General features: G+C 39.3%; 2 protein-coding genes and 1 non-coding gene across 6 annotated transcripts in view; 2 read left to right on the plus strand and 1 right to left on the minus strand.

Moving 5' to 3' along the window:
* LOC110165730 (tensin-2-like) overlaps positions 1-1,815 on the plus strand; it is a 54,931-nt gene extending 53,116 nt beyond the window's left edge. The window contains exon 30 of the mRNA XM_055160872.1: positions 1-1,815. This exon is cut by the window's left edge and continues 1,455 nt beyond it. The gene's annotated coding sequence lies outside the window, so the exon portion shown is untranslated.
* A 4,994-nt stretch (positions 1,816-6,809) lies between these two features.
* trnaq-uug (transfer RNA glutamine (anticodon UUG)) lies at positions 6,810-6,881 on the minus strand. The gene has a single exon. It is a non-coding gene; the product is annotated as a tRNA-Gln (tRNA).
* Positions 6,882-17,397: 10,516 nt separating this feature from the next.
* On the plus strand, positions 17,398-60,093 carry LOC110165704 (vitamin D3 receptor B). 4 transcript variants are annotated; one of them, XM_020930891.2, is made up of 10 exons: positions 17,398-17,860; positions 18,656-18,726; positions 33,093-33,240; positions 36,777-36,907; positions 40,571-40,767; positions 42,018-42,117; positions 44,579-44,756; positions 46,357-46,508; positions 46,629-46,745; positions 48,869-60,093. In XM_020930891.2, the coding sequence occupies exons 3-10, from the start codon at positions 33,095-33,097 to the stop codon at positions 49,120-49,122; spliced, it is 1,275 nt and encodes a 424-aa protein (XP_020786550.1). In that variant the 5' UTR covers positions 17,398-17,860; positions 18,656-18,726; positions 33,093-33,094; the 3' UTR covers positions 49,123-60,093. The 4 variants fall into 4 exon arrangements, 3 of the variants coding, with proteins under 3 accessions (XP_020786550.1, XP_055016165.1, XP_055016163.1); XR_008633083.1 differs by lacking the exons at positions 17,398-17,860; positions 18,656-18,726 and adding an exon at positions 28,879-29,152 and having other exon boundaries at positions 48,869-49,209; positions 49,301-60,093; XM_055160190.1 differs by lacking the exons at positions 17,398-17,860; positions 18,656-18,726 and adding an exon at positions 28,879-29,152 and having other exon boundaries at positions 48,869-49,157; positions 49,301-60,093.
* Positions 60,094-60,948: the final 855 nt, after the last annotated feature.

Here is a 60,948-nt window from a genome sequence, read left to right on the forward strand (position 1 = left end):
AGAACAGATAGTTTAGGAAGTAGAAGATGGTTTGAGAAATGTTGTGTTGTGTGTAAAAGAAAGGAAATGGACACCGAAAGCGTTTGGTTTAGACGGCAAAATGTTTAGTGTGCGACTTCAGAATTTTGATGTTAAGTTTTATACATTTAATAACTTTAAAATTTAGCCCAAAGCTGAATATTTACTGTAAAATGCTGCTTATGTCTTTGATAAGTGCTATTGTTGTTGTCATCTTTCAAAAGATTTTAAGGATCATGGTCAATGTAGTTTCTTCTGACCTCCGCAAAAACATTCAGGTTAGAGCATACCATAAATTAATAAAGTATACCTGACCAATTGAGGCGGGTATAGTAGCCTAATGTTTTACTCAATTAAGAATAATATTACTTCAAACAATATTACACAAGTAGAAGTAGAAAGTAGTGGCTTGAGAAATTACTCAGGAAAGAGTAAAAAAGTATTTGGGAAAACTACTATTCAAATAAGAGCAACTTAAAGAGTAACTGGTAAGTTTTTATATTTGATTATATTTTAAGTTATTATTTAAAGCGAATGTAATTTGAAGGACAACCATGAAATGAATCACAACATCTGGTATTTTCAAAGGACAGACACAAAAATGAGACAAACTAAACCATATTTGAAGGAGCTGCAAGAAACACAAATGTGCAAATCAATTCAGAATGTCACATTTGTCACTTTAGACTCACTGACGGTGGGAAGAGGAAGCACAACTTTTACTCAAGTAAGAGTACTGTTACACTGTACTATATATTACTCAAGATGGAGTAAGAGTATGCAGCTACAAAAGTATAATTTCTTAAGTTACTCAAGTAAATGTAACTGAGTACTACCCACCTCTACTTCCCATAACCTTCCCTTATATCTTGCTCACATGTTGGCTTTTATGAAGCTCATAGAATCATGTTGTAAGAGCTGTTGTTACAGTTATAACACATGTTTGAATCTAATCCTGACAGTGACAATAGCACAAAAGGCTCAGGGCATTTCGAGAAAAACAGTCACATTTCTACTATACTATCCTCCCATATCACTATGAATATCTGACCACCACATCAGCACATGTGTATGTGCACAAGCAGCCTATAATATACTGTGCCTATTGACAACACGTGAGAAATAATATGCCTTGAATTTCTGAAATATATGAATATGAAAACAGGAATCCAACATTAGTGACATACCAATGGTACTAGGGTCTAAAATACAAATATGTCAAAGGGGCGATATTACACTGTTTCCACATCACAAACAGACCTGGAGTTGTGTTTTGTTTCATTCACACATTTTTAACACACAAACATGCAAGCAAGCTCATGTTGTAATACAGGACGTGCTCCACTCCATACACCTACACTAAAAACATTTGGATAATTTCAGCCCTGGAATTGCCAATCTCACTGAACTAAAGGAAAGAGAGATGTTTACTTGAAAACAGCTCTACTGCAAGGTGGAACAAAGCATGTTGATCTTTGGAGATGTAGACAGACTAATCATAAAGGATTACTCAAATGTGTGAATGAAACAAAACAAAACACAACTATGTTTTCGGTCAGGTAACATTCTAAAGTGCGCAAGAGCCAATTTTGTGTAATATAGGACCTTCAAAAGGACCCTAAATAGACTACTATATGTGTCATAAAAATCAAAAATATCTAAATAGTACTTTCACAGAGAAGTAGTGCATTAAACTGGGTCCAACTAAAAAACATTGCCTTAAAACTCCAACACCTGTGAACCATATAAAGTATTGGAATTGTTGGTGTCATATACATTTAAAGTTTCTTTTCTGAATCATTTGTATGTGTTTTCTATGAGGCAGTAGACGCACAGCTTACACAATTTGCTATTTTCATTTTTGTATTTTTATGTAAAGAATCTAATATATTTTACACTTCTGTGGTGGAGATTTAAATAAAGTTATTGTATGAACTTTAAATGAATGTTGTCATTTTGGTCTCTGTACAACAATGTAAGCAAACAGCAGAGCCACAGGAGCAGACAAGAGCAGAGGGGACAGGATACTGATATATGTGAGGGAGAATAGTGTGAATAAGTCAAAAAAGTTTACAACAAGAACACAGAAGGGGCTTCAGTTTTATCTCAGTCTATCATTGTTAAAATGACTGTGGCTTCTCCTTGAGTGAATACTGGACCTTGTTAGTTATTAGTAGTCACTTCCTTAGCATTTGCACAATCATGCTTTTAATAATAGTGGTAAGTTGTCCAAAGTGGGTGTTACAAGATAACGCTCTCTGCCAGGTGTCACATCAAGACATGGAAATGAAGTTTGCGATGTAGCCTTTTAAAACACCATCATGCAACCTCCTACAGACTTGAAGTGCACGCATGATGCACATGGTGAAGGATGGACTCACGCTTTTAAAAGCAGCACTAAATTGTCCAGTGTTAAGTGTGATGTTCACAAGTTAACATGCCTCCAGTGTGACTGTAATGTGCATGACAAATATAGGTCCTGAAAAGGGATTAAGATCTGTTGGTGTAGCTTAGAATAGAATAGAATAGAATAGAATAGAATAGAATAGAATAGAATAGGGTCAGTCCATATGAAATCAGTCATTTTCAAGGAATCTCCCCTATGAGCCATCTCAGAAATGGCTGAAAAAAATTCTAAACATTTTTAAAATCACCAAATGAAAGAATCTCAAATTTTAGCTCAATCCCTTGAGTCGTTCCTGAGTTATGGCCTGTTGAAATTTTGGGGTCATGTCCACTTTTTGGAAGCCTTAATTTTGAAGCATGTTTGAGAGACCAGCACTTCATTAAAAAATAGAGCGAGGAAGCAGAACATTTGTATTAGTGTAGATTCTTGGTCATAGATTCTAAATCTGTTGTCAAATATAATGTCAAATATCTATATTCAGGGGGGCACTGTGGGCCCCCAAAATCTCACATTTGGTTGCCACTCAATTTTTCAGCCAAATCTGAGATGGCCCATAGGGGAGGGTGGGCTGATTTTCAATATGGAACTGGGACTCTTTCAATAGAAAAAAGCCTTTAATTGCCATTATACAGTATAATGAAATTCAGAGCTGCTCCGTCAAGTGCAAGAATTAAACAAATAAATAAAACAAATTATTTTAAAGCTGGAATTGACCTGAAGTGCCTGCCAGAAGGCAACAGGTTGAACAGGTAGAATCCAGGGTGTGTAATGATTTTCCTCACTTTGCTGAGACTGGGAGTTGTATAATGTGGTTAAGGAAGGCAGAGGGCAGCCAATAATGTCCTGTGCAGTGTTGGTGACCCTGTCCCTTCCTGTCAGCCTCTGTGCAACTAGAGTGCCAGACTGACACAGCAGAGGTCAGCAGGCTCTCAGTGGTGGAACGATAGAAGGTCACCAGCAGCTTGCGTTTAGTTGCTCCTTCCTGAGCACCTCAGGAAGTGCAGCCGCTGCTGGACCTTTTTGACCAGTGCTGAGGTGTTGACTGACCAGGAGAGATCCACAGAGATGTAAACCCCAAGGAATTTGAAGGACTCCACTCGCTCAACACTTTGGCCGTTGATGTACAGGGGGGCAGGGGTGGCTCTGTTCCGCCCAAAGTCCAGGATGAGTTCCTTAGTCTTGGTGATGTTCAGTGCCAAGTTGTTATTTGCACACCACTCGCTGAGTTTCAGAACCTCATCTCTGTAGGGCTTTTCATTCCCCTCTGTTATCAGCCCCACCACTGTCGTGTCATCAGCAAATTTGACAATGATGTTATGTGGGTGGGACTGCAGTTGTGAGTGTAGAGTGAGTAGAGGAGTGGGCTCAGCACACAGCCCTGGGGGAAGCAGGTGCTGAGAGTGCAGATGGATGATAGGTGGGGGCCCAGTTTCACCTGCTGGGGACGATTGACCAGATAGTCCTTAATCCAGGAGCAGTTGGATGGTGGGAGCCCCAGGCTGACCAACTTGGGGATCAGGATGTCTGGTATTATTGTGTTAAAAGCCGAGCTGTAGTCAATGAAGACCATCTTGACATAGCTCTCCCGTTTCTCTAGGTGGTTCAGTGCAGAGTGGAGGGCGATGGCTTTTGCATCTTTCGTGGATCTGTTTGACCGATATGCAAACTGATGCGAGTGGGGCTGGAATGACTGCTTGTTTCAGTGACAGGTTAAAAATATCAGTGTCGATCTGTGCTAGCTGGTCAGCACATGCCTTGAGCACTTTCCCTGGTGCTCCGTCTGGGCCTGTAGCCTTCCTGGGATTAAAGGTTCAGTTCCCGCCTCACATCCTCCACTTCAACAGTGAGTGGGGGGGTGTTGGAGATTGATTGTAGTGTGGGTTGGAGTGGTGTGACTGAGTGCTGTGCCTGGGATTCAAAGCAGGCAAAGAAACTGTTTAGTTCATCTGCCACTGCCACATCTGAGTTTCCTTATGCCACAGCACAGCCTCTGTAGTCAGTGATGGACTGTATGCTCTGCCACACCTGCCGGGGTTGTTGAGTTGCTCCTCTACCTTCCTCTTTTGGTCTGCTTTAGCGGCCTTGATGCCTCTCCTTAGGCTGGCGTGAGTGGTGCTGTATAATTCTCTGTCACCTGATCTGAAGGCTGCTTCCCGAGCCTGGAGAAGTGTGCGGACTTGGCTAGTCATCCATGGTTTTTGGTTAGGGAACACCTGGATGATCTTTACTGCAGTGACCATACCAAAGCAGAACTTGATGTAAGACAGTGCTGTATCTGTGAATGTGGAAGGCTTCCCACTGTGTTTGTTCAAAGCAGACCTGCAGTCGGGAGAGGGCGTCGTCAGGCTGGGTGGTGATGAGCAGTCTTTCTGGCTTATTTTGTCTGCTGAGGGGGGTGTATGCAGGGGTGAGGAACAGGGAGAGATGGTCTGACTGGCCCAGGTGGGGGAGGGGGTCAGGTGAGGCTCTGTAAGCACACTTGATGTTAGAATATACATGGTCCAGAGTGTTCTGGACCATGTATACTGGTGTTCCGGGTCTTTGTGGGATCATGTCAAGATGTGATTTGTTTACACTGATGTTTACATATTTGTGCCACGCTCAGGCCACATCAGGCACATGCACACCAAAATGTTTTATCATTTGTATCTGACGTACTGTTTCGTTTGCAGATTCGACAAGAACAATGCCGACTCCAATCAAACTTGTCTAACATGACTGCGATTAATACATGGCTCCAGAATAAAGTAAATCAGTGCTTGCAACTGTGTATGTGACTATAAATTGTTTGGTGTCTGTTAATGACTACGATAAACAGGCTATAAAAATATAAGTAAGAGGGCGTGTGGACCTCGAACTCACGTCACCCATGAAGAAAATAACAAGTGCAATGTCTTGACTGCTACGCTACATTAACATATTGAACTATCTGTTCGGCACCTATATCTGTCATGCACATTACAGTCACATTGGAGGCATGTTAACTTGTGAAAGTCACACTTAACATCGGACAAGTTAGCGCTGTTTTTAAAAGGGCGAGTGTGTCCTTTACCATGTGCCTTGTGCACGCACTACAGCACTGAACTAAAGTCGGCAGAAGGTTGCATGATGGTGTTTTAAAAGGCTACAACACAAACTTCGCTTCCATGTCTTGATGTGACACCTGGCAGGGCGTGTTCTCTTGTGACCCGCCCAGTGGACAATTTACCACTGTTATTAAAAGCTTGATTGTGCTGTGTCCTTTTGAGGGCCTTCATAAGTTAACATGCCTCCAATGTGACTGTAATGCGCATGACAGATATAGGTGCTGAACTGATAGTTCAGTATGTTAATGTAGCGTAGAGGTAAAAATGTCACACTTGTTATTTTCTTCACGGGTGACGTGAGTTTGAGGTCCACACACCCTCTTGCTTATATTTTTATAGCCTGTTTATCATAGTCATTAAAGGACATCAAACAACTTATAGTCACATACACAGTTGCAAGCACTGATTTACTTTATTCTGGAGCCATGTATTAATCGCAGTCATGTTAGACAAGTTTGATCGGAGTCGGCATTGTTCTTGTCGAATCTGCAAACGAAACAGTACGTCAGATACAAATGATAAAACATTTTTACCGTGCATGTGCCTGATGTAGCCTGAGGGTGGCACAAATATGTAAACATCAGTGTAAACAAATCACATCTTGACATGATCCTACAAAGAACCGGAACACCGTAACACTGGTACTGTGTGGACGCCTGAAATTGCTGATATGCTGATACGCTGATGTAGGTCTATGCGCCACGAAGTAATTCACCGCCAAAGCGCTAAGAGGCTAGACTATATGTCCATTCAAATATACGGCCCCTCTGTCACAGAAAGAACACATATAAGTCACTGAGTCATGTCCTTTAGTACGAGAGAAGCTGAACCACATCAGCGCACAATAGCCAGCTGTTCTTTGAGCACTCGGTGTATGCAAATTAGCCATGTGGTTTTAAGTTTCGTTTCTGTAAAACGTAAACAAATGTGCTCAAAACTGTGTGGATAGGGAAGGCTTGCGGACACAGAAACGATGTGTCTGGACACCAAATGTTTCCGATACGGTGATACGGTGATTCGTTTCTTGGCTTCAGATGGGCCAAGACACGGTTTTCCCTATGATAACTTTGCATAGTACCATGAAATATCCAAAAGCTAAATCCACAATTGTTGAACCTGATCATTTCCATTAGTGACAAAATAACTCACTGTATTACAACAGCTCACTGGATATACTGCAATATTTATTTTAGGTGCCCCGATATGTATTAATATTATTGGCGTCTAGAATGTCGTGGTACCATCTGAAACAGAGGAAAACAAGAAGGAAGCACATGAGAAATGTTTTCAAAAGGACGAGGTCCCACCGAGATTTGAACTCGGATCGCTGGATTCAAAGTCCAGAGTGCTAACCATTACACCATGGGACCAGATACGTGCCTTCATTACCTACACGTCGAACTATAAAAATAAAGACACAATATGATTCTTATTCATCTTACTTTGATTTTGTATGTTATGACCAAGTAGTTACCAAATTTGGTAGATAATTAATCAAATGAAAAGCTACCAAGATGTCTGTGGTTAAAATGAAACCTCGAGAGCAGGTTAGCTTTGCCTGCCTGTGACCTAGCCCCATGCTAACTACCTTTAACATGATTTAACGGATTTTTCAGCTGTTTGGACGCTAACAAGGAAAGACTACTCAATGCAATACCACGTTCATACGCTGAAACATGCCCCTCTAATTTTATTTTTGTAATGTTACAGTAAAATATAATGGTAGTAAAGCATGTTTATGAAACGTAAACAAACTAGCCGAGTGTTAGCCCAGTCTGCTCCGTATCCGCTGTGACCTTTCAAAATAAGAGATGGGACTTCAAAATAAAACCTCAAAATAAGAAATGTTCCATGTAAGGATTTATTTTACTCAAGTGGTTTTTACCCTTCTATTATAAATTTTTAAATTATTTAATTAATAATTCATATTTACGCATTATTCCCCTTTATTAATTCAGAAGAGTCGGTTTAGTCTGTTGATATAATTGAGTTGTCCATGTTTCTTTTATCCAGCAGAGGACGCTAGAGATTCACAAACGAATTCCTGTTTATTGCCATTGACAAACATTTCCACAACATTTCCATAATTAATTGGAAATTAAACATTACAAATTATAAAAAGTAATTTATCTATATTACTGATCTATGTTATAATGTTTGCTCATCAAAACCATACCTAGAATTGTGTTTTGCTTTATTCACACATTGCATTCTGTAACTTTTCTGATGGAGGGTTCATCAAATGCTTTTCTCCTTGTTAATGCTTTGTCTGGAATGTTTTACATGGCATTTACCATTTTACATGGTAAAGAGGTATGGCATTAAACCTTTCTATCATGGCGACCAAACCAGACCAAGCATGTGGAGAGGCGACCATGCTCACAGACAGAATGCCTCTTTTTCTAGGAATTTTGACCTAGAAGCGCATCTGTAATTTAATAAATGTAAGGTAGAGCTGTTTAATGTCATACTGTGAAGCATTCCAGGCAGAGTAATGACACACAGTATCCATAGAAACAAGCAGATGGTGGCCTCTCCACTAAAAAAGTTGCAGAATGCACCCACATAGGTTTACTACAGGGAGTGCTCCTCTGTTTTTTTAAACTCCACACACCTTTACTAGAATCATTTGGATAATTTCAAACCTGAAATTTCCTATCTCTATTGAACTAAAGGTAAAAGGAGCTGTTAAAATAGAAACTACAGCTTCATGACATCAAAAGGTGGACCAGAGCATTTGAGGTTTGGAGATGCAGACAGACTAATACAGGGTTACTTAAACATGTGTGAATGAAACAAAACACGGTTCCAGGTCTGTTTTTGAAGAAAAAACAACATTATATCACAACTAAAATCTCACAAAAAAGCAAAGCAAAATCCATGGGAATATTTTTGAATAAGGAAACAGCTTGTATGGAATCTTTAACTTGTTTCCTGTTTGTTTTATTTCGCTGTGAAATCTCTCCTCCAGTAACTGCTCCCACCCCTCACATCCATGTTGACCCTTATAAAACCCACTTTGAGCCCAGAGTCAATATTTAAAGGAAACAAAGGCATTCCAGCTACACAGGCCTCCACTTCAAAAGGAAAATGAGGAAAAATTATGAGCCCAGAGCAGCACAATAGTTCATTAATCCATTCTACAGTAAACATACACAGATATACATGGAAAATAGCAAGAATAATTTTATTAAGTTCGATCAAATGTTACTAAATAAACCAACAGTGGGAGAATTTCCACTTTTCTCATAATAGATATTAGGGCTGTCAAAAGTATCAAAAGTCAAATCGAACTGAACATAGATAATCATTTGAGTAGATATCAATACTAAAAACATCACACTGAGAGAACAGCAATGAATCTTTCCTGAATAGCTTTAGAATGATCTGGATCAGAAAAAGTAGAAGAGGACATAGACTAGTATATGCCCATGAACACTATGAACCTACATGGACCACTGAGAATTACACAGACGGTATCGGAATCAGAATTGAGTATCAAGTCTGTTCTTTACACCAGACAAAGAAGATGTTGAACTCAGTGCCAGTTTGTGTTTCATGTGGATAGTTCCAGTAGTGACAGCGATATCAACCATAAACCAGGTCAACAAATCTGCATCTGACACTTACACAGCAAATCCCACCATCGAGTTGAAACTATCTAGACTCTACAGTGTGCTGATGTCACCTGAACACATTCTTGGCCTGGGAGTTGAACCTGGGAGCCTCTGGTTGTGAGCGTGGTTTACTCCACACAGACACACACAAAAACTTTAGCAGGGTCAGTCCAGAGACGAGCAGAGACACACAATGGAGCAATGTGAGATGGACGAGCTGTGGAAGTGCGGTGTGAGAGGTTGACCTCAGACGAGCAGAGGCCAGAGGAGGAGATTCATCTTGGGCAGGAAACTCACCTCTGCCCTGATCCAGAGATGATGGAGCAGAAGCAGACCCAGAGCAAACCACTGTCTTCACACCTCACTAAAGCTAGACACACCCCAGTGTAAGGAGGCAGTAATGGAAATGATGAAATGGTTTCGTTCTATTCTGGAGATATTTTTTTCTTCCAGGCAGCAAACAGCAGCTTTTGGGACAGAGTTTTCAAACAAAAAAACAGGAGCTTGAATTAGGAGCATGAGGCAAGAAAGACAAGCAAGCTGAGGCGGACATTTTTTGAACGTGAAAGAAGATGTGAATGAATCTATTAAAATACAGCCATGAAAATTCACAGTTTCTGCTAAAATGGGCTTTTATGAGGTCTAAAGGGTGGGTAGTCTGCCACCTGCTTGTCTCCATGGAGACAGCAGATTATTATTGCCTGGGCTCAAAAGTTCCACAGTACAGCCTTTAACCTATATGATGCATTTATCCATTCACAGGTGTTTTTTTTATCAATTGCAAATAACAAAAAAACAAAAAACAACAGCTCTGAAAACCCTGTTTCCACAGATGTGACATGTAAAAGTCCTTGTGGCACCATAGAGAGTTCCATAGTGCAGTTTTAAAAATAAGTATGATTTAGCATGTTTACATGTTTTTATAGTAGCACCAGAATGCTCTGATCCTCCCACCTCTAAAACGGTGTGATTTATGATTTCTACTCTCCTTCGTCTCCAATAGCAACAGCAGCTCCAAATTGAAACTGGGATCATTTAAGGACACAAAATGGCTGCCACCCGAGCCTCACAAATCTGTGTTCAGACAGAGCAGGAGGACAGAGGCAGAGACACGCGCCCAGAGACAAAGGAGCTGATCACAGGACACAAACCTCCTGCTCCCACAACACATCCACACGGTTTAGACTCATTTTAGTCCTAGTTTAGGACTGGTATATGCCTGCTTTAGTCTTTCTTATTACTTATTATTAGGCCTCTTTTTAGTTCATTTTAGCCCTGGTTTAATCCTGCTTTAGTCCTGTTTTAGTTTTGTCATATATTACTATAGAACAGCCGTGGTTTAGTCCTGGTTTATACTCTAATTTAGCCCTGGTTTAGACCTTTTGTTCTGTTTTAGACTTAGACTTAGACAAACTTTATTGATCCACAAGGGAAATGATTTGGACACAGGAGTCACACATCACAATATAACAGAATAACAATAAATGATAATAAGACATTCTAAATAAGAGCAAGAGACAGGGGTCAAATAAGACATAATTATGTAAATTAGCTAAATCATACTTATTTTTAAAACTGCACTATGGAACTCTCTATGATGCCACAAGGACTTTTACATGTCAGATCTGTGGAAACAGGGTTTTCAGAGCTGTTGTAATTAGTCCTGTTTTAGTTCTGGTTTAGACCTGGTTTAGTCCTGGTTTAGTCCTGGTGTAGTCCTGGTTTAGTCCTGGTTTAGTCTTGGTTTAGTCCTGGTTTAGACCTGGTTTAGACCTGGTTTAGCTGTAGTCCTCTGTCTTTCTAAACATAATCATATTTGAGTGTGATCTGATCTGTCTCTGCCAAAACACACACAAGACATACACACATTTCCATTTAATCACACTTTTCTTAAATGTATTTATTTGAAAGTCTGGTTTTAGTCCTGCTTTGTTTCAGGTGTGTTCATACTCAATACATGTGTTTTCGAACAATAAAATATGCCAGAGACAAATTCAAAGCAAAATATAGACTTTTTTAAATGTTGAAAATTCCTCAAAATGCTGCAGATACAAGGAAACCCAAACCCACAGAGATCACATCAAAACACAAACTAAACCAGGTCTAAACCAGGTCTAAACCAGGACTAGACCGGGACTAAACCAGGACTAAACCAGGTCTAAACCAGGACTAAACCAGGTCTAAACCAGGACTAAACCAGGACAAAGACAGGACTAAAACAGGACTAAAACAAGACTAAAACAGGACTAGACTTGTTCAAGCTTAGTAAGTATAATATAAGTACAATGACTTTATTTACTTTTAAAAAAGGAGAAAGGGGACTATAATTGAAATGCTGTGTCAATGTATGATATATATTGTTCCTTTGTTTCCAATAAACTTTAATGGAAAAAAAAAAAACAGGACTAGACTAATGGGACTAGACCAGGACTAAAATAGGACTAGACTAATGGAACTACACCAGGACTAAACCAGGACTAGACCAATGGGACTAGAAGAGGACTAAACCGGGACCTGGTCCAGTTTATCCTGGTTCAGTTTAGTCCTTTGTCCTCATTTGGTTAGTCCCGTTCTTCACATGATGTCTTCTGTCATTATTGTGAAGTATGTTTCAGATTTGCTCCATTCACTCCAGAAAAGTTTGATCACACTTTGGTTTTGTTTATTTTGGTTTATTTTTGGTTCAGCAGTGGGAAAGTCCTGGTTAGTCCCAGACCAGAGGCCAGAGTGGCACATAGCAAATCATCTTTTCTAAACAGTCCTAGTCTAGTCCTGGTCTAGTTCAGATTTAGTCCTGGTCTAGTCCTAGTCTAGTCCTGGTCTAGTCCTGATCTAGTCCTGATCTAGTCCTGGTCTAGTTCTAGTTTAGTCCTGTTTTAGTCCCTCCACAGTCCTTTGGTCAGATTCCACTCTTTTTTAGCGTCACTGTTTTCCTGGAGGAGCTACAGGATGTATGGGGCCCCTCTCTTCCCCCTCTCTCTCTCTCTCTCTCTCTCAGTCCTCTCTCTCTTCTCTTTCCTTCCATCTCTCTCTCCGTCACTCACTCTCCCCCCTCACTCCTCTTCCTCTTTACTCCTCTTTACCTCGTTCTCCTTTCGCCCATCTCTCTCTCTGCTCCTCTCTCTCTCTTTCCCCCTTCCTTCTTTCATCTGTCCCTCTTTCTCTTCTCTGTTCGCTCTCTCTTCCCCCTCCCTCTCTTTCTCTCTCTCTCTCTCTTCTGTCTCCCTCTCTTCCTCCTCTCCTGTTCTGTGTTTACATTAGACACACCCATGACCTTCACCCATGGGCCCCGGAGCCTGACCCACTGTGCACCCACTATGGACCACATGTTCAGTCCTGGTTTAGTCCTGGTCTAATCCTGGTCCTGCATGACCAGGTTAGACGTTTCTAGACGTTAAGTCCTCCATGGTCTAGGTTTAGTCCAGACTTTAGTCCTGGTTTTGTCCATGTTTAGGAGTCCTGTGGGTTCTGATTTAGAGATGCTTTTCATCCCTCGTGCAGTCAAAATGTCCTTGGTCCAAAAGTTGGTTCTGGATTGGTTCAAAATTATGTTGCTTGCTTTGAGCCTTATTTGTTTAGATGGTTTTGTCTTGGTTTAGTCCTGGTGTAGTCCTGATCTAGTCCTGGTATAGTGATGCTCTAGTCCTGGTATAGTCCTGGTCTAGTCCTGATCTAGTCCTGATCTAGTGATGATCTAGTCCTGGTATAGTCCTAGTCTAGCCTAGTCTATGCCTGGTTTAGTCCTGGTATAGTCCTAATCTAGTCCTAGTCTAGGCCTGGTTTAGTCCTGGTTTAGTCCTAGTCTAGTCCTGATATAGTCTTAGTCTAGTCCTAGTCTAGTCCCAGTCTAGTCCTGGTATAGTCTTAGTCTAGTCCTAGTCTAGTCCTGATATAGTCCTAGTCTAGTCACGGTATAGTCCTGGTCTAGTCCTAGTCTAAGCCTGGTTTAGTCCTGGTATAGTCCTAGTCTAGTCCTAGTCTAGGCCTGGTTTAGTCCTGTTTAACACTTGTTAAATTTTGGATAAACATTCACAGTTTTAGTTCTGGTTCAGAACTGGTTTGAGCCCCTATTCCTGGGCGATTTTATGTGGTCCTGGTCAAGTCCTGGTTTAGTCTTGATTTAGTCCTGGTTTTGTTCCAGGTATGTGTGCAAGTGCATGTGATATTCTGGTTTTATACATTTTAGTCCTGTTTTAGTCCTGGTTTAATCCTGTTTTAGTCCTGGTTTAGTCCTGTTTCAGTCCTGTTTTAGAGCTGTTTTGGTCGTGCTTGTGGATACTCGTGTTTTCTGTCAGAGCGAGCGTCCTTATTAACATACCCACGCTAATGTTGTTGATTCGCTCTATAAATAGCCGGTTCCTCGTGCGCCTTCATCATGTAAATCCTATGGCAACCCCAGCCCGCTCCGCGCTCTCCTCCTCCCCGCCTACCACGCATTGCGGAGCGGACACACCCCTCCTGCACATCCGCTCCGCTGCACACGCTCCACAAATGTGTCAATACACCACGAGTGTCCTACTTCCGAGGCGAAAACACGGCACCGCGGGAGACGGCACCAGGGGCACGGCCGGTGTACTACGCAAGGGCACACCGGCACAAACAGCACTGCGATCAAACCCAAGCAAAAGAAGAGCTTTCGCTATTTTGCCTGGTTTGGTTAAATTGGTTCACTTTGAGCCCTGTTTAGTCCTGGTAAAGACTAGATCTGGTTTGGTCTTAGTCTAGTTCTGGTTTAGTCCCTGGTTAAGTCCTGGTTATGCCCTGGTTTAGTCCTTGCGTTAGTCCTGGTTTAGTCTTTGATTTAGTCCTGGTTAAGTCCTTGATTAGTCCTGGTTTAATCTTTGATTTAGTCCTGGTTTAGTCCTTGTTTTAGTCCTGGTTTAGTCCTTGATTTACTCCTAGTTAAGTCCTTGATTTAGTTCTTGTTTTAGTCCTTGACGTAGTCCTGGTTAAGTCCTTAATTTAGTCCAGGTTCTGTGTGGTCTAGTCCTGGTTTAGTCTTTGATTTAGTCCTGGTTTGGTCCAGGTTCAGTGTGGTCTAGTCCTGGTTTAGTCTTTGATTTAGTCCTGGTTTGGTCCAGATTCAGTGTGGTCTAGTCCTGGTTTAATCCTTGAACAGCTCATGTGACTTTTACATTCTGAGTCAGATATTGACACTAAACAAAGAGCGTTTAAGAATCCACACCTTGATAACAGTGAAACATGGGAGTGAAATCAAAATAATGAGCCCATTTCAACTCGTGTGTGTGTGTTTTTAGTCTGATGTAATAGTGTACATAGTCACCTGTGTGTTTTCACATTGGCCACATCAGAGCTGCTGTTTTTAATCCATTCATTCACTTCAGAGAGAGAGAGAGAGAGAGAGAGAGAGAGAGGGAGGACAGACACAGAGGAGGAGGAGGGGAGGAAAGAAAGCGAGAGAGCGAGAGGCAGAGAAGAGGATGAAAGAGCAGAGGGAGAGTGAAGATGGGGGAGGGATAGAGGAACAAGAAGCGAGTGAGGGGGTAGGAGAATAAATTAGGGGAAGAAAGATAGTGAGAAAAGACAGAAAGAAGGAAGGGAGAAGTTGGAAGTGAGAGAGGAGGGAGGGGTGACTGAAAAGGAGGAGAGGAGATAGAAGAGGTTGGGATGAAGAGGAAAGGAGGAACGAGAAAAATAGGGAGGGAGAGAAGGGAAGAGAGAAGGCAAGGGAGGGATAGAAGACAGAAAGAAGAGAGGGAAATGGAAAGAGATGGGAGGAGAAGAGGGGATAGAAAGAGAGACAGAGAGGGGGGAGTAGAGGATGAAAGAGGAGAGATGTAGAGCAAAGATGGGGGAGGGACAGAAGACAGAAGGAAGAGAGGTAAAGAGAGATGGGAGGAGAAAGGGGGATAGAAAGAGAGGGAGAGAGAGGAAGGAGTACAGGATGACAGAGCAGCGGGAGGGTGAAGATGAGGGAGGGATAAAGGACAGAATGAAGAGAGGAGAGAGAGATGGAGGAGAAGAGTTGAGAGAGAGAGAGAGAGGAGAATGAGTAGGGGATGAAAGAGAGAGAGAGAGAGAGGAGAATGAGTAGAGGATGAAAGAGAGAGGAGAATGAGTAGAGGATGAGAGAGAGAGAGAGAGAGAGAGAGAGAGGAGAATGAGTAGAGGATGAAAGAGAGAGGAGAGAGCGCGCGGGTCCGTGTCACTTTAACGCTCACGCGGTCAGAGTTGTTTACCTCTCGGTTACCTCTGACGTCAGGACACACCCCTGCTCCAGTGGGCGGGACTGGGCGTGATGGAAGGGACCCCGGCCAATCAGCGCGCAGAGGAGCGGGGAGAGCTCGCCTGTGATTGGCTGTGGAGGGGGCTGGGGGGAAATCCCTCTTTTTTTTCCCTCTCGCAGAGAAGCGCTCTCTAGATCCCAGGCGTTTGGCCCGGGGGTGGGGTGGCACGTCACATGTGTGTTGTTGACCATCAGTGTGTGAAACAGGATGATGTGGAGAAGAAAACACACTGAAATGACAAGAGTTCCAAGAAAAATAATGCTTAAAGGACTCATATTATGCTATGTTCTTTTGTAGATTCCTCATCACAAACACAGTTTCATTTACACGTTTAACACACAAACCCTTCACATTTAGGATGAGTTCTTCTCAAACAGAAAACACTCTGCTCCACTTTGTGATGTCATGCAGTAATAGGCTACAGGACCTGCTCTACTGTGTTTTTAGACTCAATACACCTTCATTAGAATCTGTCATATCATTTCAGCCCTGTAATTTCCCATCTCTACTGAACAAAAGGTAAAAGAAGCTGTTAAGTCAAAACTACCACTTCATGACATCACAAGGTGGAGATGTAGACAGACTAATCATAAAGAGTTACTCAAACATGCGTGAATGAAACAAACACAACTCCAGGTCTGTTTTTGAGGAAGTAACAACATTTATCACATTTATCAGTTTTAAACTCACAAGAATCCAGTGTGCATAATACAGGATCTTTAATAACAGAACCAGACTGAAACTCTCTGTCTGCATTTAGTAAAATCAGGATTCACCTACATGTGTATATCTGGAATTTCCCCAATGTGGGACACATAATGGTTCTCTTATCTTATCTGTTTTGGTTCAGTCTCTTTTATTATGGTGTATGTGTTATCATCATTATACCGTTTAATATTGGATAGCTTATATGACTTTTTAATTATTAAGCAGATACTGACAATAAATGTAGCCTATGATAATAATAATAATAATGATAGGCTATGTAATATAATAGTCTTATTGCTGTTCTTATCTCTTATTGAATTGTTTTAATAAAGATTCTGTGTATCTTCTGGGATGTATTTGTATTTGTAGTGTCATCTTGCCTAGTCTGCATTTGTGAGTATTTATGTTTAAACATTTCTTTAGTGCGCTATTGGAGGGTTGAGAGGGAGGGGAGAGCTGTAGCCTTTAAAGCAACGGGAAACTGACAGACCACAACAGTTTGACTATTGTTTTATACTTTGTCATTGTTATGGGAACAAATGACCCAGAGGCCAGAAAACAGTTCTCTTCTATGCAGTTGCTTTGACCTGAGGCTGAAGGTTAATATCTCTGTGCTGTTTATTTATTCACACGGAAATAGAATGGAATAACATAACGGCCATGACAGTAGTCAACAGCAGAAAATGAATACTGATTTAGTGAGCTCAAGTCCATCAGGAAATAATGAGGTCCAATATTTTAGATTTTAGATTTGGATATTTTCCCCCAGTGTGGGACAACGGAATGTTCGTTTATCTCTCGTGGCTTCAAAGCAGTACTAGCTCCTGCTCCACATGTGAGATTTCAGTATATTTACAGTGTTTCCCATACATATGGTTAAGATTATAGTGGTCGCACAGGTTATTTTTATTTCAGTAATCTTATTAATTTCATTCAGTTGTAGGATATAAATGTCACTTACTAATTTTTGACTAATCTGATGCCTGCCAACACCTAAGAGGATCATAAATGACCATTTCTTTAGCCAAAAACACAGAAAACCGTGTTTGCAAATTACCATAGAGCAAAAAAAAAAAGGCAGCAACAGAAGTCTCTCAGATTATGACTGACACGAGAACGAAGAATGTTACAAGCTCTTTTCATATTTTTATTTATACCAACCGTCCCAACCCGGGTGTGTCCCAGTTTAGAATTTTGAAAATCTGCCCCCCACCTTAATCCTAAATCCTGATTCCAATGTTATTTAAGAATGGGGACGAAATGCCCAGGCTGTAGCGCTGCGCTCGAAGAGGACGGAGGCGGAGCATAGCAAAAGTAATGGCCATCTATTTGGGTCGTACAGAAGGAGCGACGCTTTTTCTCGCTCCGAAGCTGGATTTTTGAGCCTTTTCGACAGCTCAACCCGCCCGCTATCGGTCCTGTTTGTACCCTACTCCCGTTTACAAACATTGATTCGCTGCTACGCGGAACCAAGCGGGTCAAAGCGTCCTAAACTTCGCCCCAAAGCAGCGAGCTAGCCTCGGCTAACGCTAGCTCCATTAGCGCCGCTGCTGCTCCGTGCACGTCTGCAGAACGAGAAGGGCGTATTGGGAGTTTTTCCACGTTTTTCTGCTAAACTTGTGGCTTTACACGAGTTTGTATCACTGGTTTCTTACCGTTGAAGCTTCTGGGAGTGGAGGGGCGCACAGGGCGGATTTCCAGCGGGCATGAGAGCGACCAAAGCGGATTAAAAGCCAGGTGAACTCGGGTCTCTCCATGGAGAAAAGTTGAGCTAAGGTAGGCAACTGGCGGAATGCACAAAGTTTGGAGTTGTCGTAGTTTGTGCAACACGTTTTTCTCTCTTTTGTAAATCTAGCAAAAGTGTATGTTTTTATCCACTGAGCTTGCATATGCCTCTGATTATGGTAAACAGCTATAGACACGAGTTTTCCACCGTTCAACCAGCAAAATGCATTTCATTTAAAATGCCCTTTTAACTAAATGTATTCATTTCAACAAGCTTATTCAAAACGGGTGATATGATTTCCATATAGAATTAACTACTAACTACTTTCAACTTTGCCCTAGAAAAAAATAAATAAATACATTTTAAGTCTGTATCTTAATTTTTGACGTAAATGCAACGTTGAAAAATTCCTATATTCTTCTTATTTTAATTATTGTAATTTTAAATGTATGTTATTAACACATTTATTACACCTATATTCGCCATGCTTATTATTTAATGCGTTTTGGATGGTTTAATATGTTCACCATAACCACACGCATACTTGTATACTGTTTTTCTATACACTTAACATTTTCACGTGATTGATTATGAAAATACGACATTACTATTATTACTTTGCTTTTTACAAGTATTAGTGACAGTAGCCAGACCGTAAATAAACAGTTTTTATGTTTCGCTCATTTTCTTTAAAGTTTTGGTGATTATTTGCGTGAAAATAGTTTACAGCGTTACGTAAACACAGCGCAGAGGTCAGGTATGTCGTACGTAGTAGAGGATAGGCCCACGCGCCAGTCAAGTGAACTGATTGCGAAATGGCACTTTTTCTTTTTTGGTGTTAACAGGATTATCGTGTGGGATAAAGAAGAAAGGTTTTCACGTCTGGCCCGCTGAAAAGAGCATGTTAAACCCGCAGGTAAGCCTCAAACGCGTGTCACTCTGGAGCTATTTCTGACCCCTCCACGCACGCCACACGCCCACTGGTCATGATCTGATAGTGAAAGCAAGGGACAAGTTGGATTTATTGATGTCAAAAAATCATATTGATAAAATGAACCTTTTTTATGGATTAATTACCTCTTCAGAGAAAAAAAAAAAAAAAAAGTGTAACTTTTTGGGAGAAAGGTCAGCTACTTGTTTGTCTCTATGGAGATGTTATTGCTTTGCCTACTTTTGTTAATTATAATTGAATCCAAATCGTAATTTGTATGGTGGCAATTAGTAAATGACAAAACTGCAATTTTAAATGTGGACCTATTCGGCAAAATAGACTCAAAGCTTTTAACCATGTTATAAAATAGAAGTATGTGTCAGAAAAAGCGCTATACTAGTTTTATGTATTATTACTGATATTATTATGATGATGATTATTATTATAGTTGTTTCCCCTCACTATTTGCTCACCCAAAGTTGTATCTATAGTGATTCATGAACGTTTGAGTGATCTTTAAATGCTTATTTTCAACAATTCCACTGTGACTTACGCACTTTGTTCTCCAGTTTATTTTTTAATTGGTGATATGTGTAGCATTTGTCAGCATAGTCATAGGAAAAAAAATATCTGCTGAGATGTGGAGCCATCTGCAGGAGGGGCCGACAGCATGCGGCGCTTTGTTGCCCTTTTTAATGCGGAAGTCAGTGGACTTGTTTCTTTTATTAAATCGTTTATATCAGACCAAATTGTAACATAATGATTCACGGGAGTTATAGATTATAGCAACACACAAGCACAATAGGTCTGATTTAAAGACGCACTATGTAATGTTTAGGGAGAAGGGACAGCTTCCGGTTTATCTCTATGGGGATGTTATTGCTTTGCCTAGAATAGTGCTGAAAGATTAATCACAATTTGAATGGACACAATGAACACCACCAGTGCAATGTCACTGCAGCGTATCAAGCATGAACTAGAATTAGTTTCTCAATTTCTTTTCAGCTTGTTTTTAGCCTATGTTTTAGCCCTTTATTATTGGTAGACCTGCCTTTTGAATTTTACAACTGACAATAATCACGCATGTGTGATTTTGTCATTATATTGAGTCAATAATTTCACCTTAGTTCATTTATACTGACAGAGATGAGGTGGTAAGATATCACTTTTGATTGAAACAAAAATAATAAATAGATGTGCTACTTTCACAACATGTTAGCTAAATGGGCAACAGATTGCAATGGGGTCACCTTGTTATGAAAGAACCAATCACTTAATTTTATATTTAAAACTGTATCAGCTACTACTACCTAAGTAGTAGAGGTGATGGTACTGGTGATTGTAGTAGTACTAGTAGTAGTAGTAGTAGTAGTAGTAGTAGTAGTAGCAGCAGCAGTAGTAGTAGTAGCAGCAGTAGTAGTAGCAGCAGTAGTAGTAGCAGCAGTAGTAGTAGTAGCAGCAGCAGTAGTAGTAGTAGCAGCAGCAGTAGTAGCAGTAGTAGCAGCAGTAGTAGCAGTAGTAGCAGCAGTAGTAGCAGTAGTTGGAGCAGCAGCAGTAGTAGAAGTACTAGTACTAGTACTAGCAGTAGTAGTAGTAGTTTTAGTGATAGTTCTCAAACAAATATGGAAAGTCATTACTGTTGGCAGCCTTTCAAAAGTGTTACCAAACCCCGATCCACACGCCCACGTCCTGTCTAATATTTTCTATGATTATTATGTCACCAGCTTTGTGTAAATGTTCTTAGTTTGTTTTTGTTTTTTTTCAAAGGCAACAAGTGAAAGTAAACTGTTTATTTAGAAGAAGTCATCTATTTTTAGTCTAATTAGGGCCCAACCGATATGAATTTTTTGCGACCAGTATCATTCCAATAAAATGGGACTTGGAGGAGCCAATAGCCGATATAACAGCTGATATATTTAGTGATGTAAAAAATTCACTATAAATCTGGCTCTACTGGATTTTAAATTGAGTCTATTTTGGCAACATTTACTGTTCTTCTGTCTCTTTACATCATATTTAAGGACAGTAGGTTGACCTAATGGCATTTTTGCATGATATTCTAGCCTGTAAACAAAGTAAGTGAACTACCACTATTATGCATGCACACCGTGGTAATTAATCATATATGTAAATCATTCACACCTCCATTCACAGCTCCTATACATGTCAACAGAGGTCCAGTAACATGTATACAGCTGTTACTTTACATTAGGCCAGTGTAAGAAAACAGGCTGTTTATGTGTGGGAGCTACAGCAGCTAAGCTCTAACCAATGAGAAACAATGAAAACTAGCTTCAAAAACCGCCGCATTTGCATAACTCACTGCTCACACAGGCTCCTCTCAGATCACAGGTCTTCATAAATAAGTGCCCTTTTTTAAATTCTGATTCAAGGGTAGCTGCTGGGTCTTAAAAGTGTTAAAAAGGTCTTAAATTTCATGTTCCTAAATTAAGGCCTTAAAAAGTTTTATTCTGTTGTCCAAGTCTTATTTTTTCAAAGGTCTTAAATTTCATTAGCCTATTTTTTTGTATACTCAGCTGGGCTGTAGTGTAATGTTAAAGGGATGGAGGAAAAGTAAAAACAACATGAAATCATGTAACGTGAATGAACGTCTAATTTGGAGTATGCGCAAACAATATTTTGGTATCTGGCGCCGGCAGCAATGAGTAAACAATCAGTAGAGTGGAGGAAGATGTTGGATGAATCATGGGAAAGTGTAAGTTTAATCCACACTGGCTCTTAGGTTCTAGATCAGTGGTCCCCAATACGTCGATTGCAAACTACCAGTCGATCACCAATGTAGTGTGGGTAGATCGCAGTGTTGTAGCACTTGTCGCATTTGGACTCAGTCTTGTCTGTCACTTGAGGCCTGACACTCGACAAGCGCGTTCATATTACGACCGCTGGTGCCGGCAATAAACTTACCGGTATGCGGGAGCGTGCAGTTGTGTGCAGGGCGTCTCTGTAACCTGTGCGCTCTTTCGGAACCTGTGGATAATGAGCTGCACATCACAATCAGACACACTCCCTGTGCGTGGCTTGTCCGCAACAGCTTGTGCCCTTGTGGACCAGCGTGTATCACAGGGCAGGTTAAACTTTTTAAAACATCCTACCTGTCCACCTACCTCAGGTCAGCACGCCGCTCCTCACCTTTTCACACTCTCGCTCCTCCTCGTGTACAGCGCACACAGGCTTCTTCCACAATGTGCTGATTAGAACAGCAAGACGAAAAGCGAAGCAAAAACTCATCTAAATGTATGTTAGTGTTGTCACAGAGGATGCCTACAGCACAGAGCAGGTCTACTGCAACATGTGGCTGAAGTTTGCCTAATAAAAGTGCACAAATGCATCTGTGTTTGTGGTGTTTTGCGATGCGTTTGGTAAATGTGCAGAGGCTAAATCCCACTGCAACACCAGTAAGAGAATGTAACTCCACTTAGGAACTTGGAAAAACAGAAAATCTACCCACTCTCTTCACTTTTTTCACTGTTTTGTGTAAAGTGCCAGTGAAAGTTCTCTTAAAGAAGGGGTCCTCAAACTGAGGGTGAGGGTCCAAAAAAGAGGCACAGAGTGTTTAAGTGCAGTACAGTTGGCTTGGCTTTGTAGTAGGTCGATCATTTTATAAGTAGCTCGCGTGCTGAAAAAGTATGGGCACTAAAAATAGTAGTTGGTTGGTCATTATTAGAATTGGATCTGGTGTGTTTTGCCCGCACAATAGGTGCGATGTTGGTCTTAATTTTCATTTAAGTGGTCTTAAAAAGGTCTTTAATTTGAGATAGTCAAACCTGGGGATAACCTGGACTCAAAAATGATTGTCCATAAAAGGAATATAATCCAGCATGTTGACCGCAGCTGCATATGTAAACAAGCGCACGTGAGTGACGTGACTCTGGAGGTGCGTTCAGGGACAGTACGGAGTCACAGACGCAAACAAATTACTCCGCAGATAAATATTGATGCGGCATTACATATTAGGATATGTATCCATCTGTAAATTGGGTTAATTGAACATAACATAGAAAGTTTAAACTTTATAAGGAGGTACGTGGACTATCTGCCTATAACGGCAAGATTTAGGCTGGTAGCAGATATTTCTCCAAGTGCCCAAATCGGCTGATAATATTGGCCAACCGATATATCGGTCGGGCCCTAATTCTAATACAAATTTCTGTTCATGCCATTATAGTATATAGTGTCATCATTTCAGATGAAGGGCAAGGGACTATATAACTAGATCATGTGAGATTCACTGTTTTTGCTAGAAATATGCAATTGTTTGAGCTTGTCTCCACAAACGTATATTAGTCTTGTGTCTTAAAGTCTGTTTAATTGACACACTCACATCTTTGGGTTTGAATAATGGCTTAACAATCAAAGCTTATTTGCTTCCTGCTTATTTATGTATTGCTGACAGAGAATAGACTGAACTTTGTGCCAGTTTTTGTTTCATGTGGATAGGTCCAATAATTACAGAGATAGGAACCATAAACCAGGTTAACAAATCTGCAATCTGACAGTTACTGCGAACTCCACCTGAGGATTCTGACCTGTCTCAGCTTGGGTTAAAAGGCCTATATGGTGCTATTTTTTATCTGTTATAATGTTGTGCCCTCATCACAAACATACCTGGAGTTGTGTTTTGTTTCATTTACTCATGTTTAACATACAAACCCTGCACATTTGGGCTAAATTCTTCTCTCAAACTGAAAACACACTATTCCACCCTGTGATGTCATGTGGTAATACAGGAAACTCTCCAGCTGTGTTTTGAAACTGCATACACCTTCACTAGAATAATATCAGCCCTGGCATTGCCAGTCTGTACTGAACTAAAGGTAAAAGGAGCTGTTCATTTGACAAGGTGCAACAGAGCATTTGGAGCGTTGGAGATGTAGACAGAATAATAAAAAACGAGTTCCTCAAACATGTAAATGACACACACACAACTCCAGATATAGGGGTGTGTAAAAATATTGAAATATCAATATATTGTATAATTTAATGTGATGATACAGTATCAGTATCGTGGGTTGCTGTATCTATATATCGCCAAGAGTATTTTTTTTGTGTATTCTACTAAATTATTTTGTTACAGCACTACAGTTTTGTTGCTTGTTTAGTGGAAGGAAACTCAATTATGCTACACATATTGATGTTTGTTTTGATGATTAAAATGTTTGTTTTTCATATGAACTTTGCACAAGACATGGTTTAACAGAGACTTTTAGTATCACAGCTGAGATTTTGCCTTTATTTTGAACCATATCGAATTTATTTGAATATATCATATTGAATCGAAAGTGCACTGTATCGAGGTATGTATCATATTAGCAACTTCTTAATGATATCCAGCCCTATCCAGGTGTGTTTTTGGTGGCTTAAAGGTCACAAGATTCAAGTTTGCTTAATACAGGACCTCTAAACTATAGGGATTCTGCAATGTTGCGATGTCTTGATCTGTACTGTACTGGCCTCTCTTTGCAGTGGTATTGGTCATTGTACTGGCTGTAACAGTAGCAGGTTGTTTATGCTTGTGTGTGTCAATGCCCCCTCTCCTCCCCTCTTCACTCTCCCTCTCCCTCCCTTCAGTCCTGTTCCGTGACTGCTTTAATTGGTGGCTTCCTCTCACGTGTGGCATATAGAAGGATTCTGATGGACTTTTCTATGAAGATTCACTCATGCTCTTCACTGTATATTTTCAAACCAGGACTAAACCAGGACTAAACCAGGACTAAACCAGGACTAAACCAGGACTAAACCAGGACTAAACCAGGACTAAACCAAAGTATGACGTGTAGTATAGTAGTAGAGTGTAGTATCTGTTGGGTGCCTGTGTTTGCTGAGCTTTGGGAGGTAATGGACTGGACCTAATTCTCTGGTGTCCCTCAGCTCCTGTGAGGTCTAAACCAACACAGACTGTGGACATGGAGGAAAGCGAGCACAACAAAAAAGCTCTAGAGCTACAACCTGCCACAATGCATCTCCCCTGTTAAGGTTCATGTATATTGTGCACTGTCCCTGTATCATAAATAAACAAATGAATAAAAATAATAAATGCTTAGCAAAGAGAAACCACAAAAAAAACCTTTTTATTAGCCATTTGGTGATGTTGAAAGATCAAAAGTAGAATAGTGCATTTCATTACCTGTGGCTTTGTATTAAATTGTGGTGATCTTGCTAAAAGTAAATTAAAATGATTTTCAATACTAATTTCCAGAATATAAACCAAATATTGTTTTCACAGTGAATTGGCCAATCAGGGACACACATAGTCTGTCCGTATCAAAACTAATCTGGCTGCTTACGAGGAGAAAAGAAAGGACAAAAAATATAACAGGGGACTGGAAAACATGGCAAATTTCTGCTGAATCAATGAAATAAATGTTGGATTAGACTTGCTGTTCCTCGTTGGTCCTGTTTAGTCCTGGTTTTATTCCTGGTTTATTCCTGTCCTGATTTAGTCCTGTTTGGTTGCTCAGACCTGATCCATAGTTGGAGTCTCTCTAGAGTCCGGCTGGGGCCCGGTGAAGGGGCAGCTCTCCCCTCTGAGGCTGCACTGCAAAAAAGGACAGAACCACAACAAAATACTTAAAATACTTATACACAATATTCATGTGACTAAAGAGGGGTGACCCATTTAGGGATGCATCAAAAATCACACACTAAGTAATTAGTACGCACGCACACACACACACGCACACACACACACACACACACATACACTATATGACTAATAATTGTATGTAGATGATAAGGATTTCTATGGGACAGCAGCAGAAAGGAGGTGAGTGAGTGAGCTGAAGGTTTGGTGCTCAGTATTTGTCTGTAAAAAGTCAGTTTCAACTCATGATTCACAAGTTGAATCTGTCTTTATATAAATACATTGCTTCCTGGTACTTTTTGGAATCGTTGTGAGAGCTTTTGCAGCGCCCCCTTTTTATTTGATCAGGTGATTGGCAGGACATGTCTTTAGTCCACCAAGAATGTCTTTAATTGACTACAGGCCTATAAGCAATAATAAAACTAGTATATGTTCCAGTACTAGTACACTTTTCATCTGAGCACGTATTGTTACTGACAAAAATCTGAATAAAATTCGATCAGTTGCACACTTAATCATAACTGAATAGAGATTGCTGTCATCACATACTAGAGTTTGCAGTAATTTGGGTTATAGAATGCCCTATGCAAAGAAATAAATATCCTGTCTTTTTAAAATGTTATAGTACCTGTAGTTTAGACAGATGTCCCTCTGTTTGAAGCCCTCTCTGTGTGTCAGATGCCCTGCCTGTGTCTACTCTTACTGTGGGTAAACTCTGTAGTTTAGACCTTTACAAGTATGTTCTGAAATGCATGGGATTTATTTATAAGTTTAAAAGTTCAGATTTCAGTCTTCTCTCAAATATGAATGCTCCTGGAATATGGGATATAGGTAAAATTTGTTAATGTTTTGAAAATGTTCCAGTCTCTTATTTTGAGGTGTAACTGATTCATTTCTCATTTCCCTGTGGCAGATCATTAGAATGACAGAAATCTGTAGAAACCTGATGCTGCTTTTTACAGTGAGGAGCTGTCTCTGAGGCCAGGAGCAGGGGCCAGACCGGACACCAGACCTGCACTAAAGAAACCACTCCAGTTTAGAAGTCTAAGTGTTATGAGCATGTTGAGGCCACTTTCACACCTGCTGGTCTGATACACTGTAGGGCTGGATTTTATTTAGATGATACAACAGCAGAAAGGAGAAGTTTGTGAGTGAGCTGAAGGTTTGGTATTTATATGTCAAAAAGCAGATTAAACTCATTATTAACAAGTTTAATATGTCTTTATATAAATACATTGTTTGCTTGGACTTTTTTCTGCATAAGTAGTTATTTTGGCATGATCTCCCCCTGCAGGTGTAGTCTGGTGAGTGCAGTTTGGGTCAGACAAACAAATACGAAATTGTTTTGAGAGCTTTTGCCATGCGCCCTTTTTAGTCCATTACAGAACGTAATATAATAACGTAACGTAATTGGTTTGATTTGCGACCAAAAGATAAAACACTGTTGCAGTTTTATTTGGTGTGGATAATGTTCACACCACACTTCAGCTCAAACAAACTGGAAACAAGAATGGACTAGAAACAACTGGAGTCCACTTGATATGGTTGTTTACTACAGACTAGGGCTGTTTGAAGTATGGAAAATCAGACACTAATAATCAATTCTAAAATTACAACTAATATTGAAACCAGATACTCATTTGATCATGTATCGATACTTAAAAGTAACATTCATGAGACAGAAAAGACCCTTGAGCTGTGAGGTGAGAGGTGATCCACACCAAATGAAAACAGCAACACTGTTTCGATTAGTGATTCAGATGATTTAGATTAGTCCCAAATTGAACCAGTTCACCAGACTGACAGGTGTGAGAGCACCCTAAATTTATATTAATGTGGTTACATTACAACACTAGCTTTTTAAAATGTTTTAGAACTTCTGATACTGATCATAAAACTACTCTGGAAAATATGTAAGTTTGTCCTCTGCTCCTCTGGCTCTCTGCTCCTCTGGCTCTCTGCTCCTCCGGCTCTCTGCTCTCCGCTCTCTGCTCTCCGCTCTGCTCCTCCGGCTCTCTGCTCCTCCGGCTCTCTGCTCCTCCGGCTCTCTGCTCCTCCGGCTCTCTGCTCCTCTTGCTCTGTTCCTTAACCACTTCCTTCTATGTAAAGATTCTTTCTCAAATAGTTCAGATATTTTTGAAGACAAATTACTTCCTGGAAACATGTTTAAAACACACATTAAAGAATTGCAGAACAAGTATTATGAGTATTATGAGAGACCATGAGAGAGGGAGTGGAGTATGAGGGTCACAGAGGGAGAAAAGTAAAGAAAGACGTACTGAAGGAGGGAGGGGAGATAGAGGAGGAGAAAGAGGGAGAGAGTGGAAGGGAGGCAGAAAGCAGAAGGAGTAAGATACAAGGAAGGGAAGTGTGCGAGAGAAGAGGGTGAGGTAAGTTAGAGGAGAGAGAGGGAGATAGAGGAGGGCGAGAGGAAGAAGGGAAGGGAGGGATAGAGGCAGAAAGAGAGAGGGGAAAAGAAAAGGTGAGGCTAAAGAGGCTGTGAGGGATTGACGGAGAGATTGAGACAGATAAAGAAGAAAGTGTGAGGGATAGAGGGAGAGTAAGTGGAAGAGGGTGGGAGGAGTGATCCTGGCTGTGAGGGCATGTGCAGAGGAAGTGTTTTATGGCACATACCTGGGGCTGGGTCACACTGAGTCCAGAACAGTTTCAACACTCTGCTCTGGACCGACCCTGACACACTGGATAGCTGAAGCTAAAACTTTTCAGGAAAGGTTCATTTCTGTCCTCTCAATGAGACTTTTTTAGTAAAGATACTTGCTCCAATGAGTATCTACTTTCACGTTCAGTTTTCATCTGTATCATTTCCCATCGGCACCAGCCCTTTATGTCACTCATGTGTATTTAAAAATAGAAAAACCAGGATAAACCACAGATGAACTGCTCTGATTGTGTGCGTTTGAACATGAAGAGTTAGCACACTGCTCCAAAGGCTATTTTTAGATTCACTTTAGAAAACATGACTTTTTTTTTATTCTGTCCTGTTGTCATGTCATAACACAGATAGTTAAGTTGGTCATTGAATCTTGTTGTGTAAGAATATTTATTATGTAGACTTTGTCTTCATTTGAAAATGTGTCTCTGTATTGCAGAGTTTCAGATGGCATCACAGACTTGTATATGTAACATTCTATAGGCCAGTAATATTTAATACAGATTCTAAATTAATATTGTTTAAAGTACAGGTTTTTGTTGATCAGATCAGAGTCAACATTTGCCCTTTGGGTATTTCATGGCAAAGTACAATGTAATCAATAGGGAAAACTGACTCTTGCCTCCATCTGCGAGCATGACATCACATTCTGGAATCTGAAAACCACCAATATTGTCCATCCTTCAACCAGTGCCAGGTTCGATCTCAGCTGTGTATACTGTCCTCGGGCAAGGCACTTCACTTTAGGGCTGCAAGATTAATCATAATCAAATTGAAACTGCAGTTTCTCAAGTAGTCTTTATTATTGTGCATAAAAACTAGATGTTTTTTACTCACAATAAGACCCTGGAGTTTAGATCTGTACAAACATGTTCTGAAATGGGATGCTTATATTAGTCAGTTCAGTTTATTATTTTTGTTTTACATAAATGTTTCTGGATGTGTTTAAAACCTATTAAACATACATTTCAAATCTAATCACAATGACAATGCTTGTCAGAAAAAATTAATAATAATAAATGTTATTCCTAAATCATTCAGCCCTACTTCACTTGCATTCTCTCTCCTCAGGTTTATGGGGAGGCAGACACAACCTGTCTGCAATTAAATGAATGAAACCTTGCTTTTACAATCACTGGGTGGGTATTTCTTCTTCTGATTCATGTATTTTTTGTACTTTTTTTTGCCTCAAATAAATAGCCAATTTATATCACCAGAATGTCCCGGGATCAGCCTTCACACAGTAACTGACATAACATAATTACAAAAAAAATAAAAAATTTGGCCACATTTTAAACTTGTCCAGGAGCATTAACATTTGAGAGAAGACTGAAATCTGAAGAATCCTATGTGTTTCAGCGCATGTTTGCAGAGGTCTAAACTACAGGGTTAGCAGATTCTGTACAGTACAAGAAGACAAGGAAATTTAAATGATTTATTAGTTGCAGCCATTTGTTGTGTCATTTCAGATACACTGTTGTGTGTTCACTAAGCCGGGTCCCTCTCAGCACAAACACATTGCACTGGTGTTGATAGCGCTGGGCCCATTACAGTAAATGCAGAGTGTTGAGAGCAGAGTAAATAATGCATCAGCTGATTATAGCACATGGGCAGAGACACAGAGAAAGAAAAGGGCCGCTGCTCCATCAGTCTCACCTGACACACACACACACACACACACAAGAGGGAAATGGAAGCACGAACAGCAGATGACTAAAAACATTCCTGGTAGACTAAAGACATGCCTATCAATTAGTTTTTCCCAAACTAACTTTCTGGGGGTGGCACATCAGTGGCATCATACCACAGAAATAGAAAGCAAATGTAATATGAAGGCCAATTTCAGCAGTTCATAAAAACACGTTCAGTCATTGCAAGTTTGTGTTGCTGTAAGATGTTGCTAAAGTAGAGTTTCAGTGCATTGGGTTTGGCTCATGTTAAATCTGTTAGATCAGCTGGGGTGGTACGGTTCAGTTTAGACAGTGGAGACACTTTTAGGCTATACCGATCTGCTCCAAATGAACCAATGGAAACAGAGCTTAAGAGTCAGGTTTGTGAAGATGCAAGCAAGCGAAAAAAAAAAAGGTTTTATTTTATACCATTTTTGGAGGGCTTAAAGGTGCACTGCACAACTTGTGGTGGAGGGTCTACCACCTGCTTATGTCAATGGAGATGTTATTGCTTTGCCCGAAACGTTTTATGGTAAGACATTAAACATTTCCATCTAGCATTCATTCATTACAAGTGTTTCTATTGCTCAAAAACACAATAATTCCTTCTGTCAATTGAGAGGACTCTTCATAGATCTGCCCTGTAATGTAGCGCAGAGTTCTGCACGGGTCCATTTTTGGAGACCCGCACCCGCTGCACCGCCCCGCACCACACCCGCCCATTAACCCATGATTCTATCAAAGTTAAACACACACCCGCCAGGACCCGTTAACGTCCACCTGTTACCCGCCCGTGCCCATGATAAAACACACAAATTAAAAGCATTCTAAATGAAGCATCCTTCAGAATACGAAGTGAATTGACTTTAAGAATTACAGTCACAAAATACGAATTCACAGGCACGACTCGACTTTTATCACTTTACAGGCATTATTTACTGAGCAGAAGAAACATTGATCAAGATGCCAGACTTTTGCGCCGTACATGCCATGGACTAAACCGGGACTAAACCGTGACTGAAGTAGGACTCAAACATGACTTAAACCAGGACTAAAACAGGACTTAAACCAGGACTTAAACCAGGACTAAAACCAGGACTAAACCAGGACTAAAGCAGGACTCACTGTCGGGACGGGCTCTAAGCTGCACCCTCGTAGACTGCTGGGTGACCGCAGGCGAAACCACTGGTGCAGAGCTCCGTGCTGCACCGAGGTAAGCGCACGCAAGCGCACTTTGTGAACACTCTGCTCCGTGGTCTCAGGGTTCTCTCTCTTAAGTCCAAGATTAATCCTGGTTTAGACCTGGTTTAGAGTTGGTATAGTCCTGGTTTAGTCAAGATTTAGTCCTCATTTAGTCCTGACCCACCAGGTGTGTAATCATGACCCGCCCGCATACCCACCCGTAAAATTCCAGAACATTAAAACCTACCCATTTCTATTTGTTGGTACCCAGTGCAGAACTCTGATGTAGCTTAGTGCTGTAACCTGCTTGTCTCCTTTGTATAGATAGGTTTAATTTATACTATTCAGCATTCTAGCCAAAGCAGTAACATTTCCATGGTGACATCAGGTGGCGGACTTTTCACTAAAAATGTTATGCAGTGCATTTTGAAGTTAGAAGGCGAATGTGCCCACAACTGGTTTAAATACCTAAAAATACAAAATATAAGGTGTTTCTAACTAATAAAAATAAGTATAATTGTATTGTCTATGTAGAGTACTCCCTCATGTTTTTGCCTCTGCATCTCAAACCAGCACCCTTCTGCTCAACTCCTGTTTGTTCATAGTGTTATTTCCACATTTCCATCAGAATCAGCAGCTCCTGTGCTGCTCCGTCCAGCCACACAATGATCAAATGATTCGTCAAAACGTTTAAAATATTCATGCTGTCGACCTGAGATTTCTACCATTATCGAGTCTCCCTTCCAACAGAAGCTGAAAGTATTCTACAAGCCCTGACTCTATTGATTAGTAATTAGCCATAATGAAAAATGAAAAACTCATTGTACTTGTAAATGCCATAGAGCTAAATCTTTAATAGAGAAAAACACAGCAAAGACTATGCCAGATAGAATCAGTACTTAACTTGGAGTAAACCAGGACTAATATCTGCCCATCCCAGTTGTAAACCTGGCCTAAACTTGAGCCTGTAAACACAGTGTAATCAGAGTCCTGCTCAGAGAGAGTGATTGTGGCGGATCAGAGTCTCATGTTGTTGTTGTTTTCACTCATGTTGCTTCAGAGAATTGGATACAGTACATATAATCGACCAGTGCTATTAGAGTTTTATATAGTGCATTCATCCATTCTAGTGTTGTCATGACACTAAAATTTCAAACTCCATTGCAGTACCAAGGAGTTGGTTCTCAGTACAGGCTCTTTCTTTAGACAATAGAATGTGATTTTCAACATTAAATGGTAGTAGGGCTGGGCTATATGGAGCAAAAAATATATCCCAATATATTTTGTTATATTTCCATATATGTTATATATCTCTATCTATGAAGGAAAAATAACCTCCCTAAAACTACTACAAAAACAAATATGCCAAATTCCACAAGATTTTTTAATACACATACTGATTTTTTATTTTCATTCAAAAATAAAACGACTCAACTCAAGCTCATCTTTGCATTAACTTCATTAACGATATGATACGATAATGATAACCATGAGATCCTTTAGCAGAGGAAACTCTGAAGTACCTCAATTTTAATAGATCCATGTTCCTCACCAGTGGTAAGGAGCTCTGAAGTATCCCACAATCCACTGCAGATCAAACCCAACGTTCCAGACACTATTGTACAAGTTCTACACTGCAGCAGATTATTCATTAAAATCTTCTGCATAAATAAATGTTACATTACTAAACTTTACAACATATAAAACATAACTACTTTAGAGCCCTTTAACATAGTCCTACATGTGTCCTCACCTTTAACACAGTCCTACATGTGTCCTGAGGTTTAACACAGTCCTACATGTGTCCTCACCTTTAACATAGTCCTACATGTGTCTACATGTGTCTTCACCTTTAACATAGTCCTACATGTGTCTTCAGTCCTACATGTTCTTCAAACATAGTCCTACATGTGTCTTCAGGTTTAACACAGTCCTACATGTGTCCTCACCCTTAACATAGTCCTACATGTGTCTTCAGGTTTAACACAGTCCTACATGTGTCCTCACGTTTCACATGTGTCCAAACAAAGCAGTGTGTTGTCTTACCAGGAGAGCTGAGGAAACACCTGAAAAATGTGTAAAAGCAGGTATTATTAAAGTGCTGGTGTAGAAACAAATAAAAACAGGACCCAGCCTTTTAAAGAGTAGTTACAAGTCAAAGTAAAATAATCTAAAGTACTGTAGTGAAGTTAATAGTCATCATAACCCTTGTTTCCTGTGCCTTCAGTGATGGAGTCTACGGTTGTGAGCACGTCCACGGCGGCAGGGGAGGAGTTTGACCGAAACGTGCCGCGGATCTGTGGCGTCTGTGGAGACAAGGCCACCGGCTTCCACTTCAATGCCATGACCTGTGAGGGCTGTAAGGGCTTCTTCAGGTAAACCGACATCTATATACAAACAATCTGTATTACAAAACGTATACACTAAAGAACACACACATTTTTGGCCCCTATCTAAAATCACCTAGGGCAAAACTTGGACTAGGGTTGTCAGAAGTATTGAAAATCAGATACCAATCAATACTAAAACTAGTATTAAAACTAAATACTCATGAGTTGGTATCATTACTAAAAAAAATTGCCATTGACAGGACAGAAGTGAACCTTCCCTGAATGTCTTTAGAATGATGTTGAGTTGTATCAGAACAAGTGTCAGAGCACATAGACTAGTATACACACATGGACCAACATGAACCTACAGCACCACTGACCATTACACACATATAATACACATGGAATAGAAAAGAAAGTTGTACCATTTAATGTGGAAAATCACAATATATTGTCTAAAGCAGGGATGTCCAAACGTTTTTCGTCTAGGGCCACATATCTAAACACAGACGAAGCAGAGGACCGACTGAGGGCCGTAGACTGATAATCAGTATAGGGAATAATTGAAATATGTGCATGTTTAACACGTTAGAATAAGCCATCAGTCTTTATTCATGCTAAGATCCTCAAAACCACACACTAAATATTCAAAATTAGCTTTATCAAAGTAGATTTTCAAAAAACTTGCAGTAAAAAATTATTTTAAATTGATGCAAGGTAATTTGGGCCAATTCACCTAGAAGCCTGAGGGCCAAGAAAAATTTGTCTGAGGGCCGCATTTGGCCCCCAGGCCATAATTTGGACATGCCTGGTCTAAAGAGTGTTTTTTATCATTGTGGTACAGAATCAGCATTGAGTATCCAGTCTATTTATTATTAGTATTGAGACTGACTTGACTGCACTACTACTTTAAAGCCTTTAAATAGACTGCAATCTGAGGAGTCGGTATGATTATGTCCTCACATTTAATTTATAGCTATGTTTTTTTTTTTTTTTTTTATAAAGACTCTTTTTGCAAATCGCATACTTTTTCCTTCATGTGACTCTGTATAGTTTACATGATTATACAGCCTTTGTAGCATAAACACGTGTAGGAGGAGCAGGCTCGTCTCAATGACCCACACGGTGCTGTATCGACCTGTTATTAGCCCTGTGCTTTTGAATGTGTGTGGAGCCTAATGGAGCTCTATGAAAATGAACTGCAAACCATGCCTCCCACTCACTCACGTGCACACATGTTGGGTTTCCATGCTTTTTGTGGACATTACATTTCCTGGTTCCTAATAAGGATTTGGGAAAAATAGAGGCTTTGTGATTTGCCAATTTCATCTATTCACATTTCAGTTTGATTGCCATCCAATCTTGTAGCTCTAGATCCTAACCTTAACCTTAACCTATTTTACCCCATCTGAACTTGAGACTGTGTTGTTTATTTATAAAAAAAAAAAGGTATTTTTGCATGTGTCATCTGCCTCACTCAGACTAGGCATGTCATGATAACAAATTCTGAAGTGTGATATAATGCTAATATTGCTAATAATGATAATATTAAAACTAATTCATGTCACTGACACAGTAAACCAAGAGAAGATTTAAACCTCAGAAACAGTTTTAAATGTAAATACTATTTAAAAAATCATAAGCCTCAATGTAAATAGCAGAATGAAACAGTTTAGTACTGCATCTGTAGTGAGTCATTGAAGTGATTCATTCAACCTTTACAGCTTAAATCACACCGTGTAGTCAAAAAACAGACAAACAGTAGTACAAAGAAACTGTACATGTGATAAATATTGACCCCAAAAATTTTGTTCAATATATGAAAGATGGAATCATTTAAGTTCATACAGTCCATGACAAGCCTCACTCAGACTGCACCGGGTCCGGCTGCGGTGTGGGGCTGGTCTTATTGTGGTGACACTCACACAAGGACTGAAGCTCTGCTGTGGTCAGCGCCTTTGAAGGCTGCACAGAGACCACGTGTTCACACCAATACTATTTATTTATTAAGAGAAAAGGCTCTCTCTAGTGTTCGGAGCTCCCCAGCACCTCCGCAGCACCTCCGCCCAGCTTTAGAGTCTGAATAGTCCAGGTACCGAGTACGATTATTAAAATTCAGCTATGATTATTTTTTATACTTTATTTGTCACATTTATTCGATTAATCACTGCAGCCCTAAACTAATAATACAGATGAACTTATTTTCTTCCACATAATGTACACATGAGTGTGAATGTGTGTACAAAACTTGGTCTCACAATGTGATGTTACCCATACCCCCCCCCCCCCACCACACACACACACACACACACACACACACACACACAGAAACAGAGCCGTAATGGCCGCTCACAGTTACATAAGCAGTGTTTACTCTGAGAATAAAGATGAGATATAGGCCAAAGGTGACGTGTCCATTCACACAAACACTTAAGGGCCGTATGGTATGGTAAATACACTGTAATGAGCTGTAGTCCTGGTACAATAGCTTCTATCAGTGTCAAGATATTAACATTTCAAACTTAAATTTGATAACAAGGAATAGTCTCAGTATTCATTACTGATTCAGATACCACAATGATAATAAAAAACCCTCTTTCTTTAGACAATATACTGTGATTTTCCACATTAAATTGTAGAACTTTCTTTTCTATTCCCATGTGTGTTATATGTGTGTAATCCTCAGTTTTGCAGTAGGTTCTACGGACATTCAGGAAAGCTTTATTTCCATCCTCTGAATGGGACTTTATTAGTATTGATACTTAACTAGTTTTAGTATCGATTAGTATCAGATTTTTTATACTTTTGACAACCCTACTTTTTATATCTGAAATAATCTGGATTAGTTTCTTTCTTTTACACATTTATTCCTTTATCTATGGAGCTAAGAGCACCTGGTCCCACTATATGATGTCATGAGCTGGATTAATTTTTCAAATGTCTAATAATAAAATAATATTGTTGGTGATCTGTGTTTTGAATGGAGAGGTCTAGAGGCAGCAGTCAGTAAATGTGGTTTAGTAAATGTGGTTTGGAGCAGACTCCACAGCATTGATTAAAAGTCTTATTCTTGGTAAACCAAATTAATGTTGAAATCCTTTTTTTTTTTTTACTATTAAGAGCAAGTGAAACCTTTTTTTTTTTGCTCACTTCCTGCATTGATCAGACTCATTCTCATGTCTTTAGCATCAAACTGCTCCACTGAATGTGCCACATATAGAAAAGACATAGAAGAAAACCATGACTTTTATGTGCATATGCATAATTTAATTTATTAAAAAACGTGAAATGCATAAATGCAGTTCCAATTGGCAAAGCACAAAGAATGAAATTACTAGCTTACTGCATCACTAACAGTATTCTAATGTGTAAATGCTTGACCTGTAGTTCACATGTTCTGAAATACAAATGATTCTTGTACTGGTAGGATGTCTTCAACATGTGCACAGTGAACAAATCTTGCCTCTCATAATCACAGTAAAAACATTTTTTTAAACATAGGCTTATAGACAGATGTCTGCCTGACTGTGTCCGTGACATGACACGATATATTCTGATGCGTAGTGTTGTTTTTGTTGCAGGCGCAGTATGAAGAGGAAAGCCTCGTTCACGTGTCCCTTTAACGGAAGCTGCACTATCACCAAGGACAACAGGAGACATTGTCAGGCCTGCAGACTGAAGCGCTGTGTGGACATAGGCATGATGAAGGAGTGTGAGTACATAATACAAAATTTTATATATATATATATATATATATATATATATACACACACACACACACAGTTGTTGTGTCCTTGCATCACTTCTGTCAGTCTGCTGCAGGACAGCTGTGCCCACAATACTAACTTACCACCTCAGACTGTCAAGTGAAAAAGTGTCAGGGAGTATTGTTGAATATGGCTTTAGATTATTAAACCTCCTCACGGGACTCTCTCTAAAAGCAGCCAACGCTACAGTGGTGAAAGGTGCCATCTCTTTCTGTTATTTAAACACGAGTTGGGGCCGTGTGCGGAGGGGCTCCTGTAAATATTATGTAATGTTTGAGCTCAGGTCGAGTCTCTTTGGGTCTTTGCTCCCTCACCGAGTTCATCAGCTTTAGGTTACTACAATACTGCTATTTATACTAACTACTAATGTTATCTAACCACTACTTAGACTGATTAACATATACAGTCCCTGACAAAAGTCTTGTCGCTTATCCATTTTGTAGAAACAAAAGCTTATATCTTGACTTTAAATTAATCGATTGGTTTTAGAAATGTCTCATATGAAAGCTAAAACCCTCCCAAATGATGCTCAATATATTAAAATACATTTGCTTCACTGAAGAAAGATTGATCATTTAATGAACACAGATTTTGGCAAGACAAAAGTTTTGTCGCCTACAGAAAACTGAACAAATAATTTACTTCAAATACAAAAATATGTTAAATAACGTCAGTGAATTAAGTAGTGGTGCTGTGAGATCCATATTTAATATCTTGTATGACTTCCATGAGCTTGAAGGACGCATCCATGTGGTTCAACAATGATTCATACAATTTGTTGATGAAGTCATCAGGAATAGCAAAGAAAGCGTCTTACATGCTTCCCAGAGTTCATCAAGATTCTTTGGTTTTGCCTTCCATGCTTCCTCTTTCATTCTACCCCAGACATGCTCAATGATGTTCATGTCTGGTGACTGGGCTGGCCAGTCCTGGAGCACCTTGATCTTCTTCACCTTGAGAAACTTTGATGTAGAGATAGAAGAATGTGATGGAGCACCATCCTGCTTCAAAATTTGACCCCTTTTATGGTTGGGAATGTAAGAGGTAGCAAATACTTCATGATATTTTAGGCTATTGATATTGCCTTCCACCCTGCAAATGTCTCGCACACCCCCAGACTGGATGTAACCCCAGACCATGATTTTTCCGCCACCAAACTTAACTGTTTTCTGGGTGAATCTTGGATCCATGCGGGCTCCAGTAGGTCTCCTGCAATATTTGCGGCGGCTGTGATGTAATTCAGCCGAGGATTCATCTGAGAAATCCACATTCTGCCACTTTTCCAGTGTCCATCCTTTTAGCAGGCTGTGGGCCTTGGCAAATACCACACATTTTTTTTTATTGCCTTTTGTTTAGTGCTGGTTTCTGTGCACTGATTCAACCATGGAGGCCATTTCGAGACAGAATTCTACAAACTGTTCTGGTTGACACAGGGACTTGAGGTGACCAGGCCTGGTGGAGCTCTGCTGCAGTGGAAAAGGGGCTGGCCTTGAATTTTCGAATCAACAAATGGTCCTCCCGAGCAGTTGTCTTGCGGGGTCTGCCGGACCTGGGCTTGTCAAAAAAATCTCCAGTCATTTCAGATCTTTTTCTTATTCTTTGTACTTGATGCTGAGACACATTGAAGGTGTCAGCCACCTCAGCAGTGGATCTGGTCTTCAGTCTCTTGATAATTAACGCTTTGGTCTGGGTGGATCTTAGGCATGTTGTCAGAGATCAAGTTGCAGTTGATGTGAAGGTCTGGCGTGCTGGGGTTCTTTTTATACACACCCACTAATTGACTGATCAGTAACTGATCACAGGTGAGGCTGTAATCTAGGATTGGGTGCATCATATGACAAGGCGTCAAGACTTTTGTCTTGCCAAAATCTGATCTTTCTGTGTTCATTAAACGATCAATCTTTTTTCAGTGAAGCAAATTTATTTTAGTATATTGAGCATAATTTGGGAGGGTTTTAGCTTTCATATGAGACATTTCTAAAACCAATCGATTAATTTAAAGTCAGGTTATAAGCTTTTGTTTCTACAAAATGGATAAGCGACAAGACTTTTGTCAGGGACTGTACTACTACTAACTAACTCTAACTCTTACTCTATATTATAATCATAATGTAAAAATATGATGACCCCTTTTATATTATTGTTATATATTATTGTTCTTTAAAAGGTCACCTTTATTGTGTGCTTCAGGAAATGTGTGCTCTGCGTTTTGACCCATCCTTTATCGTGGTGACTTGGAAATTAAACATGGAACCTTAGCCACCGTGCTGCCAGTGTTAATGTTTCCTTATTAGATGTCCAGACTTGACCTTGTATCTTCTACTTGTCGTTAACAAAACTAGTCATAGAACCCGTATCTTATATGGGCACAGATATATTGTCTGTTCTTGTAAAACACACACACATTTTATGCTTTTATACATTCAAGGCACTCAAAGAAGTTTACATCAAGCAACCATTCACCCACTCACACACACACATTCATACACCAGGGTACACAGATACTGGAGGAGAGGTGGGATAAGTGTCCTGCCCAAGGACACAATGACAGTATTCATTTGCGGAAGATGGAATGGCACCGCTAACCATTGTGTCAATGGATCTGACTGCTCTGCCAATTATGATTTTTATATATAGATATATATTGCAGATCTGTAGTTGAAATTGTCACATCAGAAAACATAGTCAGTTGATTACAGCGTTTGTTTTGATATTGTTTATTAATAGGCTCTAGATGCTATGTTGAACCCGGATGCGCCCACCACTCGTTTCTAGATCCATGTTGTTTATCTCTCTATGTAAACTCCAACTCAAACTGAAGCTGGCTGTTGTTGTTGAATCTCTGGACTTTACTGTGGCTAATTCAGTTCAAACAATCCCCCATCACAACAAAGAGCTGTATTCTGCTCCATGGACCCTCCCTCTCTCTACAGACCCCATCTGACAGCCCACCGCACACTTTATTAAACACACCTCAGAGCGCTTAAAACTGCACTATGTAACTTTTGTGGAGGGTCTGCCACCTGCTGGTCTTTCTTTGGATGTTACTGATTTGCCTTGAATGTTCCTAATTATGACATTAAACATATTTAAATCTATGGAAACAAATGTGTGATCTGTGGTGAATGTATAGCACAAAGGTTACACAGTGCAAGTTGAGATTTGTACTGATAATTATAATGTATTAGTCTTTATATAGCGCTTTTCTAGACGCTCAAAATTGCTTTACAGTTTCCTCCAATATCCATTCAGTCTACAGTTGCCCTGGGGCAGAAAGACAGAAATGCGGCTGCCAGTCTGTGCCATCAGCCCCTCCAAGCACCACCAACACTCAAGCACACAGCACATTGATTCTAGGCTATGTGGATGAAGTGTCTTGTCTAAAGACACAACAAGAGCTTCCACTAGAGCCACTGCTGCTTCACTGTGAGACATGGTATTCCGAGCAGTCTCCCATTTGAGTACTAACCATGTCCAGCCCTGCTTAGCTTCAGGGATCAAACGAGGTTTGGTCACAATGTATTGTTAAAAGCAGCTCAAATTCTGTGCCTTTCTTGGTTCTTTTTCTCTTTAAATATGTGTAAATGTTTCCCCCTGTCTCCTCTCAGTTATCCTGACAGACGAGGAGGTGCAGAGGAAGAAGGACCTGATCCAGAGGAGGAAGGAGGAGGAGGCTCAGCGTGAGGCCCAGAAAGAGGCTCGCCGGCCCAGGCTCACAGACGAACAGAGTCAGGTGATCGCCACTCTGGTGGAGGCACACCATAAGACCTACGACGACTCCTACTCCGACTTCAGCAGGTTCAGGGTACGATAAGAATACCATCTGTTTACATAAAGAGTATTACCAAGTGACTGTGGGGTTTACTGCATTATAACATATAATACCAACCACAACCGTGGCTTTATATTACAATCACTGATTCTTTTGATGCTCCTCCTCCTACGGATGTTTACTGTAGTTTGGCGCACAAAGGGAGAGTTTGTGAGTGTGCTGCTTGGAGTTTGTGGTTAGACATCACATTGCATGATCTCCTGCAACTTTAAACCGATCTTTTTCAAAAGGCAGAGCTGCACTTTTTCATGTTGGATATGACAACAACTAGTCTAATGAAGAATTAAAGGAACTAGTTTATCTCTACTCCATATGGCCTGTATAAAACTTACAAAATGAACATGATAGTTAGGAGGTGATTTTGGTCACTTTTGTGGACACAGTCGCCCTGAGAGACGCACAGCAATGTGGCTGACAATCTGCGCCATTGGCCCTTCTGTCCACCAATCACTCAGACCACATACTGCATTTGTAAAAGCATTCAACCATGTCCAGTTAGGTTCATTAGGTCTTCTGGTATAATTATACTTTAGTTTCTTATGTAAAGCCCTCTGAGTTCAGCCCAAACTGTCACGGTCTGAAATAAACAGAGGTCTGTACAGAAGAAAGTCAAATGTAATGGGCATTTAGTCTGCTCCTGTCACTGAGTCACTCCCACATTTGTTGGTACATGTGCATTACCTCACCAGGGGCCCCTGATTGTAAATGTACTCATGTTTCCTCATATTAAGGTCACCTGGGCCTCTCCAAAGCCCTGTACATGGGGAAACATTTTTAAATTCTCTGTCGCTTCTGTTCTCATTTTTCTCATTGTCATTTCAATTATATTTACAGTTCTTGTTTTAATGATAGGATTTTGTTCAAAGTTCACATCAACACGTCTAGGAGAATTGAGAAAAAGACTGAAATATGAACTGACAAACTAATCATATTTCAGAACATGTTTGTACAGATCTAGGGTTAGCAGTTTTTTATGCAGAAGACGACTGGAGATTTTGATGTTTGTGGAGGAAATTATGGTTCTTTCAAAAGCTGCAGCCTTTGTGCTTTGCTAATTGTTCCCATACAAATGATCAGTTTGTTTTGATTATGATTAATATTGCAGCACTAGTCTCCTGCATATGTTTCAGACCTGTCTTTCACTCCATTTCTCATGTTTTTGTTGTATTATATCTGTATTATTGCCATGTTCTTCTCATGTCCTTCTCGTGTCTGGTGTGCAGCCTCCGGTCCGTGATGGTCCAGTAACACGCAGTGCCAGTCGAGCCGCCTCGCTCCACTCTCTGTCAGACGCCTCCTCAGACTCCTTCAGTCACTCCCCAGGTAAACACTCTATCATGTCCTAAACATACTCTCCAGGATGGTGAGACGATTTGGTAAAAGACACTGTGTGTAACTTTCTGGAGATGGAAAATTAACTTCATGATTCCAAGGAAATAGAAATTTTAAAACCATACTACAGAACATTCTCCATGGAGATAGATTACTTTTATGACATACTGTGGAATTTTATAGCTAGTCAAACATTTCCATCGAAACAAGCAGGCCCTCTTTCAGGTCAGCCTGATTCATTCATGTTTGAGTCATCTTTATTCTCCTGTATTCAAGACACCATTGCTTTGTTTTTTATTTTATTTTATTTTCGTCATTGGTGATGCATAGAATTTGGCAGCGTCATGTTGAACAAAATTGAAAATAAGACTTTGTTCTTGATGTTTTGCCTGGTGAAATAAAGTTTAAATCAAATACATATATTTTAGCATGAATAATGAATAAATAAATAATTCTGCCACTTGTTAGCAAGATCTACATCTATCCATACAAGGGGCCGACAGCATGTGGCGCTTTGTTGTGATGACATTTACTCTGTGGTCAGCTCCCTTTGGGCACAACAGTTTTTTAACATGGACATCAGTGTTTCATAGATTATAACTATAACAGATAAAAGCATAATATATTATAGATAATTGTAATTTCATTGTCTGTTCAGGGAGTCATTCAAACCATGAGCTGTGTCTGTGTGAGTGGGTTTTGTACATGTTACTTTTGCACATTACGTGTTATTACTGTTTTCTTTACTGTTTTTACCACTGAGTCTGAACTGTAGGAAGTGAACAGAACCTAAACATTGACCAGAACAATGCACAGGGCCCCACAGCCTCTGCATCACTGAGTATTTTTAACTTTTATTATTGACTGGAGGGGCCTCCTTCAGCCAGACTCATCAGCTGCACTGGACTTAGAATGCATTAAAACTACAAAAACAGGCTCAACTTAAAGTGCACAGGCTAGACTGCTCATTTCAAATAACATCATCAGATTTAAAATTTCACTTTTTCTTGTTTGTAATGTGGTAATTTGGAAGTTTTACTTCCTGTTTGGACACAGGCAGCAGATGTGTCATACATACAGGTAATTCCATAAATGTTACCCTGTTTATAGTATTGTTGCTAGGTAACAGAAACTCTGTTCCAAGTAGGGACCGATCGAAAAGGTTTGGTAAGTTCTGGTACCAACAAAAAAAACAACAACATTCTTCCAGTGTCAACTTTCGATTCCTTGGTCTTAAATGCCTGGCCCACTCACACAAAAAATACACTGCACACATTCATCAGCAGCTCAGGTGCTCACGCATCACAGTAACTATAGACTTATCCAATTTGGAGCACTTGTGTGTAAATGATGTATTTAAACGAGTCTGTGTAAAATTGGCCATAAACCCTATCCTCTGTCCAGGAAACTGCACCGTAGACATGTAAAGTTATTTATGAAGACAAAAAAACATGTGCTCCGTGCCATTTACAAAGAAAACTAAACAAAAATGATGCATAAGGTAATTCAAGAATTTAAAAGTATTTTCTTGTATATTGGATATTAATTTAATTTATGTAAAAAAAAAATAATACAGAAATCAATTAGGAATCAGGACTCAAGAAAATCTAACTGTACCCAACCCTAGCTACAACAACATATATAAATTACACAATAGTTATGATTTATACCAATGAAAATAAATGACAACACCTTTATTTAGTTAAATGAAGGTTTAAACTGTCAGTCCTTCCTTGTTCATAAAGTATCTCTGCATTTAAATGGAATCGATGACAGTTGATGACATAGGTGGAGGGATTCTGTTTTTGAACTCACTCCTACTTTCTGTTAAACTTTTTGTTTTCTATCTCTTCTTCACAAACTGCCACTTAACTGATGTCAAATCAGGATGAATATTGACAACAGGTACTTCCCCATCAAACCAAGTCAGAATTAGAAAAATATAAATCTTTCATACTTCATAAGAAGTTTGTTCTTAAGTCAAATGTTGCTACTACTTTTCCATAACAAATGTAATGAATCAGTTATTGAAATAATCAAGCACATTCACTTTAATTTTTTGGCATCTAGATTAGACTAAAATATCCCATGCACTAAGGTAAACTATACACTGTTTTGGTTGTTGTTTTGATGAAGGAAATGTCCACGCTGTAAATATACATTTTATTACAGTTTATGATTCATGTGGTTCCAATTTAGTGACAAATCTTATATCCACTTACCTGATCTAATGACAGACAGAAAATTAGTCGGTATTATTATTATTATCATTATCATTATTATTATTATTATTATTATTATTATTATTATTATTAGCAGACAAAGTTCATGCAAAAAAAAAAAAAATCCCGTACTGGCCCATTATTGAGTCTTAACTGTGCCACTCATATTTCATGCTTAATATTGTAAATCTTTTCCTGTCCTCTCATGTTGTGGTGTTTCTGTGTTTCAGAGTCGGACACGAAGATGAACTTTAATAACATCCTGATGATGTACCAGGAGCAGGGCAGCAGCTCTGAGTCTAGTGAAGAAGAGGGCTCCAGCTTCTCTATGTTGCCCCACCTCGCCGACCTGGTGTCCTACAGCATCCAGAAGGTCATCGGATTTGCCAAAATGATCCCTGGCTTCAGGTACAGAACGCTCCAGGCTGCAGTTCAATGTGTAAACCTGGGTATTATCAATCAAGGAATGAGTTATTTTGGTAATGACAGGCATCACAACCGTAACAGCAAAAGACTACAGTAATCACTGTCATTTAACACAAAACTTTGAACTACGTTGTTCCTCCGTCAGTCATGCGTCTACAATCTGACAGAGGATTGGCTGTAGGCCTCTCCATTTAAAAACACCCAAGTGGACCACTGACCATTACAAACACCTGAATCTGAAAATTACAATTGCATATTTAAAATAAAACATTGTTTATCCTTCGCTTTGAACCGGTTTTCTGCTCTTACTTCCTCATCATTTGTAGACTTTGAATAGAATAATCTGTTTGTTTGTTTTTTTAATTAACAGGCTAAAATTCAGTATTAAACAGATCATTGTAGTAAAATAAATAGTGCTGCTATTTGTGACTTGGTGGAAGTTCTTGCGTAAACCCAGTGCATTCCTCTGTTGGGGGCCCTGTAGATTTTCTGCATAGTTTCTGAACAAATACGAAGAAAAACAGACTTGAGCATTATATAACTAATCTGCTCAGAGTCAGGAATCATGAACTTTTGTACCTGCCCCAAACCTCAAGATAAAGCTACACTCAGGATTATATTTAGTCTCCTGATTTATTTATTTTTTTCTTCCTATTTTATTACTATTGTTGAAAATGAGCAACTAGTTCAGGTGTGTTTTTATTATCATGTCTCCCTCTCCTCATGTCTGCTCCTCTTGTATCCTCTGGTTTTCTGTTTTTGGTGAAATCTTGCAAACGTGCTGTGACCTGTGTTTCCTGATATTTCCGACTCTGATGGACAGAACAGGATTACACTGGAATGTTTGTCCACTTAAAGTCCCCTTAAACACACACAGAGCAGAGCAAGGGTCAGCGCACAGACTGAAACACATCTCAAAATTTTCTTTACTCTTCTACCCATAATATGGATGTATTGTTGTTTTTAAGTTACAAATCTAAATCATGTAGTTGTAATGTTCATCGTTCATTTTGACTCTGATAGAATAATAAAATAATAGAATGATAGAATGATAAGCGGTGACAGCAGTGCACCACATCAGAGCACAGCGTGTAAAAACAACCTTACATTGGAGCTAGTGTCATTAGCAGCAGTTGTGGAGATATCAGTTAACAGTAGTTGTAACATGGCTGCATGGTGACTGAGTGGCTAGCACTCACGCTCAACAGTTTGCATGTTCTCCCTGTGCCCGGGTGGGCTTCCTCCGGTTTCCCCCATCAACCCAGGCACAACAGGTGAAATGCTCCAGCAAAGGTACTCCTCACCCAGACTAGCTCAGTGAATGAAGGGAATGAAGTTCTATGAAGTTCATCATGTCAACCTTACCTTAACAGTAGCAGCAGTATTCACTTGTGTATTGAAGTTAGTTATTATATATTAGTATATAGTAAGTAGATTTACTTGGCATAGAGCTGTAATATTATTAATTAACAGCAATATTCTACATGTATTATCTTAAGAGAGAGCTGACTGCAGGGTACAGTCCTAGTAATAGTCGTAACATTACCAGTAGCATCACTATTCTCATGTGTTGTCTTCACAGAGAGCTGACAGCAGAGGACCAGATTGCGCTGCTGAAGTCCAGTGCCATTGAGGTGATCATGCTGCGGTCCAACCAGAGCTTTAACCTGGAGGACATGTCCTGGAGCTGTGGAGCCCCTGACTTTAAATACCAGATCAGCGACGTCACAAAAGGTCCAACACCAGGCTTTAGCAAACTCAATCAAACTAAATCATTTACCACATCATATCATTGTCATCATCATATTTTGGTCACACTCATTCACATAAAATGTTCTTTTCTCTCTCCTGTAGCTGGCCACACTCTGGAGCTGCTGGAGCCTCTGGTGAAGTTTCAGGTTGGACTGAAGAAGCTGAACCTTCATGAGGAGGAACATGTTTTGCTGATGGCCATCTGCCTGCTGTCCCCAGGTAACACTAACTACTCATACTAATACTGCTATTACTAATCCGACTACTACAGCCAGTTTTGATGGGCACTGTTCGCTTGGGGCCGTTTTAACCAAAGAGCTGCTCCTTTGTGGTTCTGGTTCATTTTTAAGGAATCTCCCCTATGAGCCATCTCAGATTTGGCTGAAAAAATTCAAACGAGGGACCACTGTAAATGCAAGATGAATACATTTAATTCCATTTAGGACATTCCAGACAAAACAATATCACTTTCATAGAGACAAGCAGTTGGCTACCCTCCACTGGAAAATGTACATTTAGTGAATATATATTCACTCCACACTCGGTGATTGACTCCATCCTGAGCCACAACTGGAGACTTATATGTGCCAGTGGCCCCTCACACGGTGAGAGGTGTCTTGCTCAACGATTACATCTTAACTGGTCAAAACTGCAATTGAACCACCGATCTTCCGAATATAAGACTGGACATTACACAAGATTACTAGAAGTGATATTGTGAAATCATTGGTGTACCGTTATGGGATATTTCCTTTAAATGGCCCATATCAGGCTATTCTCTGATCTATGTTCCAATGTAGTTTCCTCATCACAAACAGATCTGGAGTTGTGTTTTGTTTCATTCACACTTTAACAAACTAATTCTGCATTTTTAAGCTGACTCTCTAACAGAAAACACTCTGTTCCACCTTGTGATGTCATGTTGTAATACAGGAAATGCTCCCTTGTGTTCCACCTTCACTTTACACCTTCACTACTTTGTATAATTTTAGCCATGGAATTGCCTCTGTACTGAAACAAAGGTAAAAGTTATTAATTTGAACACCATCACTTCTTGACATCACAAGTTGGAACAGGGCATAATGAGCGCTGGAGATCTAGGTTTTAGATTAATAATAAAAAAGGTGAATAAAACGTGCGAATGACACAAAACACAATTTGGGTATGTTTTGGAGGAGGTAACAAGATTACAGTGTGGTTTAAAGCTCACAAAAGTCAATTTTGTATAATCTAGGACCTTTAAATGTATATCTGAGCTTATGTTCTAAATCATGAGCTGCATAGGATCCTTTGGGTTAGTATCAGTGGAAGTCTGACCATAGAAACATGGTGGTTCCTCATTTGAATGTGATGGAACAGTGTTTGTTTCATGTGAGAGCGTTTGGAGAGAGTCCATGTTTTATACATGTGCTGCTCCTCCACCTGTGACTAACAAGGTGCTCGCATTCATCTGCAGTTCGCCTCATTAACAATGCAGAGAGGCCAGGAGGTGAGGACGCACATATGCACGCCATTAGAAGAGCACATGTGATTTGAGATTACATCAAATCACATGACTTCAACACACAAACACAATTCATTCTAACTCAAAGGGAGTGAAATCAACTCCATCAACGGCTGGCAGGATAAAATAAGTGAAAGTATCAGTCTGGTCCCCACTTCCTCCGTCATGCCTCAAGTCAGAATCAAACGTGATTGTCCAAAAGGGAGGCGGTGTCTGAACCTCCCCAAATGTTTTTAGTCGACCTAATTATTTCAAAGCTATTACACAGATTTATATGCACCAGAGCAGAGAGGAGAAGGTATGGTGGGAGATTTGGAGTGACGAGTCTGACCTTTTTATATGTAAAAAGGTACCATTGGTGAGTGCAGTTTGACTCAGCAGTTTGGTCAGATCGTAGAGATACTCAGTACATTTGAGGCACAACACTTCTCCTGTTAGTTGATTATTTCACGATGATGCTTCACACTTGTAATGCGCTTTACAGACTTGTCTAAATGTCAAAGTGCTGCACTGTAGTCATTCTTCACTCAACATTCAGTGGTGGTAAGTAACTATTATAGCCACAGCTGCCCTGCGTCAGACTGACAGAAATGAGCCCCCCTCCAACCACCAACACTCACACACCACACTAACCACACTAGGCAGAGTGGCTGAAGTTTTTTGCCTAAGGATACAACAGCAGAACTTAAGAGCTGGAATCAATCCCCTAACCTTCAGGTTGGGGGGCAGTTGCACTAACCCAGGCAGTGTATTTTTGTTGCCTATGCTGTACAAACACTTTGAGTAGCTTCCCTTCCCCCTCCTCACCTCCTCTGTGTCTCTCTCTCTTTCTCCTCAGACCGACCCGGAGTCCAGGATCACGCCCGTATTGAGGCCCTTCAGGACCGCTTGTCTGAGACCTTACAGGCCTACATCCAGCTGCACCACCCCGGAGGCAGACTGCTCTACGCTAAGATGATCCAGAAGCTAGCGGATCTGCGCAGTCTCAATGAGGAGCACTCAAAGCAGTACCGCTCGCTGTCCTTTCAGCCAGAGCACAGCATGCAGCTAACCCCACTTGTGCTCGAGGTGTTCGGCAGCGAAGTCTCCTAAAACTACCTCCAGTTTCAAGATGGCCACCGCTACAGGCAGGTGACACATGGTTCACTGCAGAGGAGGAGACGAGCTGTGTGGAAAGCAGTGAGAAATATAAATATATGATTCAAAAAGATGGCGACTCAAATATAATGAAATGTTGACTATAATGAAATGTGTTTTTGGTGGTTTTCAGATGACGTTACTCTCACAGATGAGGGGGACTCATGGATTCATGGATTTCAAAGGGACAAAATTGGAATTAAGTCCTCAAAATAGCTTCTATAACAGAAACCCCCCCCCAAAAAAAAAACAGAAGTGACAGAAACCCATGTTTTATGTGGTATTTTCTTTTCATTAATAAAACTCAGCATATTGACAATAGTAATTTTATCTGCCCTCATCACAACATCAAAATACATTAAGATGTTATCTGCAAACCACAACAGCTTTATCTAAAAGAGGAACTTTATTAGAATTTAAACACAAAATCTGCTCAAAACCATTCTTAAAATATTTTCAGCAAATGAAATTTGAATTTGTTTTGTTAAAAAGTTCAGCTTTGAATCATGTTGATTGAAAAAAAACCAAATTAATGTACTCAAAAGTTCTTCTTTCGCTCACCAGAGTTTTGAGGTTGACATAAATGACATGCATTTACTTATAGTCAACATTTCATTTTTAGAGAAGGAGAGATATAGGAATAGAGTCTTTATGTTTGTCTTGTCTGAGAATTTTATTGGAAATTAGGTTAAAGTTGGAAAAAGAGTTGATGATGTGTTAGACTAAAACCAGTGGTTCTCAACTGGTGGGCCGGGAACCAAATTCCTAAATCGGAAAATAGTTAAAAATTTCAGCCCAGAAAGTTTCATGAAATGATAATATGGTGAAACACATGTATAAAATATATTAGATCAACTTAAAGCACTTATATGAATGTTACAGTTGTGTGCTGTAATTTCAATTTTCGAATCAGACATTGGTTTGAAATTTAAGTTTTTTCTTTCCCCTTTTCAGAATTATAGAATTATGATTGTCTACCCTAACTAGTTTTATCTAGTATTTTTTTTTTTAAATCTTGTTAAAAATTCTAGATGTTTGTAGTTATCCCAAGGCAAAAATGCCCAACGTTAGCTGTCTTACTAGAAAACTTAAAGTGGGGGTATTATGCAAATAGCCATGTCTCCTGGGCACTATTCAAACCCTCCTTACTGTAGCTGTAAGATTGTGAAATGTATAGCACATTCATGCTCCCTAAGGCACTTGATCATAAATATACTAAAGTATCATACAAAACAATACAACTTCACAAACCTGCTGTAGTTTCATTAGTGGGATGGACACTGATTGTGTTGTGATGTCTCTCTGAAGGGGTAGTGACTTAGCTCAGAGAGCAATGGGAGGGGAGACTCAGACCATCAAAAATGATGTTTTAGCGAATACCGGTAATACAGCATTTTCAAAACAATAAAAGGTAACATGGCAATTTGTATGTTTTAAAAGTGAAAACCCTATAGAAGTAAAATAAATTAATAATAATTTCTTCCTCCTACAATTTCTAAATTTCAAAATTACATAACATACTGGTTATGTTTCTATTTAGTCCTATCTTGCACTGATGATAAATCAAGTCTTAGAAGGACACATTTTGTATTAAAAACGATTTCCTGCAAATACCAAAAAACAGGTAAAAATGTTTTGACCTGGTTTAGTCCCTTGAAACTGCATTATATTTTTTAGACTTCTGGCCCAAACTTGATGGTGGTAAAATCCTCTTTTCTACAAATAATATCTTACTTTTTCTAACTGACTTTTAATACAGTTTCCTAAAAATCTACCCATACATTTTTATTGTTTAAAAAATTCCAAAATTGCCAAAAAGAAATCGTTGTTGTCAAATGTTTGCTGAAAAAAAAAAAAAAAAAAAAAGAAATTTGGATCCCAATTTGAGGCCATTTGAGGACCACTGGAACCAAGGGAGCGTCCTATAAGATACTATTATTATTATATCAATATTATACATTTTCTGCCTACTTACATTTTAATGTATTTAAAATCAAACTTCTGCTGCTTAAAATGCCTGGACATCAAAAACACATGGATTTGGTACAAGTCCATGTTTCAACACACAACCTACATAGCTCAGTTCATTCAGCCATTCTGTTATCCTACCTCTTTGGGTTGTTTTTTAATTATGAGACTGTATTTGTAGATTGCCGCTGTATGAGACATTATTTTACAGTTAGACCACACAGTCCCGATGACACTCTGCTCGTCTGGGATTTCAGTGCCTGCACAACTGTTCTGATGTTATTTTTACATGTTATTCTCAAGGCAGCATTTGTATACAGTTTAATACAGCCATCGGACACAACATTATGACCACAGACAGGTGAAGAAAGCCTGTGCCTCTTAAATGGGATATTATGGGAAAACTATTCAGAAGTCATTTGAATTAATCTAGACAATGTTTAAAACTGTGAGTCATATCTAGAAGAATGGGTCAGAACATCTCCAAAACGGCAACTTTTGTTGTTTGGTTTAGTCCTGTATTAGAGCTTCTAGTCCCAGGTTAGACTTGGTTTAAACCTTCATCAATCCTGTTTTGGACTTGGTTAGACCTGTTTTTAGTTCTGGGTTTAGTCTTGGTTTAAAACTGGTTTAGTATTGGGTTAGCCTTTGTTTAGCCCAGGTTTAGCCCAGGTTTAGCCCAGGTTTAGCCCTGGTTTAGCCCTGGTTTAGCCCTGGTTTCAGTGCATATTCAGCCTTGTGATCGTACTGTTTTTTTCGATGGCTGTGGCTCAAATACCTGTCGCCAAAGGTTCGCTCTCTTCCATTTTCTCCTATAACGCGATGAAGGAACGGGAATTTTATTTTTACATTTAACCTTCAACAAAATCTGTTTATGGACTCTGCGCGTGGCTTTGGTGACCACTAACTTTTACACTACGACTTCTCAACTGTCACTCAAATCAAGCCTGCATTATCATTTATTTGTACTTTCTTTTCTTTATCCGAAATGAGTGTAAATAGGTTCATTGCTTCCACTTCTAACGCTAAGCACTGTTAACCACCTTTAACTCATGTATTGACATAGACCGTGAATCTATCTGTAAACATTATGAAATGGTAAGGGCTAAAACGCCAACTCGAACTGGAAATTTTTGCATATTTTACAGGCCGAATGCAACAGGTCTGACTTGTGAAACATCACTTGCAAAATACAGGAGCATGTCACAAAATCTAGAACTTTGTGGGGAAGAATTTGGTTGTTAAATTTAAAATGCCAAACTTAGTGCATACATATTTACATATATACTTTTTGGAATAATCATTACTAATCATGTGGTTTGGATAAACTGATTTTGAATTTAGCAGCTACTTTTTAAGACAGATGTCCTTCATCTTATAAAAGACTCTATTAAGCGTGGCCAAATCAGGTTCAAGCAGGGACTAAAAGTGGACTACAGTCTGTAGAGACACGTGTCTAAAACCTGTCTTTTCTTTGGTATTACTCTAAAATTAGCGTTAAACCAGGACTAAATAAGTAAGTGTAAAGTATTGTCATGCAAAATTGGCACAAAATTAGGACTTAATCAGAACTGAACCAGGAATAAACACTGACTTAAGCAAGACTAAACCAGAACTGAGCCAAGATTATAACCAGGTTAGAGGGACTGAAGGTAAAACAGCACTAGCCTTAGTCTACAGTAAACATTTTTAAAATTCATAACATAACATTGTCCTAAATAAAAAAAAAAAAAACACATTGGACTTCCACACATGTCCAAAGAAATCTAATTTATCTAGTGGAATTTGAAAACCGCAAGATTTGTCATCATTTTATGTGAATTCAGATGCCTTCCCTGTCACAGAAAGTGTACTGGCTTTAGCGCTTCACTCTATCAGGGCTGCATTATATTATTGTAAACTATTGCCAAAACCAACACTAAATAAGGTTAAGATATTGATTATTGTGTTTGCCAATATTGCATTACAGATACTTTGATAACACAATATATATTGGGACTCTTTTAGTGGTCAGTGTGGCGAGTGAAGGCTTCTGGAGTCTGAACAGTCCAGATAACGACTGCAATTATTTTAAGAGGCAATTAGTCATTATTGCAGCCCTAATATTGTTTCAGTTGAACATATTCATTTGACATTTTAAATGTTAACTTCTGAAATTCCCCATAATTCCCCACTCTCTTCTGTGCGTGTGACGTGTGCCTGGCCTAACTGATGCAAAAGCTCTTATTGTTTTTCTACATATATGACGTTTTTAATAATGATGCAATTCCATGAATTGTTGCAGTTCCGTATACAGTATACAAACCTCCTCGGATCACGCGGCCCTTTCGTTTTGACTGGGAACAATGTTGAGGTGTACCGCCCTCTGCTGGCTCTTCTGTAAATACCAGGTATAAATATATAAGGAGCAGTATGCTAAATCCGCCGCTGTAAATAGGGCTACATAGATTATTATTATGATTTCTCGTCTTTATTTTCGGGAAAAATAAATATATGCAAGTACAATATTGAATCATCACTATTATTATTATGTTGTATGTAAGAGTGTGTTGTTTTGACGGAGTTTCTATTTTCATTTTAATAACAAGGACAAGCTAACATGCTAAACGTGCTGCTCTCTAAAAAAAAAAAAGCCATAGATCGCCTATTTTTACAGAGTTTTACAGTGTAACTTTGCTGTCCATCGAAAAGGCTGAACACGAACGGCCAGTAATGAGGAGGCCACTTTATTAGGGACAACAGCTGCAGGCAGATAAAGGGGCGCACACCTAGGACTGGGCCAGGACTGGACTAAATTAGGATTAGAATTAGGACTTTTGCCAAATCGAGAAAATTGTTTTGGACTAGACCTGGACTTGACTGGGACTAGATTATATAACCAAGACTCTTGGTCCAGGTCTAAATTAGCAGGACTAAGTAAAACTGAAAATGGTTTAAAACAGGACTTTCTAAATGGTAGGACTTAAACTAGGACTGAACCAGGACTAAGCCAGGACTTTCTGACCCTCAGCAATCTTTCTACCATTTTCAACTGAACATAACGTACCTAATAAAGTGGCCTCTGCAGCTTGGATTGTTTTGGATTGCTGATCAAAGTTGAAACTAGGAGATGAATCTAGACTTGTGGCTGATCTGAGATGGTAAAAGTTGCCGAGAGCTTTGTCTATAGTTTTCAGTGGGAGTGTATTTAGATCTATTCTGATCATAAAAATCACTGTGATATTGAACAGAAGCAGTTAAAACCGTCTATCATTGAAATTTGAAATATTTAGCGTAAATTTGTAGTAAAATTTTGGTTAAAGTTGTTTTTTATTTTGGGCCCCTGTTTGTTCTAAATGAGGCTGAAGGAGAAGAGAGATGGAGGTTTCAATCCTGCAGTAACATTGTTCTCTCCTCACAAACATGCCTGAAGAGGTTTTAGATGACATCCATGCATGTTTGAGTAATCTAGCGATCTCTCCCAGGCACTATTGCAGCACAAGCCTATGTTACCCATGCTCCCCACACAACAATTCTCCAAAAATATACAAAAAACAGGCTATAAAACTGTACACAGCAACTAGACAAAGCTGATGCGATGTGCAGGAGTTTTTAGAGGGATGCACTCTGATTGTGTTGTGATAGCGCTCTGAAAGGGGAGTGACTTAGCGGCAAGAGCAAAGGAAACACTCAAAATTTAATAAATTTTGCCCATACAATCTTGGAAACACGTGCCACTTATCCACACAATACTCAGTGACACGAACTGTAAAACCATATCTCCTTCAGCCTCTTCAGAACATTTCATTATTTTTGGGCTTTTTAAAATGATTTGCAGATTTGTTCTTTGTTTAGTCACAGTTTGAAAATCTCGAAATTACTGGGACGAAATTCTCTGTCATTGCTGTGAAAGAGTAGAAACTTTTGGAGGCAGTACCACTCGTTGGCCAGAGGGGGAGTTGTGCGATGTGCTTGGTTACTGATCATTTTGAAGTTTGTCCATGTTTGGGGGTTACTTTCGGTGAATACTTTTTTTCAGATTTTTTTATATTTGGAGCGGTTGATGTCGTATGTTTAAAAATATAGTGGGAGAATTAGTGGATTTCTTAAGCAAGTGCCAGATGGGGACAGATCCCAACACTTAAGAACAGGGTAAGAGATTTTTACAACAAGAAATGCAGAGGACGTTGGCCAGAGAGCTCAAATTTGACATTACATATTTGAATTAATAAGTTGAAAAAATAATAATTTGCAATACCAGTTCCAAAAAATGTGCATGTTGAGAAAAATGTCCAAAAAAAAAATTCTGTTCCCTCCACAAATAATGACAAATATGAAGAAAGATAGTTTTATTATATTAAAATAAACACAAAAGTAAACACAAAAACTCAAATGGCAGTCAAAGTCACAGGACTATAGTGATATGTAGACCTGGTTTAGACCTGACTTAGACTTGGCTTAGACCTGACTTAGACACGGTTTAGCCAATGTAACTGGTGAACTGTATGTGTAAGTTTTATCTTTGAATCAGAAAATCTTCAAAATTACAACATCTCAAAGTTACCTCCATCACCACAAATAAGAAATAATAATATAAATTTGAAATGATCTGAGGACATTTAGACGTGGTTTATGTAAAAATCACTTTTTAACTGAAGCCACTGGCCACATCCTCTGCCTCCTCAGTTGGTTGCTGCTCTGAATGTTTTGTGTTGCGGTTTTAACATTGGAACTTGAACCAGAAAGTTACAAAAATCAAAAAATTGCAATAAATCTACAGTTTCAATCTTGATTTTTTTTTTTGTAATTTTTGGATTTTTGTGAATTGGCGTCAAAATAATTCAATGCCTGCAATATCTGAATATGAACTGACTTAAGGTACACAATCACCAGCAAGCTTTCCTGTTGTCATGTTTTTATATTATCATTACAAAACCTGTCTGGATCAATAACGGCAAAAATAATACTGCATTTTGAATTTTATATACAGTATATTTTTACAAGCGCCCATGTTATTCTAATGGGGGTGATCCACAAATTTCCCATTGTCAAAATGATTAGCATCATGAAAGAATGTGAAGTTTAACACAGTGACTCAGGTCCCTGTCAAAACAGTCTATGGGGCCCATGTCGTTTTCCATCATGTTGCCATGGCGATGCCCGAAAGTGCCCATGTTATTGTATAGTGTTTCTGAAATGTCCCATTAATGGACAAATAATTTATGGAAGAAGGTGAAATCATCCTGATCAAATAAGTCAGTGGACCCTGTGATATTTTGCATAGTGTCGTCATGGTGATGAAGCTTTGACTGAATTTTCCACAGTATTACACTTATCTATCATTAGAAACAAGCATCCCACACTTTACAGGTCAGATCTGCGGTTTGGCGAGTCCGCTCACAGTAAGCTACGTGTTTGTCAAGGTATTTCCTAACAGTGCAATGTTTAATACCGTACTGTGAAACATTCCAAGCAAAGCAATGACATCTCCATGAAGACCAGCGCAAGAAAAGTTCCATAGTGAACTTTTAACTGCTTATCTTTTAGTGATATTAAAACAATTTGAAATCCTGAAACGTTTAAACAATGAACTCAAAAAAGTCAAATTCAAAGCAGCGTGTTATTTTTGCTCTTCATCGGCCATCTTCCTCCCAGCTCTCATGGACAGGGATTGTAATACGTTTCAATGTAGTTCTAATGAAATGGATGTACCACCATTATCTACCTAAGTACAGGACTGACTACCTCTTTTAGCCGAGTTTTGCTTTAGCATCGAGCATTGCCTCTTTTGTAATAAGTATTTGTATCGTGTTGTATTTATTATGGAATGAAAACTGCAATGAATACCTCAGATTTCTCACAAACATTTGGGAGAGTCCAGTTCAAATGAAGTAATTCACTTTTTTTTTTTTTTTTCTTTTTTGTACAGTTATAAACGTTTTTTGTTTATTTTTTTTTCCTCAGATTTAACATTGCCTTTTTAACGCACAATTAAACAAAACCAGGAGTGTTTCTTCAAAAATAGTGCCTGCACATTGGACGACCGGAGTTTGAAACTGGGTAATAAGGACATTTTAGAATTGAAATTAAAAATCTGATACTAATCGATACTGAAACGAAGTAAGAAACCAGATCCTCATTTGAACAGGTATTGATACTAAAACTGAATGTCTTTAGAATGATGTTGAGCTGTATCAAGTGTCAGAGCACATAGACTAGTATATACACACGGACCAACATGAACCTACTGCACCACTGACCATTACACACATAACACACACTGGAATAGAAAAGAAAGTTCTACCATTTAATGTGGAAAATCACAATATATTGTCTAAAGAAAGAGAGTTTTTATCATTGTGAGATCAGAATGTGTATTGAGTATTGAGTCTGTTAGTTATTTTAAAGACTGATCACCAGACTGTAACTAAACTGAAGTTTAAATACAAACAAGAGTAACAGTAATAGTACTTTTGTGGTACTTTTTGCCCAGTTTTTGCTCCGGTGTCTCTGCTCCTGTCTGCTCCTTTTTACCCTCTTTTATTATCTTATTTTTTCTTCTTCAGTCCCACTTGACCTTCCTCCATTTTTCATCAGTGCTTCTCTTTCTTTGACTACAGCGCCACCTACACATCCAGTCAAGAGTTTGGACACACTTTTTCATTTTTGCCACTGAAGGCATTAAAGCTATGAATGGACACACATGGAAATCATAAAGCAAAATTAAAATCAGATAACTACATTATCTCTCTCTTTTTTTTTTTTTTTTAAGCTACCCTTTGCTTTTCACTGCTTTCTTTGCACTTTTGGCATTTCTTGACTCTGACGTGACACAGCTGTAAAGTAGGCGTGGGACGAGACACAGTTTTCACAAGACGAACACACCACGAGATTGGGTCTACGAGAACGAGACAAGAAGAGATTGACAATTTCTAAAAAATAAGTAGTTGCAACCATTTTGCAATTTTGGCTTCACAATTTTTTTTATTTTATACCCTAGCGGTCATTGTAGTGCTACTTTTTGGAACTACAGCTTCCATTCACTTTTTTAATCCAAGCCAAAGTTAAATTCAGTAAGAAAAAAATCTCAAGAGATCTTTTTTTTATCACGTGTGCACAATCTCGTAGCAGTTTTGTCTTGTGATATCTTGTCCCATCACTACTGTGAAGCGCAAACCATTTCAGGAGAAGAAGCTCAGTGAGAGAGGGCCAAGGGTTTGCAGCTGTCCACAAAGCAAAGGGTAACCAACATAAAGAAAAATAACACAGAATGAGAAGGTGTGCCCAAACTTTTGACCAGTATCTGTCCCCACCCTCCATCGTCCAAACTACTCACTCCCCTCATTTTCTGATTTAGTTTTAAACGCTGCTTTTTCCAGTAAAATTCCATCAAATTCAAGTTTTATTTTCATTATAACTGAGCAACTACTTTTTTTTTTTTTTTTTTTGGTGAATTTTGGATTTCTATATTTTTGTTTCTCTCATGTCAAACTGCTTCAGGTTAACACTGAAAGAATCCACTTTGTGATCAAATTCCGAGGAAATTTTCAAGCCAAGCGCTGTGCCATTTTTTAGAAAAAGTGTCTTCTAAAATTGGCTTCAAAATTTCCAAGGAAAACTAAGGATTGTCCCAAAACGAGAGATTCAATTGGCTATTTGATTTGTATCACATTTTCCCTTACAAAGATGTAAAGATCCTGCGGTGTTCAACACAAGCTGCACACGCACACTGGTGAAAGTTTGTTCATTTCTAAATAATAACTCTTTCTTTAAAACTCAAAAGTTGTATGTTTCCCTACATTTCAGAGCGTAACATTTTCATGATCATAGTTCTGTAATGACAAAAAAGCAAATGAAGATATCATTAGCGTGTTGTTTAGCCAATATAGTTATGGTTTAACTTGAACACTGTGATTTTTGTCCCAAAGACGACCAGCAGGGGGAGAAGTTGGACGTTTTATCCCCTTAACAATTCATTTTAACACTAACCGACCATTTAAGATGAAACCATGACTTAGTTTTGCTTTAAAACTTAACTGTAACTCCTTTTTAGATGTGCGCTTTGCATTTGAGACCAATATTTTTAAACACGAAGCACTTAGAAGAACGTAAATCTACTTTCAAATGAATTTCCCTGTCTCGCAATGGTGAATATACAGCCCCAAACTTAAACCAGGAATCCTCTGGTTAAGGGGCACTTGCTCTGTAACCACACAACTTGCCTATAAGCTCTTTTTGTATACTAGTATTGTCCCATGGTAACAAATTAAGCATTAATTAGCTGAACTAAATCAGTTCTTCAGTTTTGACCATTTAGCCTTTAGCTTTAGTGCTAAGTGCTACAGGAAGTAAACAGGCTACTAGCTAACGTTTGCTAAACTGGTCTTGACAAAAGTTTCCAAAACATGTTCTAAATACTCCTTCTACCAAATGACCACACCTCAAGTTTAAGGCTAAGATACCTATTCAGCATTGTTCATTGTTTTCATTTGTGGCATATCACCAAAGCAAAGTCTTAGTTTGTGAAATTTCGATCAGATTTTTAGTGATATTGAAAATCCTGGATCCTGAATTGAAGTGTGCGATGGTGTGAAGCGTGTGCAGCCGTGTTGACTTACACTGGGGTCTAGAATACAATGTGATTGGATTTCAAATGTTAAACTCTGCACTGTGAACCAAAACGTCACTTATTAGTAAAAGGTAAAAGGAAAATTTGCCTGAACCAACAAAAAGCACTTATTGTACAAAAGTAATAATTAGATTAGTAATAGCCACAATCTGCCACTAGAGGGCGATGACGTGGCGTTGAATATTAGTAAGAAAAAATGTTTAAAAATGTCACCTGAAATTCTAAAATAAATTAAATTTTTTTTGTCTCTTATTTTTTCAAAGATTATTTTTTCCTTTTATAAATTTGGTGTTAATGTAATGTTATTTTTGTCAAATGTTTTGCAAATCAAAAATAAACAGTTGTACATAGCAGCATTTTCCTGTGTGTTCATTATTTAAATAAAGTTGTGCGGGGCTGAATGTAATTTTTACAATCATAAAACTGTTAGTTATTTTTTTGGTAAAATCACACACAGGGAGAACATGCAGACGTCACAAAGACCCTGGGAGAATATGCAACATCGACACAGACATGGGGAGAACAGGCAACCTCCACTTAGACACAAGGAGAACATGCAGACTCCACACAGACACAGGGAGAACATGCAGACTCCACACAGACACAGGGAGAACATGCAGACTTCACAAAGACACTGGGGGAACATGCAACATCGACATAGGACGAAAACTCCACACATACATGGAGAACATGCAAACTCCACACAGACAGGGAGAACATGCAAACTCCACAGAGACACAGGAAGAACATGTAAACTCCACACAAACAGAGAGAACATGCAAACTCCACACAGACACAAGGAGAACATGCAGACTCCACACAGACACAAGGAGAACATGCAGACTCCACACAGACACAAGGAGAACATGCAGACTCCACACAGACACAAGGAGAACATGCAGACTTCACAGAGACACAGGAAACATGCAGAGTCCACACAGACACAAGAAGAACATGCAGACTCCACACAGACACAAGGAGAACATGCAGACTCCACACAGACACAAGGAGAACATGCAGATTTCACAAAGACACTGGGGGAACATGCAACATTGACATAGGACGAAAACTCCACACATATATGGAGAACATGCAAACTGCACACAGACACAGGAAGAACATGTAAACTCCACACAAACAGAGAGAACATGCAAACTCCACACAGACACAGGGAGAACATGTAAACTCCACACAGAAATACTTTC

Source organism: Boleophthalmus pectinirostris, unplaced genomic scaffold, assembly GCF_026225935.1.
Source record: "Boleophthalmus pectinirostris isolate CB_2022bp ecotype Guang Dong unplaced genomic scaffold, ASM2622593v1 HiC_scaffold_3, whole genome shotgun sequence".
In the NCBI taxonomy this organism is placed as follows: Eukaryota; Metazoa; Chordata; class Actinopteri; order Gobiiformes; family Gobiidae; genus Boleophthalmus; species Boleophthalmus pectinirostris.

Excerpts from the sequence above, each read along its gene's own strand:
- LOC110165704 (XM_055160188.1), top strand. The coding sequence starts at position 29,122 with ATGAATGAAACCTTGCTTTTACAATCACTGG. Across the intron at positions 36,908-40,570 it reads CATAGGCATGATGAAGGAGT|TTATCCTGACAGACGAGGAG; the intron begins GTGAGTACATAA and ends GTCTCCTCTCAG. Across the intron at positions 46,509-46,628 it reads GATCAGCGACGTCACAAAAG|CTGGCCACACTCTGGAGCTG; the intron begins GTCCAACACCAG and ends TCTCTCCTGTAG.